This window comes from Nuphar pumila, chromosome 4 (genome assembly GCF_984573655.1).
Source record: "Nuphar pumila chromosome 4, dmNupPumi1.hap1.1, whole genome shotgun sequence".
Taxonomy (NCBI): Eukaryota; Viridiplantae; Streptophyta; class Magnoliopsida; order Nymphaeales; family Nymphaeaceae; genus Nuphar; species Nuphar pumila.
In genome coordinates this window covers 128,524,541-128,596,629 of record NC_143252.1, presented here as the reverse complement: position 1 = coordinate 128,596,629, position 72,089 = coordinate 128,524,541, and the positions used below count along the sequence as shown (strand labels likewise).

The 72,089-nt window shown below is 36.0% G+C and overlaps 2 protein-coding genes and 1 non-coding gene across 3 annotated transcripts; 1 reads left to right on the top strand and 2 right to left on the bottom strand.

Moving 5' to 3' along the window:
• Nucleotides 1-16,195: 16,195 nt before the first annotated feature.
• On the bottom strand, nucleotides 16,196-16,300 carry LOC149841011 (U6 spliceosomal RNA). Its single transcript, XR_016431781.1, has one exon. It is a non-coding gene; the product is annotated as a U6 spliceosomal RNA (small nuclear RNA).
• Nucleotides 16,301-19,074: 2,774 nt separating this feature from the next.
• Nucleotides 19,075-22,503, top strand: LOC149841010 (NAC domain-containing protein 2-like). The gene is made up of 3 exons (XM_090003536.1): nucleotides 19,075-19,313; nucleotides 19,418-19,698; nucleotides 22,016-22,503. Exons 1-3 carry the CDS (start codon nucleotides 19,142-19,144, stop codon nucleotides 22,385-22,387), a joined length of 825 nt encoding a protein of 274 aa, XP_089859662.1. The 5' UTR covers nucleotides 19,075-19,141; the 3' UTR covers nucleotides 22,388-22,503.
• An 8,833-nt stretch (nucleotides 22,504-31,336) lies between these two features.
• LOC149841009 (uncharacterized) lies at nucleotides 31,337-62,131 on the bottom strand. The gene is made up of 3 exons (XM_090003539.1): nucleotides 61,823-62,131; nucleotides 40,222-40,295; nucleotides 31,337-31,618 (listed from the first exon to the last, which is right to left on the bottom strand). Exons 1-3 carry the CDS (start codon nucleotides 62,066-62,068, stop codon nucleotides 31,540-31,542), a joined length of 399 nt encoding a protein of 132 aa, XP_089859665.1. The 5' UTR covers nucleotides 62,069-62,131; the 3' UTR covers nucleotides 31,337-31,539.
• Between the last annotated feature and the right edge of the window lie 9,958 nt (nucleotides 62,132-72,089).

Here is a 72,089-nt window from a genome sequence, read left to right as displayed (position 1 = left end):
GGTTCTCCATACAATCGGTGGTGCGGTGCAACATGGATCAAGGCCTCACTCTTCTTTTTGGCGTTCTGACTGCTTGTTTTGGGTTTTATACTTTTGCTCCCAGGGAAGGAAGACCACAAATCTTGTACAAGCTGAAATGTTTATCAGTAAAATATACCCTTTTTGTTCACTAACTGTTTTGCTACAAATAGTTTCACTGGGTTTTTGTGCTAACATGCTCAGAAGTATAAACTTGTTTCCTTTTTAAAGAAAATTTGCTATCGCTAAAAGTTTTTGCTTTACAAACTCTGAATTTTGAAAGGATTTCACTAAATATTTTCTTAATTACAAGTTGAACTTTTGGGGCGTTATAATAGAGATTCGTTATAGTAAGTGAAAAATCATGAAATACAGCTTTGAAACCCGAAATTTTTTGGAGCACAGCGTGTCCAAGAACCTCAATAGGCTATGGACTGTGAATTTTAATTCACAACTCAGGTGGATTTCGGATATGATCTCTGTGAAAAATTATTTCAGGCATATCCATCTATCTACAGTAATTTTTACAAAATTTTTACCCTTTTGTAAATGTATTGGTTGAGGCTTCTTTAGAAAGACTGAATATAACACCCCAAAATATTTGACTAAAAAATTTATGATATTTTATTTTATTTTATTTTAAAATCACAAAGGTATTGGTTACCAAAAATTTTGGTTAAATATATCAGCGAGTTATAGGCAATTAATAGAACTTGCAAACCATGAGACAAATTATTTAAAACATTATCTTGAATTTATTACATTGCCACGTAAAATCATGAATAATAAAAAAGACATGTTCTATCAGAGTTCCATAGGACAACCCTAGAATTATATGGTCTCATGGCGCCCCTTCGCAGCAATGCCCGCAATTGCTCTGTGATGTTTAATCACTACCTGAAAAATAATAATTTGAGAGGGTCACAGTGTGAGTAAGAAACATAATATCAATATGTGTATGCACAATTGCAATATCAAACAGGCATGTATCTCTAAAACATAAAAGGAAAAATTTAGGTTTCTCTTATTAACTTGCTATGTGGGTATGCACAGGTTTCAAGAGTGACTAGCCATACAAATACCTAAAGAGGATGGTCCATGACCGAGAGAGTACTTCCCAATGGTATAAACTAAAATAGGATGCATACATAGACTTCTGCAGAAGACATGGATCTACCACCTAGGACACATTGGTAGTCCTGACTCCCTAACTTCGAGGACCGGAAACCAGGTGAGACGCCTAGATCTCACAAAAATAAAAATGTCTCACGAAACTTGTACCATCTACCCTTTCCAAAGTAGACCATGGGTCCAGTAATATACATCATCTTTCAGATGTACCCAGAACCTAGTAAAAACTAGTAACATATATTGTCTTTTAGGTATACCTAAAATCCCATAACTTATGTTATGTGTGCATATATTAATTTGTTTTTTACTTGGTGTAAGTTACAACACTTCAAGGGATTATCGTAATCCTAAACTCGCACTCGAGTGATCTAAGTATTTGCATATCTGGCCTAGTGCACATATGGCACCATGACATTTTTTTACAGAATCATAGGCTTATGTTCGAGTGGAGTACCCTTGCGTTTAATATGAAATCTTTCTGTAAGTTCATATGTACGTATTAAAAATACAACCATGGCATAGAATTTCACAAGTGCTCATATGGCACCATAAAGGTTATTCAGAACCACATGTTAATTTCTAAGCTTTAACATGACCCTGAAATTTCCATCAGAGTGTAATTTATTTAAAATAAACATTTAGCAAAAATTATGGTCCATGTGTGAGACAGGGTTATTTCCTTTTTGTGCGAGACATACATCATTTACATGTGAACTAACAAGTACAATTATCATTTCATGTATTTCACATAATTTAGCAAAGATACTTTATTCATTTAGTGCACACACGATAAAGTATGCAACTTTTTGCAAAAATCTATCAGTGTACATTTATTCCCATGACATGATAGAAAACCAATGCAATTCTTGCATTTCACTGATTTATTGAATAAAATGAATCATTTCGGATAATTATATCATTGTATTGGTATTCTTTGATAACATCTTGGTTTATAGCTCGAGTTGGTGTAAACACCCCAAATTTTCCACATCCATTCTCAAACAACCCTCCTCGTGTAGTGCCAACCCTGTTAGGTCAGTGTAGGAGTCAAACCCCGAGTCAGTTTCAGAAAATCACCATTTTACCCATTTTTATTAGGAAAATTACCATTTTACCCCTAGGTCATCCCAGACCCCAGTCAGTCAGAGTCAACCAAGCTCATTGGTCAGTTCAAGATAGTTAGAATATCAGTCATCTCAAGCTCATCTGAGCTCATAATGAATAAACCATTTTCATTTCTGACCATTTCTGCCAAAATGGGATCATTTCTTCAAAAATGAGCTCATTTCTCACTCGAATCCAAGCCAATTGTCTCCAAGTCAGTCATTCCCAGTCAGTCATGTTCCCCAGAGTCTAACTTGAGCTCACCAGGAGTTCAAGTGCTCCAGTTTCAGTTCAAAACCATTTCCAAGTGTCTAGGAGCCCATTTTAGTCCATTTTAGCTCTTTCAGCTGAAATTGAGCTGAGTTCAGTCAATTGAGCTAGTGTTCAAGCTTTGATTTTAGTTCATATCAGTATTACTGACCTTTGTTCTAGCTCAAACCCAACTCAGGTTCGTAATTGACTTCGCTCTAGTGATCATTCCGTACCATTTCTCTAAAAATGGCAACTTTTCTTGAAAATTCAGTCGGAAAGGTCAGTTGAGTCAATATCATTGTCAGCTCATTGGAGTTCTGAAACTCTAAAACCCAGCTCAATCTAGCTCATCTCAGTTCAATCCAGCTTGAACCCCAATTTTCAGTGTCACTCTGACCCAGTAGAGTCCCGAAAACCATTTCTTGAGCTATTTTGCAAATTTTATCAATTTTAATGCTTTTTAAACTAGTAAAAGTGTCGATCGGGGTCTCACATCCAAAATTCTTTATTCAGGGTTAGCATTTCGCATAGCATTTCATATCATTTCTCAGCATTTCATAACATTTCATCACATTTCATTTCATTTTCGAAGTCCAGAACTCCAGTTTTATAAAATTCAATCCAGATTGAGTTTTAAAAGTTTTCAGAAATCAATTTCAAACCTCGGGTTTCCAAAATTGGCATTTTCACCCCGAGATTCTAAATTTGGAAATATTTTCTTGAGAAAAACAATCTGGATTTCTTCCAAAATCAAATTTTCAAATTCTATACTTGATTTGCTTCACAATGAGCTATTGAACTTCAAAATCTGAGCTCGTTTCAAAAACTGCCAAAAATAGCTCGTTTTGTTGGAAGCATTTTCTCGAGAAAAACAATCTGGATTTCTTTCAAAATTACATTTTCAAATTCTACATTGGATTTGCTTCGCAACGGGGTATTGAACTTCAAAATCTGAGCTCGTTAAAAAAAAACTGCCAAAAATAGCTCGTTTCGTCTGGAAACTTTTTGAAAAGACTATTTTACCCCTCTAATCGTCAAAATGAATTTCAAAACTGTAATTTGGACCCGCTCTGAGATGGCCAACTCATTTACATTTCTGTTTTATTAAAAAAAAAAATCTTTTATTCCTTTCAATTTCCTTTTTATTTGTTTATTTTTGTTTTTATTATTTATTTTGCATTTTAGAGAGGTGGGACCCACAAGGTGGTCACCCAAGCCTCCAGCCCCACTTTCCATTTTTTTCTCATTTTTTTCTTTCCCTTTTCCTTTTTCCCTCCTTTTTCTTTCTTTCCTTTCTTTTTCCTTTTCTTTCTTTTTCTTCCTTTTCTTCTTCCTTCTTTCTTTCCTTCTTCCCTTCCTTCCTTCCTTCTTTTTCTCCAGCCATAGCCATTCACGTATGGCTCTTTAGATAATAATAGAAACTTAGGTTTTTGATGAAAATCAAAACCTAAGTTCCATACAAAAAGGAAAAGAAAGAGCCATACGGCTAAGAGGAAAACCCCATCTCACGCCTTTTTTTTTTTTTGGCTCTCTCTCTCTCTCTCACCCCTTGGCTGCAGCTTCCAGCCATTGAAACAGCCCCACAGCAATTCTTTTTTTTTTTTTTTTTTTGGGTAGCAGCCATTGCTCCACCTTGAAGCACCAGTCGGCAGCCACTTCCTCAAGCCGTAGTTCCAGCCGGCGCACCACCATCCACTCCAGCCGGCACCTCCTGGCAGCACAGCAGCAGCCCTTTCTCACACAGCCACTCCATCGGTTCAGCAGCCTCCTCCACCTCCAGCTCTGTAGCATCCTTCTCCAGCAGCAACCTTTCCACTTCGTTTCAGCTGCTAACCCCAACCAACAAAACAAGTTGCTGCCACCTCTTCAACCTTCTTCTTCATTAGCGATCAACACCATCCAAGGTAAAATCCTTGTCTTCAACCTTAGTTTTGTTAAACATAAAAGATGATCATGATATAATAAGGTCTTTCGTATGGTGTTTTCACGAATATAATCTGAAAACATTTCAAAAATTGGATTTAGGTGATTAAAGATTTCATTTGTGAATCTATAAGGATGTAGGACATGGATTATTCATGTTCATGATATGTGAGTCAAGGGACCCATTCAATGAATGGATCGGGATCCCACTCACCAATATCTAAGATCAAAATTGATCATACCCCTGTCATTTATTATCTTATTTTTGTTATCATGTAGTTTTTATGTTGTATTTAAAAAAAAAAAAAATCAATTTCATAAGCATTTAGTGTAGTTTTATTGATATTTAATTTAGGTTTGATTTATGCATTTAGTCCAGTTATGATTTTATGTGAAGTTTCCTGTTAAAAAAATCCTAAAAATTTTATGATAGTCGTGATTATTTGTCTTTGATTTCTTCTAAAACTTTGATTTAATTTGGGTTTCGCAACCCCATTCAATAAATCAAATCCCAAACCGGGATTTTTCATTTCTGGAACTTCCAATTTCTGCTTTAGCAGACAAAAACCTTCGGATTCATCCTTTTGTGGGATCCGGATCATTCTTCAAAAATCACAGTAGATTCATGATTGAATCTACTAATGATCTGGAAATTTTGAGCTTTTTCCAATAAGTTTTGACCTCTGTCAAAAATCGGATTTCCCAGACCCCTGGGAAAATTTTGATTTTCCTGTGTCAGGGTACAGACATACCCTAATACATCGAGTCTGTTCAATCCGTAGCCTGTCTGCAAAAACTTTCAACATGAAAGTTATTCCTAACATAATTTCCTATCATTTCCCAAAATTTTGGAATTTTTGGATCTGTTTCATTATTTTTCCCGGATTTTCCCTTTCTGTCTAACAGATTACAATGTCCAGAAATCTCAGAGATTTAGGTGTCTGATAACGGTGTTCCCTGTTCCAAACCGTAACTCGAATCCCAATGGTGTCAAAATATCAAATTTTCCTATGTTTGTCAGGGACATTTTCCCATAATTTCAGCTATTTTCACATCTGTCTGCCATTTGTTCCACATTTTCTACCGAAACCTATCTGTTTCCTTCATTTACTAGAGTCGCCGGATTCCGATCCGACTTGCCGGAGTGGTACAGCTCCGACCATAGGTCAAAACCAGAAACTTTAAAAGGCAAAAATCCTTGCCTTACTGTCCTCTGTCACCCCATAAAATTTGGGAAATTTTTACGGAAATTTGATATCCTAAATCCCCTTTAGAATCAACATTTTAGGCAAAAATCATAAAATTTAGAGTTTTTATTTGAATTTTCATATTTAAAAGTACAAAAAAATTAGATTTTCAAGCTCCATTCTGTTTTTAGGGTTATTTTAGGTGTCCATGTCAAATTTGGTTTAATTCCAAGTTCATTTGCTCCATGTGTTAGTTTATCTTTAAATTCATAAGCGAAAATCAAGCGAAAATCAGGTTAAATTCGATATTTTATGATATTTTCGCCATTTTAGGGTTTTTATCATGTAAATAAGCATGTAGAATCATATTAGGGTTAATTTCAATGTCATTTGCATTTCATATTTTTCCATTTTGCAAAATTTATTTCAAAAAACCCTGGTTTCAAGGCCATAGTCTTGTTATCGGGGGTATTTTGGTCATTTTGACCTAAATTTCGAAATTTCAATTTCTAATTCTCCAAAATTTCATGCATATAATCATATTTCATCATATTATGTTTGATTTATTTCATTTGATTTTCAAATTTCCAAAATTTACAAAAATTCTTTCAGAAAACCCTGATTTCAAGGTCATCAGGGGTATTTTGGTCATTTTGACCCCAATTTCGAATTTTCAAGTTTATTTTCGAAATTTATTCATTATTCATCATGCTTATATCAAAGGGGGTATGATTTTGGGTTTCAATCTGAATAATATCTGATAATTTCCCATATTTTCGGATAAATTCAGAAAAAACCTACATTTTTGTGCTAACCTTGTTTTCTAGTTTTGCAGGAACATTCAAGAAGAAGACTTAGATTTTATTTTTCTTTTTATTTCAATTCAATGTAATCTCAAATGTAATAATTTGGAATAAGAGTTACATTTCTGCTTAGAATAGGACTGCATTGCATATAGTTTAATTTATGCAAATTTTAATATGTGATGTATGATTCATGCACATTATTTCAAATTCACTATGGTTTACACGAATGGAACGTGCACAAGCTTTTATGGAGTTTATAAACTCGGTGGGATTCGTATTTATGGCCATAGTCAGAATACGAAGAAAACCAAGATTTATGATCTTTATATCAGCCACATTCAGCCTACACTCTTAGGCTAACTTCAAAATGCACTGCATTTTCAAAACTTCAAAAGGATTCCTCAATTCCTCAATTGAAATTCCATTTTCAAATTCATTATTCATTCATTCATTCATATCATTCAAATTGTATTATTCTCAAATTCATTTTCCAATTTAAATTCCAGAAAAATCAATTTTCTCAAGGATTTACCAAGTCTTTCTCAGGATCTGATTTTCTCAAAATCCTAAGTTTTTCAAATGACATTTCAAAGCATTTCCCAATTTCAAATCAAGATTTTCCTATGTTTTCGAATTCTCAAATTTCAAAATCCCAAGTTTTTAGAAATCGATTTTCTCATATTTTCCAGTTTTCTTGAGAATTCATTTTCCATTTCAAAAGTCATTTTCCAATGAATTTCTTAGATTTTCTTAGAATTCTCAAATCCATTTTCTCAGAAAAGCAATTCCAAATTTCAAAATCGATTTTCCAAAGTTCAAGTTTTCCTGAGAAATCACTTTCCAATGCAAATTTTTGATTTCCAATGAAATTCAATGATTTTCCCAAAAACTCCAATTTCAAGCACTTTTCCAATCATTTTCCAAATGCATTTCAATTTTTCAAAGCAAACATCATAGTTTCTCAAACTTGCATTTTTTTAAAAATTTCATAGCACAAGCCTGATTCTTTGTGCATTCTAGGAAAATAGAGCATAATTTAGCTATTTGAGTCAAATTGAAGCACGTAATTGATCCTTGGTTCAATTACCCCTGGTAAAGGCGCCAGGAACGGTTGAACCTCGTACCGACAGGCGGATCCCATTCCACGGAATTTTCCCGCAAATTTTAAAAACGGAGGCGAGTAAATTTTCAAAACAATTTTCAAAACTTTGGTCGAGTTTGACTCGCAAATTCGTTTCTCTCTCGCAAGGGAGGGGAAAAATTTTGCGATGATAACAGTTGGGAGGATCGTCTCAAGCATGTGGAAAGTGTATTGAATGTGTTGAGAGAACATACTATCTTTGCCAAGCGAAACAAATGTAGCTTTGGACAAGAGAGTGTGTCATATTTTGGACACATAGTGAGCAAAGAAGGTGTAGGTGCCAACCCGGATAAGATCAAAGCCATGACTAGTTGGCCTACTCCGCGTACCATAAAAGCCTTGAGAGGTTTCTTGGGTCTTATGGGATACTATCGCCGGTTCATCCAACACTATGGCTTGATTGCACGACCTCTTATGGCATTATTGAAGAACTCTTTGGGGTGGAATAGTGAGGCCGAACAAGCCTTCCAAAAGCTTAAGAAAGCTATAGTAGAGGTGTCGGTTCTTACTTTGCCCGACTTTGACAAAGTCTTTGTCTTAGAGACTGATGCTTGTGACATCAAAATTGGGGTCGTCTTAATGCAAAGGAGACATCCATAGGCCTACTTAAGTAAAGCTCTTCTGGGTAAGAACAAAAGCCTTTCAACCTATGAGAAGGAACTTCTTGCCATTATGTTAGCTTTAAAAAAGTAGAGTTCTTACTTATTTGGGAGACACTTCTTAATCCAAACGGATCATCAAAGTCTCAAGTATATCTTGCAACAAAGAGTCTCAACACCTCTCAAACAAAAATGGTTGACTAAATTCATGGGGTATGATTTCGAAATTAAGTATAAGAAAAGGAGTTGAAAATGTAGTAGTTGATGCATTGTTAAGAAAGATGGAAAATGACTCTCTCTAAGTCATTTTCAAAGTCACTTGCAAGAATCCTGGATTTCTTCTTAGTGGACTAGGAAATTTTCAAGAGGGAAGGATTGATGCGAACCCAAGTGAAACTCAAGACTCTGAGGTTGGTGAGACTAGCCAAGCATGCACCACAAGGGGGGGCAGCCAAGTCGGGTAAGCGCAGAGGCCAGCAACAGCAATGTCAGTGACAATTGAGCAGGTAGTGGCAGGGTCAGTGGCAATGAGGAGGTAGTGGCATCAACAAGGCAAAGTGGTCTCGGTAGTAGGGATAGGCGCATCAGTAGCAGGTTTTGAATCATGGGCCACCCAAGGCACTTGGCGCCAAGTGTGGGTCAACCCTATAAATAGGGGAGGTTTTGTAATTTTGATGATATCTTGTAATATGAAATTTGTGGAATGAAATTGAATTTTCTTTTGGGCTCTGATTAAGGAGATCGGCCTCTTAATTGAGGATTGGGCTTCACAAGACATCTTTGGATGCTTGTGAGGATTCCATCTACATCTTCTATCTCTCCACTCTCTCCACACACAATCTTCATATATCAATGCTACGGAAGTCTAGATGTTATACAGTCGATCGCAAATCATTTGGCATCTGATGCATCCAAGAGCTCTTCCTAAGCTTTTGATCGTCGTAAGAGCAAGCACAGTGGAGTGCAATCCCTTTTGTCTATGCTTTGCTTAATTCTCCAATACTTCAGCATCTTGCATATGTATTTACAAGTTCTAAAGCTTAGATGGCACAGCCGAATTCTAAGGTCGACGATTGAGTACAAAGATCTTCTTAAAGTCTTGCGCAAGCTCATAGTGTTCTTAAGCATCCACTCGGTTCACTGATTTGTGGCCTTTAGCTAAGTGCATTAACTACTACGTTTCCTAAGCATCTCTAAGGAAGTAAATCATCTCGGCAATATTTGACATCATTGCAGGAAGTGCATTTCACGCAGCATCCTCAACGTGCACTACCACACCTCAAGGAGCAAGCTCAATGTGCACACGCAATCTCAGCATCCTACATTCGGCTATGAGCGCATTGAAGCTCATCGCGCATGAGTGAGCGTGATCTCTTGAATGTGTTTGTGTGTGCAATAAGTGTAGTAGCGCCTCTGTGTTCAAGTTTCGCTCTGTGCCTACATGCGCATCTGCGCCTCTGCTTTTGTGTGCGCTCTTGCGCCTACATGCGCCAAAAAACTTACCTAGCCGTGCACCTGTAAGTTTTAGTGCAACTACGCACTAAACCTTGTAAACTTCAGCGGTACAACCTCAGTGGTGAGATCTTTTAGGAACCAATGCACCATCTACGACCTTCACGAGCGCTTCACCCCCTTTCGGGTGGACAATCAACTCCAGCACGATGACCCTTACGAGTCTTGTTGTAGTATAGTGTTTCACATGGGCATGCATAGACAACTATCCCTTTAGATCGATTGCTCGGTGGATATAGCCGCAACGAGCACTGGCCTAGTCAAGGCGCAATGGCTACTTTGGCACATCGCCCCTAACGAGTATGGTGCCCTTAGAGGCGAAAGTGAAACAAGTCATCTAGGCAGGGTTCCGACAATGGGACAATCGTGCTATTTATACTAGCTCAAGCAAGTATTTTGCCAAAAAAATTGGCAACACTTCCTCTGTTTAATAGAGGAAGTGTGACGTTCCTTTTTTCTGTGGAATATGACTTATCAGAATTTTGGCAGCACCTCCTTTCTTTGACGGAGAAAGTGTTACGTTCTTTTATGCTCAATGAGCATCTTTTCAGAAAATTTGGCAGCACCTTCTCTCTTTGACGAAAAAAGTGCTACAGTCTTTTAAGCTCGATGAGCATTTTTTTAGAAAATTTGGCAGCACCTCTTATCTTTGATAGAGAAAGTGCTACACTTATTCGGAGATAGATGTGCATCATTGTGCATACTTTGCATCTACTATGGTTTATTAGAAACTTAGGTCTTAGTTAGGTCATACGCATGTGACTTACATGTTTATATAAAAGCAGTTTTACACAAATAACGAAACCTTTTCAATAGGGATTTTTTCACCAAACAACGTCTTGAACGAAAATGGGTATTTGGAATCACATTTGGTGATAAGGAGTAAATCTCTATTTGTACGCTTACTTATGTGCAACTATATATAGTAAAAGTAGGAGCATGTGCACAATACAACACGTTGGTAATGTAAAAGCATATGTAAAGCTCGGTGGGTGAAACCAGAATAAATAACTTATAGAAAGTAGGAGCCTTGGCACCGTTCGGGGTGACGACAATCTTAAATGAATAAGAATATATATATATATATATATATATATATATATATATATATATATATATATATATATTATGGAAAGCAGGAGCCTTGGCATCGTTCGGCATGACGACAAACTCAAATGCATAAGGAAATATGTATATATTGCAAAAAAAAGAAGCCTTGACACCATTCGACGCGACGACAATCTCAAATGCATAAGCAAATACATATATATTACGAAAAGCAGAAGTTTTGACATTGTTTAGTGCACAAACCTACTAAGACTAGGAGGTGGTGGCTCAAAGAGATGTTGAGACACTCCTAGGTCGTGGTTGGCATGTCCTTTATGTCCGGTATGGTCACAACCAAGAGTATCTCTTGCAGAACTCAATGGTACGGGGATACATTGATGTTTAGACCAAAACTGGATTTGACCTAGTTTAGGTGTAACTGTGTTTGAACCTACCTCAAGTGAGTTAGGCTAGGTCAAATGGGTTGGACCTAGTCAAGAAAATAGTAGAGAAGGTCAAGCAGTTAGGGTTAAAGGGTTTTATCTCAACTATGTTTGGTCTAGGTGATTAGGTGGGTCTAAGCTCGCCTCAAGTAAGTTGTGTCTATGTCAAATGGGCTTGACTTAGGCTAAGACCAAAATAAAGAAAGAGAAAAAAGCTAAGCTGGTAGGTCAAGTGGTTTGACCTAAGTGGGCTCGGTCTAGGCTAGGCAAACTCAAGCTCACCTCAAGTGGGCTTGGTCTAAGTCAACTAAACTTGACCTAGAATAGAACCAAGAGAGAGAAAATAGAAAGAGGAGAGAGAGAGAGGGATGAATTTTTTTCTAAGAGGGAGGTCTCCTCTTATTTATAGGCAAAAATATGGATCATGGATCCACATGAAGTTTGGATCTGATCCAGATGGCTCACCTCATCCAAGATCCAAACTTAGTGGCAAAGTAACTAAATGACATCTATGTCCTTGTGGGGTCCACTTGATAATTTCATAGGATATTTATGTGGGGCTTACTAGATATTTTTGTGAGATATTTATGTGGGGACTGCTAGATATTTTTGTAGGGCGTGCGTATTTTTGGGGTTTCACCGATATTTTTTATGCAAAAATGTGAGTACACCATTTTCTTTGTATCGATGAGATGAAGCAGATTGGCTAGTTGAAATCTCCTAATTTTGTCTAGAGAAAGAGTTATGGCTCCTTGACTGTTTGACCATATATCCCCGATGATATATATATCTTAAGTATAATTGGCTCATTGAAATTTTTTCATTTCACATCCTGAGTTAATATGATAGTTTTACATAAAATACCTCTTAGTTTTATTCAAAAATTTTATTAAAAAATTGTCGGTCTTACAACAAGATTCCCAATGCAGGGAATTAAGCATAAATCCTAATAACAGTCAAATAGGGGAGATCAACTAGGTAAGAATTGCTTAAAAAAAATAAAGAAGAAGGAGATTATGGAGGGCTGCTCACCTTAGGCGTCAATGGCGGTTGAAGGTGATGCAAATCCCCAAAAATTCAACATAAATCCCAAAAAAAGACAGTCGCTTAAGGTTTATGCAAAAATAAAAGAAAAGAGAGATTAACTCTCTAAAAAGCAAAGAAGAAGGAGATGATCACCAACGTAGGGGAAGAAGACATCGAACTCACCAAGATGGGGGTCATGGAGGCTGGAGATGTCGCTGCAACAATGGCACAAATCTTGAGGTTGGCACAGTTTCCAAGAAAATGAAAAAAAGGAGATAGAAGAAGAGATGGGATGACTTACGGTTTGGAGAGAAATGAAGCAAAGAGAGGGAGGTCTGCTGAGTAGAATAGAAAGGAAGAAGGAAGGAAGACCAAGGAAGGGTTGGGTGCCCTAGTGGCCCCACCCATCCACTCTTGTGTGCATACCCAAACCGAGTCCCAAATCGAATCTGGTTTGGTCCCAACTCATTTTGATTTAAAAAAATAACAATCTAAAACCAAAATAACTATAATAAATATATGTCTATTTATTTAATATAAATTAAATTTCTACTTAGCAATAAATATAGATTTTATTTATTTATTAGAAAACCTATAAAACCTAATTTGGGTCGATCCGTCTAGATCCGAACCCACTTATAATACAAGTTCCAACAAAAAAATTAATTTTGTTTTAAAGCTTCGAAATGTATTTAAGGCTTATAAAATCCTTCAAAGATATTTAATTTAACAATAATTTGTCAAGCATTTTACAACAAACAACAACAACAACAACTACGCCTTCATCCCAAAACAATTGGGGTCAGCGATATGAACCAAAAAAGAAATTCATTTTGGGTCTTCCACATGAATCCTTTTCCTCCAATCATTTCTATCCAATGCCATGTCCTCGGTGAGGTTCAAAGCATTCAAATCCTTTCCTATCATCTCCATCCAAGTCTTCCTAGGCCTACCCCGACCTCTTTTAACTAATATATTTTTCCATTTCTCCAACCTTCTAACTGGAGCATCATTAGGCCTTCGCCGAATATGTCCAAACCACCGTAAACGATTCTCTCGCATCTTATTTTCAATGGGTGCAACACCTACCTTCTTACGTATCTCCTCGTTCTGAATCTTATCTTTTATTGTATTTCCACACATCCATCTAAGCATCTGCATCTCAGCTACACTCATTTTTTGAATATGATGTCTCTTGGCAGCCCAACATTCCGTACCATATAGTAAAACGGGTCTAATAGTCGTCCTATAAAACTTTCCCTTCAACCGCAATGGCATTCTACGATCGCACAACACTCCAATTGCACTTTTCCATTTCATCCACCCAACCTTTATCCTATGATTTACATCTTCATCAATTTCTCCATACTTTTGAATGATGGATCCCAAATATTTGAAATAATCATTCACCGGTATTTCTTGCTCACCAAGCTTCACTACACTCCCATCACTACTTCGTTGCTTACTAAACCGACATTCCATATATTCAGTCTTACTCTTACTCAACTTAAAACCTCTAGCTTCCAATGTCTGTCTCCATAATTCTAACTTAGCATTAACCCCAGCTCTAGACTCATCAATCAAAACAATATCATCATCAAACAACATACACCACGGTACATTTTCTTGAATTGATCTCGTAAGCTCATCCATCACTATCGCAAATAGGAAAGGGCTTAAAGCAGATCCTTGATGTAACCCAACCGTTATCGGAAAATTGGTTGTCACCCCTCCACAAGTGCGGACATTGGTTACTACTCCTTCATACATATCTTTAATTATACTAATATACTTGAGAGAAACGCCTTTCTTCATCATTGTTTACCAGAAAACGTCCCTAGGTACTCTATCGTATGTCTTCTCTAAATCAATAAAAACCATATGCAAATCTTTGTTCCTCTCTCTATATCTTTCAATAAGTTGTCTAAGAAGATGTATAGCTTCCATAGTTGATCTTCCAGGCATAAAACCAAATTGATTCTCCGATATCATGACAACCTTCCTCAACCTAGACTCAATCACCCTCTCCCAAAGTTTCATAGTATGACTCATGAGTTTTATACCACGATAGTTTGTGCAATCTTGTATATCACCCTTATTCTTATATAAAGGCACCAAAGTACTCTTCCTCCACTCATTAGGCATCTTATTTATTCGCCAAATCAAGTTAAAAAGATTTGTCAACCATTCTAAACCTTTCTCTCCCAAGCATTTCCAAGCCTCGATAGGTATACCATCTGGGCCAACTGCCCTTCTTGATTTCATTTTCTTCAAAGCCTCTGCAATTTCTTTCTTTTGAATCTTGCGCATGAAGTCACGATTTATCTCATGAAAAGGAATGGAGAAGTCTCCAAGATCTTGAGCATGACTATCATTAAATAGCTTATCAAAATAATCTTTTCATCTCTCATTAATCTCCTTATCTTTGACTAAAACCCTTTGTGTTTCATCTTTGATACATCTAGCCATACCCAAATCCCTCGATTTCCTATCTCTCATCTTTACAAGCCTATAAATATCCTTCTCGCCTTCTTTGGTATCCAACTTGTCATAAACCTCCTTATATACCTTAGCCCTCGTGTTTCGAACTACTTTTTTAGCTTCCTTCTTTGCTATCATATACTTCTCCAAATTCTCATTATCACGACTCTTAGATTTTTATAACACTCTCTTTTAACCTTAATAGCTAATTTGACATCCTCGTTCCACCATGATGTATCTTTACCTAGTGGTGCACCGCCTTTAGACTCACCCAATACCTCCTTAGCCACTTTTCTCATGCCACCCGCTATCTTATTCCACATTGATTCTGAATCCTCCTCGAGACACCAATCAGCTTCCTTAACTACCTGCTCTACAAACATTCCTTGTTTAGCTCCTTTCAGTGCCCACCACTTAATTCTAGGATCTATCCTATGTCTATCCCTTTTGCGGCATTGTCTAATTCTAAGATCTAAAATTAAGACTCTATGTTGTGTAGCTACACTTTCTCCCGGTATAACCTTACAATCGATGCAACAACCCCCATCTCTCTTTCTAAGTAGGAAAAAATCTATCTGACTCGTATTAACCCCACTTTTAAATGTTACTAGGTGAGACTCCCTCTTCCTAAACCAAGTGTTTGCTAAGATCATATCATAGGACAAACAAAAATCTAAAATCCTTTCTCCACTTTCATTTCTTTCTCCTATACCATAGCCTCCATGGATACTCTCAAATCCATCCCTACTAATGCCTACATGTCCATTAAGGTCACCGCCGATGAAAAGCTTTTCTCCATAAGATATCCCTTGTACTACTCCATCTAAATCTTCTCAAAATTGACGCTTAATGGAATCGTCTAAACCTACTTGAGGTGCATAAACACTAATAATATTAATAATATCTGTACCTAATACTAATTTAATAAGTAAAATTCTATCACCCTTCGTACGGACCTCAACTACATTATCTATAAACTGACGACTCATAACAATCCCTACTCCATTCCTATTCCTATTTATTCCTGTATACCAAATCTTATATCCCCAAGGTTCTATCACTTTTGCTTTCTCACCTACCCATTTGGTCTCTTGTAGACATAAAATACCAATCTTTCTCCTACACATAACATCTACTAACTCTACTAACTTACCAGTTAAAGACCCTATGTTCCAAGTGGCTAACCTAATTTTATGGTCTTGGACTAACTTCTTTACCCCCACCCGTCCAACAAAGTGAGGGAACCCTTGCCTATTTGACATCACACTCGGGCGCCGGTGTGACGCGTCGCTTCTGGGCGACGACCTAGCAACCCTTGCCCATTTATCACTGCCTCCGTGCCTAGAGAGTACAGCGCGTCGCTCAGTAGGGAACGCCCCAACAAAATTCTCATATTGGTTCATTTTCATAGGGTATGACTAAGTTTTTATGCTAGCTGTCACAGGCCTACCGCAACCCTCCTCCTTTATCCGGGCTTGGGACCGGCAGTGTATAACTAAACAGTTATACACAGGCGGAGTTAATAAAAAATTTGGACCATTTCTCGATTTGTGCGTGTCATCCTTGCGCAGAGGCCATGCTAATCTTCTCTGTATCGTTCCAATTTGTCAAGCATTTTGATGAAATAAATATAGTTATTTGGGAAAAATAACCAAAATGCCCCTAGGTTAAAAATTAAGATTTTAACTGACTAGATTCGTCTAGTTACCTCAAAACACTTTGAAAAGCACCTCGATAAGTCATAACTCACTAAAATATGTAGTTTTAGCTATCCATTTAATATTTGAAATAGTTAATTATTTAAAATAATTTTAAAAATACCAATTATGTCTTTATTGGCCAGAAATGAGCAATTGAATATATAAAATACCAATATATGAAATTTAAATGCTAGAAACCCAATTCTAACTTGAGGATAAAGTTAATTTCTTTATTTATTTATTTATTTATTTATAATATCCAAAACTTATAGGTTTTACAGTTTTCATAAGAGCCAGAGAATAAAGGCAATGTTTTTTTCTGGAGGCAGGTTTCAAACAACTACTTCCTTGCGTGGTTGGTTTTGATGGGTGCAAGAGAATAAAGGCAATGTTCTTTTTTGAAAGAGCCTGGTTCCAAGCAGTTGTCACTTTCTTAAGCAGTTGCCGTCACTTTGAAATAAAAGAGCTAAGCAGTTGTTGTCTCCTCCAATAGAAGAAGCTACCACGTGTACCAGTGTCAAAATAACACCCACAAGCATTTTTTTTCTCAGCATCCACGTGGATACATACACACCACATACTCCAACACTATAATAAAGCTATTTGTCAAAAGATAATTATGACCCCCTCTGTAAAAATAAAAAAATAAGTATACCCTCGAACGCATGACAAAAAAAAAAAAAGGATGTCGCTAGATGCCAAAAAAGTTTCACTGAAGTATAAGAATTTAAAAAAAAAAGAAAAGAAATAATAGGTAACCTCCATGAACCCACAATTTGTAAGTGGCGCAACAAGAAGACCACATGTGACAATATAGCCCACAAAAGGGATACATGTCACAAGGCAATGAGCAAACATATCTTACAAACTTTAAAAAGCACAAATCTGCTAGAGAACAAATTGGGTCTCATTCAGCCTTAATTATGTTGTTAGATTTACCCAAGATTAGAGATGCACAATATGCCCAGCAAGCTTAGGTTTGTTTTGGGTTCGACCTGTTTAAGCTTGGCTCAAACTCGTTTGAAAAAAATAAATGAGTCTAGCTTGAACAAGGGTTCATGTTCGGTACACGTAAACAAGTCAAACTTGAACAGGCAGTCCAACTCAAATAAGTTTGTTAAGCTCGGCTCGCATAGTTATATAAAAAATTAAATTTTATATATGTATGTATATTTTTCGTAGAATGGTCACAAAGAGAAGTTTTACTTCAATGGATAAGTCATTGGTTGGAAGTAACGTGGGTTCAAATCGAAAGCAGATCAGGTCATGCTGAACACGAGCGTTTTTGCTCATGCCAACATCGTGGTCGTCTGTTTGCATTTTGGATGAATGCCACGTGGTTTTGTTGACTTTTGAGCTTTTTAAAATACAAATGGGATGGCCACGATGTCGGCATGAGCAAAAACGCTCATGTTCAGCATGACCTGGTCGGCTTCCGTTCAAATCTAGGGATGGCAGTGGGGCGGGGGACAAGGTCTCCACCCCTGCCCCGCCTCAAGATTAGAACCTCCATCCCCGGTGGGGATGGATTTTAACCTCCACCCCCGCCTTCATCCCCATTTCATGTCCTCCATCCCCGGTTCAAACGGGGATGAGGCGGAGCGGGGCGGGGAAAAGTGGCAGGGACGGGGCGGGGCGGGGACGGGGCTGGGCGGGTGAAAGGGTACGTCCATCCCCACCTCCATTCCCGAACGGGGATGGATTTAAACCTTCGTCCCCGCCTCCATCCCCGTTTCATACCCTTCATCCCCGGTCCAAACGGGGCGAGGCGGGGCCCCGCTTTCCCCCGGTCCACTGCCATCCCTATTCAAATCCCACCTTTCCCTCTTATTTAAAGAAAGATTTTTATACAAATTTTTAAAATTTCAAAAGGTTTTTTTAATTAAAGGTTCGGTTTTGGCTCCAGCTGTTTAAAAAAAAAAATTAATCTTAGGGGTTCAGCTTGAGCTGAGCTGTCCTTGACTAGGCTTGAGCTGATCCTGGGCAGCTTGAGTTTGAGCCAATTTTGAGATGCTAGAGCTCAAGCCAAACTTGAACAACCAGATTTTAATCTTGAGCCGAGCCAACCCAACCCAAGCTGACTTGAACTCAGCTCGTGTGCATCCCAAAATTTACATCAACCCTCAATTTTTTAGTAGGAGATTTTGTCTGTTTGAGCCGTCGAGGACGAAGAGGGGCGGTTTCTTCTACCGGTGATGGAAATAAAATATTGGTGGACACGTGGTCGAACGGGCGATCAAGGCAGAAAAATCCTGACTACCACGTGGAGATATAAGGAATCGAGGATGGGGGGTAAGATTGCTGCACCAATCAGCACCAGGGATGTGACATGGCAGGATAAGAACCATAGGATGGGGACATGAGATTGATTTTTCCACCCTTATCCGTCCTCACCAAGTCAGCTTGGACACGTGTGAGATTCTTAGAAAATGAATCACTGCCGTTCAAATAAAAGCGGTCGAATATGCAATCTGCTCTGTTCCCATTATCTGAATTTATACCTAATCTTTTCTTCCACACCAGGCAGACGCAACCCCCACCCCCACCCCCTAATGTGGACAAAAACGGAACAGCTATTAAAAGGGCTTTGCTCTGGTACTGCTAACATTTCAAAAACGCATACACGTCTCTCTCTCTCTCTCTCTCTCTCTCTCTCTCTCTCTCTCTCTTTCTATATATATTTATATATAGCTAGCAGCACAGGGCTACTAGCATTCTTATTATGTCACTTTTTCTTAATTAGCAGTTTTCCCAAGAAATATTGAGTGCCAATGATGAACCAAACTAGTTTAGAGTCTCATCTCCCTCCAGGTTTTAGATTCCATCCCACTGATGAAGAGTTGATCCTTCACTATCTTAGAAATCGTGCGGCATCAAAGCCTTATCCGGTTTCAATAATTTCTGCAGTTGATGTTTATAAGTTTGATCCATGGGATTTGCCTGGTTAGTCATGGCCACATTAATTTTCTCCAACTTTTTTTTTATATTTATAGACTTCTGTGTATGTATCCAATCACACTGATTATTAACATGGCTGTCAATCGCAGAGAAAGCAGAGTATGGGGAAAGGGAGTGGTACTTCTTCAGTCCTCGTGACAGAAAATACCCAAACGGTGAGAGGCCAAATCGGGCGGCAGCCTCGGGTTACTGGAAAGCCACTGGCACAGACAAGCCCATCTACAGCGGCTCTCACTTCATTGGGGTCAAGAAAGCACTGGTGTTTTACAAGGGCAGAGCACCAAGAGGTGAAAAAACTGATTGGATTATGCATGAGTACCGACTTGCTGATGCGAGGGCGAGGCCCAAGGGACTAAAGGCATCCATGAGGGTAAGAGAGTCCATCTCCTCTGCGTGGTTAATATTTAGTCACGTCTATTTTCTCAAAAAATAATTATATTTTAGTCACACCTCCATAGTAAAAACCATTTATTCTTTTGCATTTGTTTACAACGGTTACAGTAGAAATCATATGATTGTGCCTCAAAGGGGTTTGGCTTAGTGGGAGGGGGCCTATCCCCCTAGGCAGTTAGGGATGACAGTGGACCTGGGCGGGTCTCAAAATTATGCCCTTCATCCTTGCCTTCATTGTTCAAATCTTATGGGTCTTATCTCTTGCACAATTTGTCATAACAGTAATCATAAGTACGACAGACAGAGCTCACGTGGCTGGGCCTAGAGAGAGAGAGAATAATGGGTTAAGGATAAATGAGTTTTTTAGGTTTTTTTATTTTATTTTTAAATTTTGACCTTACACATGTGATCTATGTACTTGATTTTATGGGGATCAGCTCTTGGAGTGTTTGATTCTGATAAAGGGTTGGCTTTTATAACGTTCAAAAAATTAATGGTCCAAAATCTTTGTAGACTTTTGAGCCTTCAAATATCATTTTTTTTCATCGAAAACACATGATCCAGGTCTGTTTTTCTCGTAAATTGACCATGCCCAACACATTTATGAGGTTGAAACTGAAAAAGAAAACAACGGAAGAGCAAAATAACCCATTTAACACGTTTCATTTTTATCATACTTCATTTATCAGATACCCATCTCTCTCTCTCTCTCTCTCTCTCTCTCTCTCTCTCTATATATATATATATATATATATATATATATATATATATATATTAGTAATGATAGGGTGCTCCCAGAGTACCTACTCTCACCTAATAACAACTTTTGATTTTCAAATTTCATTAACTTTATTTGTTAATCAGAACCTATAGATATATATGATCTATAAACATTATTTAGTAGAAAATAAGTCTTATATCATGTAATTATAGTATACATGTAGGTTTTTTAAGACCTTTAAAAAATTAATAGCTCACAATATATCAAAATTTCATGACTTAAAAAATCCTATTTTTATGTCTAGAAACATGATCAAAAGGATAATTCTTATCAAATAAACTATGTTGAGTACATCCATAAGCTCCGATTGAGAAGCCCATTTAGGACTTGGCCCATCACATTTTAAGTGTGGCTTGGCCCGAAGATGCCCCGACCCATTTATTAATGAGTGGGGTTTTGGTCCAGTTTTTATTGGGCTTGGGTTTGAAGAGGAGCCCATGACCCGGCCCAATGGGCTAATGTTTAGTGGGTTGGTCTAGCCCGGCCCAAACCCATTTGTAGGTTATTTTTTAATGAAGTTCATAAATTAATTTCTCTAATACCAAAATCAATGAATTAAATAAAAGATTAATGTACTTATCTAATTATCTCTCTATTTCATATAATCAATGCAACTAATAGTGACCAAGTTACTATCCAACCAGCTACTTAATTTAATTAATTAGGTAGCTCAGACCCATCTGGTTGGCCCGATAGCCTGTGAACTGACCCATATATATAATGGGCCTGGTTTAGGCCCAGTAGCTAATGGGTCAGGGCCTAAACCCTTGACCCAACCTCGGCCCATGGTGGGACTGGTCGGCTTAGCCCACTAGGCCACCCGACACATTGCCCACCCCTACCTAAGATTAGTAGGTGCTCCGTGAGCACCTTTGCATTTCTCTTTTTCTTTCCCTCTCCATATATATATTTATATAGAGAGAGGGAGATGGGAGTAACAGTGGATGCCCAGGTCTGATGAGCATTCACCATTGTTCGCATGCACGATCAACGGTGCACATTTTTTTTCGCCCAAAGGTTGTTTAGCAGTGGAAAAAACCTTCAATAGAGTAACCTCGTCTGACGTTACGCCCATATATGTGTGTGCACGCACGCACTTGTGAAAACACAAAGATGCACAATAGCTCATTTTAGATTGCCTTGGGGCAAAAGTCTTAACTGGCATTAATATTTATTTGATATATGTAAACTGGAATAAAAGACATCCCAATATTTGTAAAATGAAAATTGGAAAGTAGAAGAAAATTCATCCATCAGTATCAAACAGAATCATCTTCGTGTTTGCCACCTTCCATCTTCCAGATGTATGGCAGTTAACACTTCTTTGTTTGCTATTGTTTATGCATGGAGATACATTAAAAATGATCGTTCATGCCATACTGCACACTACGGATTTTCACATCATTCTAAACAAGAAAACCAATCCAGTAACCACGATTTAATAAGAGTGGATTCTGGGCATCTGGGCTAAACTGACCCCTTTTATTTTTCCTTCTTTTGGATATCTTTTCAGCTGGATGATTGGGTGCTGTGCAGAATATACAAGAAGAAAAATTTTGATAGAGCAATTGACGAGAATATCAAACAAGACAATTCCGGTTTCGAGGAAGGATTCATCTCATCACAATCCATGGCTGGTGATGCAAATCAAGACGAATTATCCAAATTTCCACGACCACCTTCTTTTGTTAATTTATTGGATGCAGATTTCCTGGGGATGCCACCCCTTATGTCTGCAAATCCTTACAACTATTGCGATTTCTCATTTCCAGCCAACGACAGCAACGTTATAACCAGTTCCAATAAGCCAATAGGCTGTCATCAGCTGAGCACCAATCCTTACCAAATGTATCATGTGTTTAGCAAGACCCTCTCCAATCAATAGAGATTTTAATACGCCTTGATCGATCAGCTCAAAATTATATTTTAAGTGACATGAACATGGATGTTTTGTTTTGTACAGTGTGAATATAATTCTTACTGAACATGTTGAATGGGTAACCATATGATGGTGCAAATCTTGCTATAAATGCAACCTTGTCAAGGTCATTTTTAATTGCCCACAAAATCAATATGCATTCTGTGCACATGATCAGCAAACCGGTTGGAGTTGATAATGTGCGGCATCTGAACCAAAGGCAAGATGGGCCTTCGCAGTTACATTAATATTCAATATGATAAAAAGGACACATTGGCTTTTGCATATGTATAAAGAATATTGTTGCCGAAGTTACATGAGACGGTAACAGTATGTTCATGGATATTTTCTCAAGAAAAATTGCAAAAATGTTTTCATTTGTTAATGGTCTCAACTTCTCATGGATAATTGGAATAAAAACCGGAAGAGAAACAAAGCAACTACATGAACTAACTTGCTTTCAAATTAACAAATTTCACTACAAGAAAAATCCTTCTTCTTTTCATGTAAATTTTCCAAAACGTGAGAGAGGGAATGAAAGAAGATTTTCTTGCTTACCTTAAACATTGTTTTTATTTAAGTAGGTTTCTTACCTAGGTAAGTCAATAGCCCCTCTTTTTTTCTTTTTCCTTTTCTCATTGTGTTGATATTTTTATTTTTAGTCCAGCAACCCCCCTCTAACTTTTGATTTAACTTGTTTTTAAAGCTTGAGTTTAATTTTAATATTTTTAAAATTTAAGATGCAGTGCCACATAGGCCGGGATGACTCACCTATGGACTCCTAAAGTTTTTTAAATTTTAGTTTAATTATAATTTTCATTCCACTAAATAAACTCCTACTTAATTAATTTGAAATTGAAATTCAATTCTTTTAAAACTAAAATGCACAATTAAGCGAAATGACACTAAATGAAATTCAATTGGGTTCAAAGGTATATATATATATATATTAGTTATTATATATATTCTTTCTACTGATAATTCAAATTCTTCAAAAATAATTTCTGAAGAAAAGGAATTTAAACAGGGTTGATGAGATCCTTGGGCGTGTGGGTGTATTTCATACACTTTATTCTTTTTCTAAGGCTTACACAGTATATAGCATAGCACTTAATATATAATAGCATTATCAATTTATCTAAATTATTTAATATTTTTTCTAAAAATGCCATTTTCTCAAAAATGCATTTCAAAAACGATTTCTCCCAAAGTCGGCAGGACCCATTATCGTTTGAATATTTTATTTTATATTTTTTTTTAGCTTAGATTTCAAACTAAATTCAAATTTATTGAATTCACATTACATACATATCAAGTTATTCGTCTGAAATTCCATTCGACTTTATATCGATGAAATTTATCAGTTATATATTATATTTTATCTTTTTCAGAAATTCAATTTTGAATGCAAATTTCACTTAAATCAATTCAAATCAACTTTAATTTTTATATAAGATGTTTCTTATATTTTATTTTAGCATAATTTAAATTTTTACACTTCTTTCATATAAAATTCATTATTATTATTATTTTATTCATTAAAAATAGCCTAAAGAATTTGCAGGTAGTATTTCTAGATTCAATCGAAGGTTCCAAATTCAATTTCAACAAAATATATAAATTATTATATATTTCAAACTTGAATTAACATTTAATTAAGTCTTAAATTTAGATTTAAATTAAACTCAAATCTAATTATAATATTCAAACATATTTATTAAATCTGAATTCAAATTTAAACTATTAAAACTTTAAAAATTGAAAACAAAATTCCAGTTAAATTCATCTTAAACCCAGATTAAATCTGATTAAAATCAAAATCTTGATTCAGAATAAATTCTTTACTGAAAAATTATTCTGAATCCTTATAAATGTTTGAATTATAAATTAATTATCATCTTAACCTCAATTAATATTTTAGCACTAATTTAATGTTATTTCCCATAAAATATTGAAAATTTATGAGTTTTACATCCTTCCCTCCTTAAAAAAATTTCGTCCTTAAAATTTAACTAGGGTTATTCATCGACGAGATTCTGGATAATTTGTTTTTATCATTTATATGTTTAATAATGGAAAAAAAATATGATTATTACATTATTCTCCCCAAAAAAATTGCCCTCAGAATTCAATAACAAATCATCGAACTTAATAAATTTAAAATATAAATCAATTATATCTCATAATTCAAAACATGTGTTATTTCATAACATAAAAGCATCTAAACCTCAAGCATATGTTATTCAAGTTATACATACGTAATTCATATAGGTATATTTACTGATGTCCCTAATTAGCATCTAAATTCTAAATTTTCATAAATCATAAAATTCAAACAATTAAAAATTTTATTTTCATAGTAGCGCATCAATAAAATATTTATTCTGGTGACCCTATTTGGGCATCTATGTTATAATTTTACTCTAACACAAAAATTAAACCTTTTAGGACAATTTATTAGCAATACATAAAATAACAAGATAAATAAAAAGATAGGCATACTCATATCGATGTCAGTTAGTTGGATAGGATCTGAGTCACACTTTTTCTCTGGTATGATACCAAGTTGTAACACCCTCATTTTTAAAACTCAAAAAATAAAAATAAAAATTATTTTTATTTTTTAAAAATATTTAACAAATAGTAGCAGAAAATTTATCAGGCCTAAAAGTTGGCATGCTACTTCTCGTATTCATGCATAATCATACAGTTGGGGAAATAAATAAAATTACTCAAGCATTCATTAAGTAAAAATCAAGCATCCACAATTGTCCATAATTAATTAAAATTAAAGAAATTAATCAGAGTCCAATAAAAATCCTCAGAGATATAGGAATGGTAGGCTCTATCCCTGTCACAACCTCCTGCCTTCGCTTGTAAGCCTTACTCACTTTCTAAAAAATATTAAATCATATAAGGTCAGACATAAAATGTCTCAGTAGGGTAGATTATACTAAACTCGTAAAACAGAAATACGAAACAAAAATTGCATCTAACTTTTCATAATGCAATAAATTAAATCTAAAGAATTAATCATGCATCTCAATTAATCACGCAATCATATTAAATACCAAATTAAACAAATATGCATCATCAATTTTAATCAAAGCAGATAAAATGCATGAACAATTTAATTACATGAACTTACCAAATGCAGAAGTCATCCAATGCATGAACCAGTTCTTATCTTTGATTATATTTTCTTTCTTAAATGATGCATGCTATGCCTAACTAATGCACATAAAATTTTAGATTTCACTTCTTAGCCTCGTGAGTATAAACACGAGCATAAACCTGGATTAGGCAAGAATATTGTCATACAGAGCACCATTCACTAGTCTCAGGTGAGGAACGATAGTTCGAGAGACCCCCAACACCACTATCTCGATGCATCAAAATTTCACTCATGAGTATCTTTTTCCTACGTTGCAGTCTAATGTAGAGGGTTTTTCTTATCTTCGTGGGTGGAGAGGAGCAACCTTCTATGCTCAAAACATAACATATCCCACGAAGTTAGATATCTCTTGTCACTCTCCTAGCAAGCATCTTTTACTTATGATATTCATTGTTTCGCTTAATTAACTTAATGTCTTTCATGCAATCATCATAATTGAATTCATCAAAAGGATTCAACCCCTTTTAAGGCAATGGATGCACTTATAAAATATTGGCATTGATAAACATTCATTCATGCTTTACAAACATATGTGCATATACATAATCAATGTGAATTTTATTCACAACTTTGCATACATGTCATCAACATCATCATCACATAAATTTACATAATTTAACAACAGAGATAACATTAAACTTTCACAATCATATTGCGCAAGTCATACCTCTTGGTCTCTTACTTAACGTATAGCCCCCTTTTTGGCAAGCATGTCTTATTATTTAAGCATACATTCATGTATTAGCATAGGCATGTTATACCCTTTATAAAATCAGACTTATACATGTATACACATTCTGCATATAGAGTATAAAATTATGCAATTCATGAAACAAACTATGCAAGTATTGGGGTTCGATCTTTGGACCGGTTTGAATTTGCAAAATATTCAACTTTGTCCGACTGTTACAGAGTTTACAAAAAAAAAATCAATGGGTGAACATAACTGAATTTTTCACAGATTCAAGAAAATTTTGTCAGCTTTCCAGAGCCACAAACCGTTCATAAAAATTTATCCGTATAAATAAGTTACAAACATTTTACTACATACATATACTTTTTTGTTTCTACTGTCACAGAAACATGCTCAATCTATTAACAGAACTCAAAATTTCATAGGTTTGAAATTGTGTTAGCTTTTCAACACAGCAAACCGCTAGGTAAAACTCCTTCGAATGAGGGAGTTATGAGTATTTTACTGGTCAGATGTCTGACCGAAAATACGTAATATCAGATTTATGCATTCGGGTGGGGCCAAAATGAGTCACTCAAATCCGTATATCTAAATTTTTTTAACATAAATCAATTCAAAAAATCAAATAAAATCATACATCATAGACTAGCATAACCTATAATCGACAAATTTATTTTTCCTCAATCGTTTGGTCAAAAAAATAGTCACGTCTTATACTAGGCCTAATTTCTCAAAAATAAAATCTGTAAATAATATTATTTAAATACATAAAGCATGAAATTACTCTACGAATAAAAATTAAAAAAATATGAAATAAATACAGAATATTAGCATGCATATATTCTACCAACTACAAATAAAATTTGCAAGAGATAAATTAACTATTTCATTTTTTTCCTAAATTTACCAATTTTTTTTTTTTAAAAAAAGTGATATGACTAAAAACGCAATATCTAAGGATTTTGATCATGAAAATTCTTCAAATTTTTACAAAACATCTATCATAACATACACTACTGACCCAAATCAAGATTTGCAAAAAAATCATAGCCTAACCTACGTATTTTAAAAACCTACGATTTTATTTTCTAAGAAACTAATTTTTGGGAAAAACGTGTTTTCAAAAGAGGTTTTCTCTCAGAAACCCATTCTATTTTTATATTTTGATAGTACTAAGCCAAACCCACGTGTGTGAGGCTTGGTTTAGGATCTATACTTATGAAAAAATGATGAAATTCATGCCACATTTTATTTTGTAAGAAAAGTATAGATCCCCCTATACCTCCTAAAGCCAAAACCAATCTTTGAGTTATACGGGTATGCGATTCGCACGAGCTGCCTGAATCCTTCGGTTGGTCCTCCTCCTTTGCAGCTATACCTCCACTTTAATGGAGGTTACCACCCTTGAGAGAAGAGGGAGAATAAGAGAGAGGTCTAAACCAAATTTGGGAAAGAAAGGAAGAATAACGAAAAAAAATCTAAAGAGGAACTAGGTGGGGCGTGAGCTCCTCTTTTATAAGCTTATTAGGATTTTTTTTTTCAAAAACCCAATAGGCTCTATTTACTTGCCTTTTCTCTCACTTACTTTCAAACCACACTTTCTGATTTCCTATTCACAAAATTACTCACCTATTTAATATTTTATGAGTTTTATTGGTTTATCTTTCCCCTTTTTTCATTTAAAAATAGTTATTTATCCTTCACTATAGTCTTTACTGTGTATGCATGCACGCAAACACATGAGAAATTCATAGTACAATATAACAATCCCTTTGACAACTAACCGCAGTCCGCGAACTTCAGATGCCCACTTTCTTAAAAGAAAACGCAGTTCTTAGGTGCTTAATGTTGAAGTCGTTGATATGTAATGAGTCTTGCGGTTCAAATTTCATGGATGCCTTCTTTAAAAAAAACACCATCCTCATTCTTTCTAAAATCACCATGTTATTTAGACGAAAAAGATTAAAATTGTCAATTTAAAAGTTAAATAGAGTAAAGAAAATAGAAAGTAACTTTAGGTAGCTATTAGTGCAAATTTTCAAAAAGATACGTGTTTATCTTAAACAATTGAAACTTGTCTAGACATAAACTCGCCATATACTAATACGTAACTTAGCCATCTTTTAGTTTCTATCTTGCTCAAACTCAAGATTGTGATCAAGTGACTAAGGATATAGCTATTCGAACTGAATCAATATCGAGCTAAAACAGTAAACAATATATATAATATCTTAGTTTTCTGCTTTTCTTCCTAGTGTAATGGAATGCTTGGTAGATAAAACTTGACCCGTCCACCATCCATCCAATAAAGGATAGCCAAGTCAAGATAAGCTTGAGTTTACCCATACCAAGGTGAACATAGACACAGCCACGCTATCATGGAGCCTGAGCAGCCCAACAAATAGTTCAGTTGAAGTATAGAACAAACACCAATTAATCTTCAATAATTGACACCATTATGCTTGATTAGGTAAAATCCTTCTTTTCATGTAAATTCTCCAACACGTGAGAGAGGGAATGAAAGAAGATTTTCTTACTTAAACATTGCTTTTATTTTAGGTTTCTTACCTACATAAGTCAATAGTCAATTTTTTTCTTTTTTCTTTCTTTCCTTTTCCCATTGCAATGCTATTTTTGTTTTTAGTCCAGCCATCTCCTTCTAATTTGAAATGGACACCCCCCCCCGCTTTGGGAGGCCTTTCTCCAATTTGGTAACTTTTGACTTTTAAGACTCTAAGTTTGATTTTTTGGTAAGTTTTGATTTAACTTGTTTTTAAAGATTGCGTTTTATTTTAACATTTTTAAAGTTTAAGATGGAGTGCCACATAGGATAGGACGGCCCACCTATGGACTCCTATAGTTTTCTAAATTTTAGTTTAATTATAATTTTAATTCCACTAAATAAACTCCTGCTTAATTAATTTGAAATTAAAATTTAACTCTTTTAAAAGTAAAATGCACAATTAAGTGAAATGACACTAAATAAAATTCAATTGGGTTCAAAGGTAAGTGCATGTCCTCAGGATTTTCAAATATATATATATATATATATATATATATATATATATATATATATATATATATATATATATATATATATATATATATATATATATATATATATATATATATGTGTGTGTGTGTGTGTGTGTGTATTTTAATTAGTTATTATATATATTCTTTCTACTAATGATTCAAATTCTTCAGAAATAATTTTTGAAAAAAAGAAATTCAATAAGGTCGATGAGACCCTTGGACGTGTGGGTGTATTTCATACACTTCATTTTTTTTCTAAGGCTTAAGCAGTATACAGTATAGTACTTAATATATATTAGCATTATCAATTTATCTAAATTATTTAATTTATTTTCTAAAACTATTGTTTTCTTAAAAATGCATTTCGAAAATGATTTCTCCCATAATCGACAAGACTTATTGTCGTTTGAATGTTTTATTTTATAAATTTTTTTAGCTCAGATTTCAAACTAAATTCAAAGTTATTGAATTCACATTATATACATATAAAGTTATTTGTCTGACATCACATAAAACTTTATGTCAATAAAATTTATCAACTATTTATTATATTTTATCTTTTTCAAAAATTTAATTTTGAATAAAAATTTCACTTAAATCAACTCGAATCAGCTTTAATTTTTATATAGGATGTTTTTTATATTTTATTTTAAAATAATTTACATTTTTGCACTTCTTTCTCATAAAATTCATCATTATTATTATTTTATTCATTAAAAATAACCTAAAGAATTTGCAGGTATTATTTTTAGATTTAATAAAAGGTTTCAAATTCAATTTCAACAAAATATACAAATTATTGTATATTTCAAACTTGAATTAACATTCAATTAAATCTTAAATTTAGATTTGAATCAAACTCAAATCTAATTATAATATTCAAACATATTTATTAAATCCGAGTTCAAATCCAAATTGATAAAAGTTCAGACATTGAAATCAAAATTTCAGTTAACTTCAGTTTAAACAGTAAATTTTTTGAGAGAATAATGTAATAACCATAAATTTTCTCTCATTATTAAACATATAAATGATAAAAACAAATCATCCAGAATCTCATCAATAAATAACCCTAGTTAAAATTTAGGGTTAAACCGTAAATTTGTAAACAGGCACCTAAACTGACTCAATCTTTATACAGGACATGAATATTCAAATTTATTGAAAACTAGGACATGACAACACTGACTTTTTTTTAATCGATAAAAAAATATTTTTTAATATATAAAAATATATTTATTATTAAAATATTATAAAAAATATTAAGTAATATTTAAATAATGCACGATGTATCATGACATGTCACACAACATGCTCACGTGCGTGTCACCCAGACATTGGGGCCTACATAACGTGTCGTGATGGGTTGCATTATGCTTGACAAACACAATGTAAATTAATGATGAGATAATTCCTTCTGGGTTGAAGTGTAGAACAATGCTTGACCAAGTTCTACGATCCAGATTCAAAAGTACCGGTATCAAAACCTCATTGCTGCCTTCAAATAAATATTTCAATCATTACCACCGAGGTGGTATCCCGTGTGGTAAGCGGGGTCCTGTGTCAAGCTGAAGGTCCAAGATAGAATCCTTCTGCCACATGGGATGGCTGTTGTTCTGGTAGGGGTCCGCCTAACCCCAGCTTGCCTTTCAAATATATATATATATATATATATATATATATATATATATATATATATATATATATATATATATATATATATATATATATATATATATTTCAATCATTATTTTCCAATGGATCAATACAAGCATCACTCATGATGAACACAACTTTGTCCACTTTGCCAAAAAACTGCCAGACCTAAGCCAAATGAGAAACTGTCCCCAGTGACACCTCTCTGCCTGTATGGGACATCCAAAGACTCCGAACCATAACAGTGGTTTCTCCAAAATACGTAAAACAAGAAAAACACACTCACAGTTCCCTCTAAGAAATCTTGAACAATGCAAACCTAAACCTTCAGAAAAAATTAAAAAAGAAATAATAGATCAAAAAGTGAAACTTATGATCTAATTAAACGCAAACATCATGAAGTAAAGCAGAATGACAAAAAAAGTACTAGCCCAGTTCATAAGACATGCAAAAAAATATTTGCTTTTGAACACTAAATAGTTTTTCTTCAGATTTATAGATAAAAAATGCTACTCAACCAACTGAAGGTTCTAATTAGGCAGTAGCTTCTGCTTATCTTCAAGAGTCAGTCCTTTCACCATTTCCTCTATCCCCAATGCAGCAGAAGAAATGTGGCAGTTTAACTCGTCCACAACTTCTGCAGAAGATCATGATGTAGTTAAGTGCAAGAAATGCTATTGGCAAATATTTGGTTGTTGAGAAGCAAAATAAGCTTTATTTTCTTCTTTTTGTTTGCAATATTCTCACAAAGAACAGCCAAGTGAATGCAGTATGGAAGTATATCACCTAATGAAAGGACAAAAGGAAACACATACATGTTCAGATGTGACAAATGCTTATCAAATTCACTCATTTAAGCTATGTGCTATATAATAGTGGAGTATGTTAGCTTTTTGATGTTAAGATATAGAATTTAGGTCCTTTTGTAACTTTGAAATTTTTGTTTTCTTCTTTTATTCTTATTTATTTTCCCTTAACAGGGTATTTTTGTAACTTGACTAGCTTAGGCTAGCCATTGAGATTGACCAACTGTCAGGCATCTCTAACGGCTATCTAATGCTTAACGGCATGTGAGATATATAGGGAATTAAGTGATTAACCCCTCTTGTTATGCACGCATGCTCTTTATTTGTATGTGCTTTATGTGAGTTCTTGTGAGCTGTAAGATTCCCTTTGGCAAGTTTGTATATTTGCTATTGACTATTGTGAACATATTATGATTCTCTTGTGATTACATGTGATTGCCCACCTCTCCATTACACAGTATCAAAGCAATATTCTTGTATCATTGGGATCTTGTTTGCATTCAAGTGCCCGTGTGTGTTCATGACTTGGTGATTCTACCCTCTTTTCAAGACCTCTTGGAATTATCTTCTCTTGGATTCTTCTCTCATTCACATTATGGACAAAGAGGTGGCAATTGTTCTTCCCATATGAAAGGGATACAGGAAGCAATGGGTGAAGTGGAAGCAGGGAAGCGAGCAGTTTAAAAATGTTTAAAGCGTTAAGTGTGAAACTTTTAGGAGGTGTCAAACATTTAAGAAGCAAGAATAAAAACAAATGTGAAGCAAAGTGAAAGTAGAAGCAAAATTAAAGTGAATAAATCTATAAAAAAATTTAAAAAAAAAAACTTTTTACTAAAAATTATCATAATATAAATACAATTAAATTTTTTAAATACAAAAGTAAAATTTAAATTGTGTGAAATAGTTGCAACCATGATTTAATTAGATGACGTCAAAGTAAAGGAAAATGCTAACAGAGTATCATTTAAACAATTGAATTTTCAAAATCTTTCAAGTTTTTACATTTTCAACACTTAATTTGTAAAGTATTGCAATGAAAATTAAGTTTCAAGATCTAGAACTTAATAGGAAGGTGTATAAACTAAAAAAGATGTTTGGCATGCACAAGTAAATGTTGGTTATATCTTTGATACTTTATTAAAATTGCTACAGTTTTCAAAATTAGCAAAGTTACAAGAAAAATTAACAAGGTGAGAGAGAGAGAGAGTCAAATCAAAGCATGCCTACTTTTGCTCTCTTGGGAAGCTCCCCCAACTCTTTATCATCAAAGGGTCATGTTGATCCCTTTGAAAAACCCACGAGCCAAAAGCCATCGTGCTTTGATAAACATGTCGCACGCACCTTCTGCCCAAACCCTTATTCTATCTCTATCGTTATTGGTTAGGACCAATGTTGTGAAAAGCGTTGAGGCGTAGCGAGGCGCTCCACCAAAAACTGTGGCGAGGCTATAGGAAAATACTAAAGGAAATTAAACCCTTAACAGTAAAGTTTCAACAACAACAACTATGCCTTCATCCCAAAACAATTGGGGTCGGCGATATGAACCAAAAAAGAAAATCATTCTGGGTCTTCACAAGAATCCTTCTCCTCCAATCATTTCTATCCAATGCCATGTCCTTAACAGTAAAGTTTATTTTACAATATTTTGTAATTAAACATCACTATGACTATGCTATGTTCTTCAACTACGAAAAGGAAAATACTAAAGGAAAAAGGAAAATAATGAGAAAAATATGAAATATTGTGGGTGTCTTGCTTGTAAAAGCTGACCCTGAAAGATGAGGAAAGGCTTGATAAGGGTCGACATCAGGCAATAGCTAATGTCATATAGGTACAAGCACCAAGTGTACAACTCAGGGATCTTTAAAAATGTAGGGTATGGAAGATACAGCTATACAAGCATACATACATACAGGGCCACTAGAATATGAGAACTGGAAATACAAGATTTCATTTTTTCCCTTAGTATATGGATGCAACCGATATGCTTGGTTTTAAAGAGACTAACTCTTGAATCATTCGATTGCAATGCATAAGCATGATTTTTTAAGGCTTGAAAATCGACGGCTCAGAATTTTTATAAATATTCAAGAATCCAAAAATCATGTTTTTTTTTTCGAAAAAACATTATCCAACAATCGATTCCTAGAAAATGGACAATGCTGAATGCATATGAAGGGTCGGATTTGCAAAAAAAAGATCAGAAATGCCTAGTTTACATTCTAGGCCCCATATATATATATATATATATATATATATATATATATATATATATATATATATATATATATATATATATATATATATATTGGTAGCTGCTCAATCCATAGGTACTCAACCCGAGCTCAAGCACATTGACCATCCATTGGGCATGTGATGGACAGTCAGCATGCAAAAAGCACAAAAAACACACAAAAATGTGAAGAAAAAAAAATCGACATTTAGCGGTGCTCAAAAGCGCGGCTAAAAATAAATAAAAAATGTTTGGTGTGTCTGTTAAAATACATGTAATCAATATATTTATATATATATATATAAGTATATATATATATAAATATTCATCCACATACCCAATAAGGGGTATTTCTGTAAATCAGCCCAATAGGGGCATTGTAGTCTTTTTTACTTTTTTTTCTTTTTCTTTTCTTTTTCCTTTTTTTCTTATTTCTTTTTTCTTTGTGCATTAAATGCACACTCATTGGGGGTCCCAACAAAGAGTCATTGGGCCCCCAACAGTCACAATTGTGACCGTTGGGAGCCCAACGACACCTTGTTGGGACTCCCAATGGTGCCTCTCTCTCTCCCTTCTCTAACTCTCTCTCACTCATCTCTTGCCTATAAATAAGTGGGGTCTCCCCCCTTTGTATGTGTGGCTTCTTCAAGCCTTCTTGTGCCTTTATAAGATTTTATGCTTTCAAGCCATTGTTGGATTTTGTGTATGTCCTCTTTTGGACTTGTTCTTTGGTTTCTATGTGTGAATGTCCATTGTAGGACATATATTTCTTTTCCGCATATTTCCTTACATGGTATCAGAGCCTTGGTTATGCTCTTGATTCTTATAGCTAGTTGACTAGTTATACCTTGTTTTTCTCTCTTTTTTGGTTTGTCCTCCATTCTTGAGTCTATGATGGAAGGAGAACAAAAGATTGATCTCTCCTTCAAGCTTAATGGTACCAACTACATGATGCGGGCCGCCGCCATGGAGAACAACTTCAAGGGTAAAATGCTTTGGGGATATGTTATGGGCACCATTAGGGAACCTCAACTTCAACTTACAAAGATGGATGGTGATAAAAAAAAAGCTCTAGAAGGAAATGCTCGCATGAAGGCTATTGAAGATCACCAATCTAAGGTCGAAGATTGAGAAAGTAAGCATGCAAAAATTCTTGCATGGTTCATGAACAACGTGGAGCTCAAAATTTGCGCCAACATTGCTAAATTCCGCCTAACAAATGAAGCATGCTTCTTTATGAAAGGTATGTATACTCAAAAGGACCTTGCTCGTCAATTCTTTCTCCAAGAAAAAATTCATACCATTAAGCAAGGTGAAATGAGTGTAAGAGATTACTATAGCACTCTTAGACCTTTATGGGATGAGCTATCCCTACTAGAACCAAAATGGGTGTCTAGTGAAGATGTGGAAATGAGAAGAGAACAAATGAAAAAAGAACACTTTTTCCAATTTTTACATGGGCTTAGGCCCGAATATGAACAAGTTAGATCCTCCCTTCTTCATAGATCTAAACCTATTCCATTGGAAGATGCCATAGCCGAAATATGCCAAGAAGAAACACGTCTTGGCATAATTAAAGGAGGAGATGAAGTTCTAGCCGTGTCTAAACCCGGCAATCATATGAAAGCTTATAAGCCTCCACACTTTGGGAGACAAAATAACTATAATGGCAATTATAGAAAAGCCATTTGCCATCATTGCCAAGAACCGGGTCATATATGACCTAATTGTCCTAAGATAAATGAACCTCCAAAAGGTAAGGTTGCAATTATTGAAGAAACCACACAAAAGAAGGAGGAGCCAATGAAAGGGAAGGAGTCATTTTCCCTTGCTCAACTATCCGAAGCACTTCAAATTCTACTCAAATTGCCATCAACTTCGGGAGTCGCCATTGCCTCTTCTTCTCCTCGAGGTATGTCTTCTTGTATTCTTGATTCTGGAGCATCCTTTCATATGACCCCTATTGAAAATGGACTATCCAATTTATGTAACTCTAAAAATTCTTTTGTTTCCACTGTCGATGGTACATCTTTACAAGTTAAAAGTTTTGGAACCTTAGACTTTTCAAAAGATTTCTTTGTGCCAAACGTAAGGGTAGTACCTCAACTTAATTTAAACCTCTTGTTTGTCTCTCAAATATGTGATCATGGATGTGAAATCCCCTTCTCAACCAAGGATTGCTCTATACAGGATCTCCAGTCCGGAAAGCGGATTGGGCAAGGCCATAGGAGGGGAGATCTCTACTACATGAACAACTTGAAACTTCCCACTAACTCATTTTGTAATCATGTCCAAGATAAAAATATTGAAACTTGGCATCAAAGACTTGGACATCCAAGTTTCTCAAAAATGTACTCCTTTCCCTTTGAAAAGAAATTTTGTAATGAGAAACATTTTTTTTGCAAAAATTGTATTTTTGGAAAAATGAAATCCACTCATTTTCCAAATAGAACATTTGTGTCCAAAAGACCTTTTGAATTAGTCTATTCGGATGTTTGGGGTCCTTCTCCGGTCATATCAAAAGGAGGATACTCCTATTATGTTACCTTCATTGATGACTACACTCGATATGTATGGATCTATTTTCTCAATCTAAAATTCGAAGTCTTTAATTTCTTCAAAAAATTTCATATAATTGTCAAAAATCAATTTTCAAGTAATATTTTCACTCTTCGATCCGATTCCGGTGGAGAATATCTATCAAATGAATTTCAAGAATACTTGGAAACAAATGGCATTTGTCATCAAAGGTCATGTCCTAAGACTCCTCAACAAAACGGTCTAGCGGAAAGAAAGCATAGACACATTTTGGAAACCACTAAGACTCTTCTTATTTCCAAAGAAATTCTAAAGTGTTATTGGGCCGAAGCCGCCTTAACTTCCACCTATTTGATAAATAGAATGATATCCTCATCCCTACAAAATATATCGCCATATGAAAAACTATTTGAAAGAACACCCGATTTTAATAGATTAAGAATTTTTTGGTGTAAATGTGTTGTCCTTACACATAAAAGAGATAAGTTATCTCCTAAAGCTATTGAATGTGTGTTCTTAGGATACGGAGAAAATCAAAAAGGTTTTAGATGCTTCGACCTAAAAAGCAACAAACTATATGTATCCAAAGACGTTACTTTTTTAGAAAATGAAAACGGCTTTGAGAAAAATAAAGATATTGATGAAAGCGAATATGCTTTCTTATTTGATCTTCTCTCTCAAGAAGATGTGACTCCTCACGAAGAGGAAGTTCCTAATGATTTAGAGGATATTCCTCTTAATAATATTGAAAATGAAAGTAATGATTTTGAAAATAGGTCAATTCAAACCTATGTTAGGCATGGTCAACAAGTTCTCATAAGTGCTCTAGAAAAATATTCTCAAGATTCCAACATAGAAGAAACTTCTTTAAGGAGATCCAACCGAATCTCCAATCCTCCTAATAGGTTTGTTTCCTATGAGTCCCTAACACCTAAGTATAGGGCATGTCTAATTGCATTACACTCTTATCATGAACCGTCACACTATAATGAAACCAAAAACATTCCTCAATGGGTTGAAGCCATGAAACTAGAACTTAGTGCCCTTAAAAAGGCTAAAACTTGGGAAATAACCTCATTACCGACTGGAAAGAAATCTATTGGATGTAGATGGGTCTTCAAAATTAAAACTAAAAGTGATGGGTCATTAGAACGTTATAAAACTAGGTTGGTAGCCAAAGGATATGCTCAAGAATACGGTATAGACTATGAAGAAATCTTCGCTCCCGTAGCTAGAATGACTAGTGTTAGGACTCTTATTGTGGTTGCATCTGTTAAAAATTGGTCTATCTATCAATTAAATGTTAAGAACGCATTTCTTAATGGTGAGTTAAGCGAAGAGGTTTATATGGATCCTCCACCAGGAGTATCTATTGGTGAAAATAAAATTCTCAAACTTAAAAAGGCATTGTATGGTTTAAAGCAAGCTCCAAAGGCTAGGCATGACAGATTTAGCAATGTAATGACTAGCTTAAATTTTCGTTCATGTTATACTGACACTGCGTTGTTTGTAAAAAGTGCAGGGACTTCAGTAGTTATTTTACTACCGTATGTTGATGATATGATCATCACTGGAAGTGATGAGAGAGGAATCCATGATATTAAGAAAGTTTTAAAAGAAAATTTTGACATGTCTGACCTTGGTTTCTTAAGATATTTTTTAGGTATTGAAGTAGCATACTCTCCCCGAGGGTATATTCGCTCTCAGATGAAACTTATTGTTGACATTTGTTGCAAGTCTGGAATTTCGGATGATAAGAAGACAGAAACCCTTAAGGTTATCAATGCAAAGTTAAGGTTGGAAGATGGAACACTTCTCCAGAATCCTACTCCCTACCGTCAACTTGTTGGGTCTCTGACATACTTATCCATCACTCGGCCAGACATAGCTCATGCAGTTCACTCCGTCAGTCAGTTTCAACATGCACCTACAACTGTGCACATGAGTGCAGTCTTAAGAATAGTCAGATACATTAAAGACACCATAACTAAGAGAGTTTTTCTTTCTTCTTCATCATCTCTTGATTTAATTGCTTATACTGATGTTGATTGGGGAGGAAATCCCAATGATGGAGTCTCAACTACTGGTTTTTGTGTTTTCTTAGGTGACTCTATGATTTCTTAGAGATGCAAGAAGCAGCACAAAGTGTCATTGTCCTCAACAGAAGCGGAGTATCGTGCAATGGCCACCACAACCATGGAGCTTGTGTGGCTTAGAAGTCTCCTCAGTGATATGGGCATAATCATCTCTACTCCTTCGAAGATGTGTTGTGATAACAAGAGCGTCATTTATATTGTAAGCAATCATACCTTTCATGAGCGTACTAAACACATAGAGATGGACTGCCACTATGTTCGAGATGAATACCTAAAAGAAACCATAGCACTGCCCTATGTCACATCCGAGTACTGGTTGGCGGACTTCTTCACTAAAGCCCTTGTTGCTCCTCGTTTCATGTTTCTTCTCAACAAGCTTTCGGTTGTATCCCCGTAAAGCTTGAGGGAGGGTGTTAAAATACATGTAATCAATATATTTATATATATATAAGTATATATATAAATATAAATATTCATCCACATACCCGATAAGGGATATTTCTGTAAATCAGCCCAATAGGGGCATTGTAGTCTTTTTTACTTTTTTTCCTTTTTTTCTTTTTTCTTTATTGTTTTTTTGTGCATTAAATGTATACTCATTGGGGGTCCCAACAAAGAGTCGTTGACGACACCTTGTTGGGACTCCCAATGGTGCCTCTCTCTCTCCCTTCTCTAACTCTCTCTCACTCCTCTCTTGTCTATAAATAAGTGGGGTCTCCCCCCTTTGTATGTGTGGCTTCTTCAAACCTTCTTGTGCCTTTATAAGATTTTATGCTTTCAAGCCATTGTTGGCTTTTGTATATGTCCTCTTTTGGACTTGTTCTTTGGTTTCTATGTGTGAATGTCCATTGTAGGACATATATTTCTTTTCCGCATATTTCCTTACAGTGTCCCCCTGAGGCCTTTAGCAGTGTTTTGAAGCGCCGCACATGCGATGGACGGTTAGCGTGATTGAGTGCGGGTTGAGCACCTATTGATTGAGAAGCTACCAATATATATATATATATATATATATATATATTATGATCAGTTTGTTGGTTTGAATCATGTCTGGATCCATATTTATGAACATATTTTGAGTAAAAATGTAAGGTAGGAGGCTGAAACTCTCTCTCTCTCTCTCAGAAAGGGAGAAGAGGGAGTTGGCTGTTCAGATGATTCAGGTGCCGAGTCAGGTCCAATGACACACGTACTTGGGGCCCAGCCACGTACAATGTTACACAGGGCAAGAGTAGTCAGGCACATTAGAGGCCAATAGGACCGCTGGAAGGCCTGATCCACCAGAAGACACATCTCCATCCTACTTATTCATAATGCATGACTCAGATTCTTGGACTTATATTGTTTAGTCTTAAGTTTAATATACAACATAATAGTACCATTTTTGCAACTCAACAGTCATTTTAAAACATGCTTAACACACGATATCAAGAAGCAAATATCAAACTAAAGTTCATTAACAGATCTGTTTCTTTCTTTCTTGCATTATTTTTTAATTTCAAGACAATCAAAATAATCTGCAAGCTACACAAAAGGTAGAAGATAAAAAGCTACATCCAATACTTACTTGCATCTGATAATTACAGGGACAGGCTTCAAAGCCTTTGGACCATTTCTTAGCCCTTTCTTATAAGGTGATACCTACAAATTCAAAGAAAGAATATTATCAACCATAGACTAATCACCCACTTGCTCTTAAAGCATAGCAGCAAAGGACCATAGAACAAAAATCACAAAAAACTCTGAAATAATAAAGACTTTTTTTTTCTTTGTTCATAAGCTACTTTTTATATCCTGTTACTTATTCCCTTCCGCACTAAAAATCTACAGTGTTGGAATACATGGATCATGGGTTGAAGTTGGTTATATATGTCTGTGTTAGTAAAAATTATGGCAACATGTGCTGGAAGTGCTGCTGCTTACTCCTAAAACTTTGTTCTCTCTTTCTAAATACTATGTCCTTCATTCAAGAGTATAGTAGATATACTTGCATTTATTTCTTAAAAACAAAATTTGAGGTATTTACTAATTTTCATAAATTCAATGTCTGTTGAAAAACATTTCCCCAAAAAGATCATGAATCACTGAACTGATGAAGATGATGATACAATTACACTACTTTCTCCAAGTACCTGCTCGAAAATGGAATTAGTCATCACATGTCTTGTCCCTATACACTGGCACACAGTAGGATTGCTGAAAAACATCAACACAGTCGATATTGCTCTGTCCATGATCCATACATCAAGGTTAAGAGTAGACATGTAAACTAAGGCTTTTCATACCTCAGTATTTTTTATCAATAGGCTTCCATCTAAAGTGTTCAACGGTGATATTCCAAGACGGCAAACGCGATTAACTTCACTTGCGAAAAACAAGGCGCCAATATGAAGAGATGGTGTAGCAACAGTTGGATGCAACAATGAGGATTTACTGTCCTAATTTCTTGGGATTGACGGGCTACCACAGTCGATTCATTCAGGACTTCTTGTGTATAGTTGCTCCTATGACTCGGCTTCTACACAAAGGGAGTGAAGTTCGTTTGGTCACCTCGATGCGAGGAGAGCTTTCAGAAGCTGAAGAAGAGGTTGACCTCAGCCCCAGTGTTGTCTTTGCCTTTTGGGACGGACGGATTCGTAGTGTACAACGATGCTTCGAGAACCGAACTGGGCTATGTGTTGATGCAGCACGTGAAGGTCATCGCGTACGCTTCTTAGTGTTAAAATGTAAACAACACATATATAATAATATTATTATTATAATATTATTATTATTATATTATTATTATATGTTTTTGTATTTATACTTTTTAATTTTTTTGTAATTTTTCTTTTTGTTTTTGGTATCTAGTTCTATTAGAACTAGATACATCCAGGGTTTTAAAACTCGCCGAGTCAACTCGATGACTAGGCTCGGCTCGGCCCTCCAACGAGTCAACCCGGCAAGGTAAACTCGTTTTGCGAAAACTAGGCCTTGACTCGGGCGAGTTTTGGGCACTTTTTTTTATTTTTCAAAGGCTATGGGCAATTTTTTCATAAGTGTTCATTTTTCAAAGAACAAATAGCATAATAACAATAGGCTTACCAACTTAATATAAAATCACAAAATTAGTAAAAGTCTATCAAATTTCACATGTCCATCATTCATTCCTTTTGGTAGCTCCAGGTAAGGAATCAAACCCAGTACCCCTCAATGAACATAGAATGAATCCACTAATCCAGCTAACATAATTGATCTCTCATGCAACCATCTCTGCAACACTAACTTTGTTTGCATATTGATACTGCATACCAGGTGGTTGAAACTTGAAACACAAGATGAAAGTCATTGTTATTCTTCTATATCCTCCATCAGATCCCACTTGAAGTGGCTCCTGTCAAAACTCCAAATCCTCCACCTAAAGGGTTTGAGTTTATTTTTTTCATTAAAAGTTCACCACGCCACTACTTACAAAGAATTATATACGTACATAGGTACATAGAGCAAATGTCCATAAGGAAACTTTGTTGCTGTGAGACCTACACAATAGTTGGCAGCCTGGCAGCCTGTTCAAAACCAACAGAATAAAATGCCCACATTTTATCATTATAATATATATACATCACAGCATTCTCATTATCCAAAGCTTATATGCATTTATGTGCAGATATATAAGGCATGGTCCAATCAACTCTACATCAGACAGACACTTACAAATATCAAGATAAAGTTCAATGTTCCCAAAATTTTGCAAGGATTTTCTGAGGCTCTGCAACACAACAACTATGTCCATATATTCAAGATGTAAACCATGATCGACCATGGCTATTAAAGTTCTTGAAGCTAGTAATTAAGTCATTTTTTATATATTGTCTTGAAAGACTTGTTCATGCTTGTATAGTTTCTTTAGTAAATGTGAGATTTGAATTAAGAGCAGTTTTACTTGATGTTATTTTACTTATTAATCAATTAAACTAGTAATTAAGTCATTCTACAAACCTTTATATGTTTAAATGACAATTTATATATTGTCTTTCTTTTAAAATCAAAAGTTAACAAAACCCAGTCCGAGTCACCGAGTTGACCCATCGAGTCACAAGTCAATAAAGAACGAGTCGAGTCCCAAGTCACTGGTTTTAAAACCTTGGATACATCTAGTTTGGTCAAGTTCCAGTTGGAACTTGACCAACTTTCTAGGTGTTGGAACTAGTCCAACGGCTAGAATTCTAGCTGTTGGAAGTTCCAACGGCTAGAAAGGGAGAGCTCCTTATGAGCTCTCCTTAATACTCTTGTATAAATAGGGGTGCATCCCCTTGTGTAAATCATTTCTCTAAATGCTTTTTAAGCATTTTGCACTCATAAATAAAGTGTTATTTATTTTTATACTTTTTCATTTATACCCTTTTATGGGTCTTGTCTAAAGTATCTTTTAGATACTTCCTTTTGAGTAGATTCAAGTGCATTCATGGAGCCTACCATTTCATTACATGGTATCAGAGCTACGAAACTCTTAGATCTTGAAAAACTTTCGCCTCGATTTCCGTGCATCTTGTGTAAAGTTGTGTTATTACCTTGTTCTTACAAAAAGTGTTTCGTCACTTGCAAAGGAGTGTTTCATCACTTGCCAAAAGAGTGTTTCATCACTTGCCAAAAGAGTGTGTTATCACTCTTCTATCGACTACAAGAGGATCCATTTGGAGAAAAGGACTTGAGCAACAACATTGTATTGTATCCCTTTCTCCCTTTTTCTATATTTTTCTTTTTTTTTCTCCTTACTATCTTCTTCAAACCCTTATAAATGATGGATGACCATGATAAGGTCACCATCATACCCATAAAGTTGAATGATACTAATTATGTGATGTGGGCTTCAATTATGAAGCACCACATTTGGGGAAAAGGCTTATGGGGAATAGTAGATGGTTATGATTCAGAACCTAAACTATCTCTTACCAAAAAAGAGGGTGATAAAGAAGTCCCTCTAACGGAAGAGGAGAAGACTAAGGCTCTAGCCTCTTGTGAAAAGAAATGGAAAGAGTGGAGGATGGGGCATGCAAAGATAATGTCTTGGTTTATTAATAGCATAGACATTAAAAAATGTTCTAGCCTCGCTAAATTTGAATATGCCGATAAGGCATGGGAATACCTCAAAAATATGTATTCCTTAAAGATATTGCCCATGTGTGCAATCTTCAAGAAAAAGTTCAGACATTAACTCAAAATGACAAAACTATTCGTGAATATTATAATGAGTTGTTCGAACTTTGGGAAGAGTTGGCTATTTTAGAGCCAAAATGGTATTGCGCCAAAGATATCGAGCTTCGTCAAAAACAACTCGATATGAAACACTTTTACCAATTTGTGAATGGATTAAGGCCAGAATTTGAATCCACCAAATCGGCTCTACTTCATCATGGTAAAATCTCTACTATTGTGTATACTATTGAAGAACTAACTATGGAGGGAAATCGTCTTAGAAAGAGTACTCCAAAAGTTGATGATTCAGTTATAGTTGTGTCTAGATGAGGGAATCATACTCGCACTTATAGACTGCCTCATTTTGGGAGACAGAGTGGTGAGTTTGACAAAAGAAAAGTTATTTGTCACCACTATCACGAACCAGAGCACTATATGCCTCAATGTCCGAAGCTAAAAAAGAGAGACGAAAAGAGGGTTGCATCTGTTGAAACCGAGCCAAAAGATCAAGATGCACCTGTTTCCATGGTTCAACTGATGGAGATTCTTCAACCTCTTCTCAAAAGGGTATTCTTTTCGACTGAAGCCTCAACTAGAGCGGCAGTTGCATATCCGGTCCAGGTAAGTTCCCTTGGATCTTAGATTTTGGTGCTTCATTTTATATGACCCCAAATGCTAAATGTTTATCCGAATGTCTTAAAAATAACTCAAGTATATCAAAAGTCTTTACAGCAGATGGAACATCTCTTGAAATAAAAGGAATAGGATGTTTTGAAAGTTTTCAAAAATCCAAAACTTTTTGTATTCCAAAAGTTAGATATATCCCAAAATTAAATTTGAACATTTTATCTATTTTACAAATTTCTGATTATGGATGTAATATATCCTTCTCTTTTGATGGTTGCTAGATACAGGATCGCCAGTCAGGGAAGCTGATTGGGAAAGGTCATAGAGAAGGAGGACTATATTACATGGACCTTTTGGAACTACCAAAGAATGTATTTTGTTTAAATGTTCAGAAATTAAAAACAGAATTATGGCACAAAAGACTTGGCCATCCTCGTATGTCAAAAATCCAATACTTCCCAAGTTTGAGAAAATTTTATAAATCTGAAAATTTTGCTTGTAAAGATTGCATTCTTGGTAAAATGAAAAGATTATGTTTTTCTAGTAGAACCTTTGTCTCTACAAAACCTCTTGAGTTAATACATTCATTCAGATGTTTAGGGACCCGCACCAGTTATCTCTAAAGGTGGTTATGCGTATTATGTCATCTTTGTTGATGACTTTTCTAGAAACACTTAGATTTATTTTCTTAAACATAAATCCGAAGTTTTTGCTCACTTTCAAATATTTCATAAAATTGTCACAAACAAATTTCAAAGTAATATTTTCATTTTTCGCATCGATTCAGGGGGAGAATTTAAAAACTATCTTAATCTATATGGCATTACTCATCAACGATCATTCTCACACACCCCTCAACAAAATGGTCTTGCAGAACGCAAGCATAGCCACATTATGGAAATCACTCGGACTGCAAGTCAAGTTTCAAAAGGTTTTGGGGCTGAAGTCGCTCTAATTGCCACCTATCTCATCAATAGAATGTCATCTTCTTCATTAAAAAATATATCTCTAATTGAAAAACTTTATGATTTAGCTTCAGACTACTCTAGATTAATAGTTTTTTGTTGCAAATGTTTTGTATTTACAAACAAAAATGATAAATTCTCTCCTCGTGCAATCTCATGTGCCTTTTTAGGATATGCTGAAAATCAAAAAGGCTACAGGTGTTATGATCTTCAAAATAACAAATTATATGTATCAAGAAATGTGTCTTTTCTAGAAAAAGAAAGTTCTTTTGAAAGTGAAAAATCTAAAGATATTACTGAATATTCCTTTTTAATTGATTTAACTTCAAAATTCAATGAAGAGAATTTTGAATATAACTTTGACAATGATCAAAGTCTTATTCTTTTTTAAAATGATAGCAAAGACCAAACGAGTAGGGATGTTGGTATGCAATATTCAAGACGAAGAGTTGGAGAGCAGCACCCACCATGTGCATTAGAAAGGTTTTATGAAGTTCTCCCTCGTAGGACTTCTAGAATTTCTCGACCTCCCAAAAAATTTGTCTCTTACGAATCTTTTTCACCCTCTTATAGGGCAGCCCTTGCATTAATCCAATCCTATGTTGAACCTTCCTCCTATTCTTAAGCCAAAAACCATGAAGAATGGGTTGAAGCTATGAAAACAAAATTGGATGCATTAGAGAAGGCCAAGACTTGGTCCATTCAAGACCTTCCTCTCGGAAAGAAACCTATAGGCTGTAGATGGGTCTATAAAGTCAAAACCAAAAGTGATGGGACCCTAGAAAGATATAAGGCACGACTCGTAGCTAAAGGTTATGCTCAAGAGTATGGCATTGACTACGAAGAAACCTTTGCCCTTGTGGCCCGTATGACCACTGTTAGAACTTTAATTGCTTTAGCTTCTATCAAAAAATGACCTATATTTCAAATGGATGTCAAAAATGCTTTCTTAAATAGGAGTCTGGTTGAAAAAGTCTACATAAAAGTTTTGCCTGGTATTAGTATTCCTAAGGGTAAAACACTTCGTCTTGAGAAGGCCCTTTATGGCCTCAAACATGCACCAAAAGCCTGATATGACAGATTTAGTCATGTTCTGACTGATATTGGATTTCATTCTTATTTGACTGACATTGCCATTGGATAGAAATAAATGGAGGAGAAGGATTCATGTGGAAGACCCATAATGATTTTCTTTGTTGGTTCATATCGCCGACCCCAATTGTTTTAGGATGAAGGCGTAGTTGTTGTTTTGTTGTTGACTGACATTGCCTTGTTTATTAAGCAATCTGATGCAGGTATCATTATCCTTCTTCTTTATATGGATGATATGATCATCACTGAAGACGACAAACAGGGAGTTACCAATATCAAAACTCTTCTTAAAACTCATTTTGAAATGTCTGATTTAAGATTATTGAGATACTTTTTAAGAATAGAAGTTGCTTATTCTCCTCGTGGGTATTTGATATCTCAATCTAAATTTGCTTTTGATATTGTTTTCAGGTCTGGCATTACAGATGATATGAAGGTGGACACTCCAGAAGTGGTCAATGTTAAAATGAAAATTGATGATGGGGAGTGTCTTGATGATCTCACTCCGTTCAGAAAACTTGTTGGAGCATTTTTCTATCTCTCCATCACTCGGCCAAACATAGCACATGTACACACAGCTAGCCAGTTTCAACATGCTCCCACTTTTGTTCACATGAGAGCGGTTTTACGTATTATTAGATATTTAAAGAGTTCTCTCTTACGAGGACTCTTCTTGTCTGCATCGTCATCATTAGATTTAATTGCTTATACTGATGCTGACTGGGGAGGTGATTCTAATAATAGGCACTCAATCACTGGTTTCTGTGTATTTTTAGGTGATTCTCTAATATCATGAAAGTGCAAGAAGCAGCAGAAGGTTTCTCTTTCCTCCACAGAAGCTGAATATAGAGCCATGGCAACCACTACAATGAAAGTTGTTTGGCTCAGGCTACTGCTCGTTGATATGAGAGCTGAAGCAATACAGGCCTCACGAATGTGTTGTGACAACAAGAGTGCAATCTACATCGCAAGCAACCGGACTTTCCATGAGCGCACCAAACACATTGAGAAGGATTGTCACTATGTCAGAGAGGAGCACTTGCATGGAACCATTGATCTGCCATATGTGACGTCAGAATACCAATTAGCAGACTTCTTCACCAAGCCTCTCGCGGCTCCCAGATTTCACTTCCTCTTAGACAAACTTTCACTCATTGTACCGTAAGTTTGAGGGAGAGTGTTAAAATGTAAACAGCACATATATAATAATAATAATAATATTATGGTAAGTTGGTAGAGTTAGTAGATGTTATGTGTAGGAGAAAGATTGATATTTTATGTCTTCAAGAGACCAAATGGGTAGGTGAGAAAGCTAAAGTGATAGAACCTTGGGGATATAAGATTTGGTATACAGGAATAAATAGGAATAGGAATGGAGTAGGGATTGTTATGAGTCGTCAGTTTATAGATAATGTAGTTGAGGTCCGTAGGAAGGGTGATAGAATTTTACTTATTAAATTAGTATTAGGTACGGATATTATTAATATTATTAGTGTTTATGCACCTCAAGTAGGTTTAGATGATTCCATTAAGCATCAATTTTGGGAAGATTTAGATGGAGTAGTACAAGAGACATCTTATGGAGAAAAGCTTTTCATCGGCGGTGACCTTAATGGACATGTAGGCATTAGTAGGGATGGATTTGAGAATATCCATGGAGGCTATGGTATAGGAGAAAGAAATGAAAGTGGAGAAAGGATTTTAGATTTTTGTTTGTCCTATGATATGATCTTAGCAAACACTTGGTTTAGGAAGAGGGAGTCTCACTTAGTAACATTTAAAAGTGGGGTTAATACGAGTCAGATAGATTTTTTCCTACTTAGAAAGAGAGATAGGGGTTGTTGCATCGATTGTAAGGTTATACCAGGAGAAAGTGTAGCTACACAACATAGAGTCTTAATTTTAGATCTTAGAATTAGACAATGCCGCAAAAGGGATAGACATAGGATAGATCCTAGAATTAAGTGGTGGGCACTGAAAGGAGCTAAACAAGGAATGTTTGTAGAGCAGGTAGTTAAGGAAGTTGATTGGTGTCTCGAGGAGGATTCAGAATCAATGTGGAATAAGATAGCGGGTGGTATGAGAAAAGTAGCTAAGGAGGTATTGGGTGAGTCTAAAGGCGGTGCACCACTAGGTAAGGATACATCATGGTGGAACGAGGATGTCAAATTAGCTATTAAGGTTAAAAGAGAGTGTTATAGAAATCTAAGCAAGAGTCGTGATAATGAGAATTTGGAGAAGTATATGATAGCAAAGAAGGAAGCTAAAAAAGTTGTTCGAAACGCGAGGGCTAAGGTATATAAGGAGGTTTATGACAAGTTGGATACCAAAGAAGGCGAGAAGGATATTTATAGGCTTGCAAAGATGAGAGATAGGAAATCGAAGGATTTGGGTATGGTTAGATGTATCAAAGATGAAACGCAAAGGGTTTTAGTCAAAGATGAGGAGATTAAGGAGAGATGGAAAGATTATTTTGATAAGCTATTTAATGATAGTCATGCTCAAGATCTTGGAGACTTCTCCATTCCTTTTCATGAGATAAATCGTGACTTCATGCGCAAGATTCAAAAGAAAGAAATTGCAGAGGCTTTGAAGAAAATGTAATCAAGAAGGGCAGTTGGCCCAGATGGTATACCTATCGAGGCTTGGAAATGCTTGGGAGAGAAAGGTTTAGAATGGTTGACAAATCTTTTTAACTTGATTTGGCGAACAAATAAGATGCCTAATGAGTGGAGGAAGAGTACTTTGGTGCCTTTATATAAGAATAAGGGTGATATACAAGATTGCACAAACTATCGTGGTATAAAACTCATGAGTCATACTATGAAACTTTGGGAGAGGGTGATTGAGTCTAGGTTGAGGAAGGTTGTCATGATATCGGAGAATCAATTTGGTTTTATGCCTGGAAGATCAACTATGGAAGCTATACATCTTCTTAGACAACTTATTGAAAGATATAGAGAGAGGAACAAAGATTTGCATATGGTTTTTATTGATTTAGAGAAGGCATACGATAGAGTACCTAGGGACGTTCTCTGGTGGACAATGATGAAGAAAGGTGTTTCTCTCAAGTACATTAGTATAATTAAAGATATGTATGAAGGAGTAGTAACCAATGTCCGCACTTGTGGAGGGGTGACAACCAATTTCCCGATAACGGTTGGGTTACATCAAGGATCTGCTTTAAGCCCTTTCCTATTTGCGATAGTGATGGATGAGCTTACGAGATCAATTCAAGAAAATGTACCGTGGTGTATGTTGTTTGCTGATGATATTGTTTTGATTGATGAGTCTAGAGCTGGGGTTAATGCTAAGTTAGAATTATGGAGACAGACATTGGAAGCTAGAGGTTTTAAGTTGAGTACGAGTAAGACTGAATATATGGAATGTCGGTTTAGTAAGCAACGAAGTAGTGATGGGAGTGTAGTGAAGCTTGGTGAGCAAGATATACCGGTGAATGATTATTTCAAATATTTGGGATCCATCATTCAAAAGTATGGAGAAATTGATGGAGATGTAAATCATAGGATAAAGGTTGGGTGGATGAAATGGAAAAGTGCTACTGGAGTGCTGTGCGATCGTAGAATGCCATTGCGGTTGAAGGGAAAGTTTTATAGAACGACTATTAGACCCGCTTTACTATATGGTACGGAATGTTGGGCTGCCAAGAGACATCATATTCAAAAAATGAGTGTAGCTGAGATGCGGATGCTTAGATGGATGTGTGGAAATACAATAAAAGATAAGATTCGGAACGAAGAGATACGTAAGAAGGTAGGTGTTGCACCCATTGAAAATAAGATGCGAGAGAATCGTTTACGGTGGTTTGGACATATTCGGCGAAGGCCTAATGATGCTCCAGTTAAAAGGTTGGAGAAATGGGAAAATATATTAGTTAAAAGAGGTCGGGGTAGGCCTAGGAAGACTTGGATGGAGATGATAGGAAAGGATATGAATGCTTTGAACCTCACCGAGGACATGGCGTTGGATAGAAATGATTGGAGGAAAAGGATTCATGTGGAAGACCCAAAATGAATTTCTTTTTTGGTTCATATCGCTGACCCCAATTGTTTTGGGATGAAGGCGTAGTTGTTGTTGTTGTTGTTGTTGTTGTATTATATATTTTATATTTATACTTTTTAATTTTTTTGTAATTTTTCTTTTTGTTTTTGGTATCCAGTTCTATTAGAACTAGATATATCTAGTTTGGTCAAGTTTCAGTTGAAACTTGACCAACTTTCTAGTTGTTGGAACTAGTCCAACGGCTAAAATTCTAGCTGTTGGAACTTGGAAGTTCTAACAACTAGAAAGGAAGAGCTCCTTATGAGCTCTCCTTAATACTCTTGTATAAATAGGGGTTCATCCCCTGCTGTAAATCATTCCTCTAAATGCTTTTTAAGCATTTTGCGCTCATAAATAGTGTTATTTATTTTTATGTTTTTTCATTTTTACCCTTTTATGGGTCTTGTCTAAAGTATCTTTTAGATACTTCCTTTTGAGTAGATTCAAGTGCATTTGTGGAGCCTACCATTTCATTACACTCAACAGCTGAAGGTGCACGAAAAGAACTACCCCACACATGACTTGGAGTTAGCGACAGTTGTTTTCGCACTGAAGATCTGGCATCACTATGTATATAAGAAACAGTTCGAGGTCTTTTCTGATTACAAGAGCCTCAAGTAAATATTCACGTTGTGTTACCTGAATTTAAGGCAGCGCAGGTAGGGGTGGCAAAATCTGACACGACCCGCCAACCCGCTTCTTAAGCGGGTTCGGGTTTGGCTTAAACGGGTCCGTGTTGTAAACGGGTCGACCCGCCTAACCCGTTTATTAAACGGGTCGGGTTCGTGTTAGGGGTATGCCAATCCGCCAACCCGGCTAACCCGTTTAATAAACGGGTTAGGCAGGCGGGTCAACCAGTTTACCCGAACCCGACCTGCCAACCCGCCCACCAACCCGTTTACTCGAACCCGACCCCCCAACCCGTTTACCCGAACCCGACCCGCCAACCCGCCCGCTAACCCACCAAACCGTTTACCCGACCCGACCAGTTTATTAAACGGGTTAACCGTGTTGTGTCGGGTTACCCGTTTAATAAATGGGTCGGGTTCGTGTTTGCCACAGCCAACCTGTTTAATAATCGGGTCGGGTTCGTGTTGAGGTATGCTGACCCGCCGACCCGACACGCCAACCCACCAACCTGACCCGATTGCCACCCCTAAGCGCAAATGGTTGGAGTTCCTGAAGGATTATGGGTTCTCAATTGCCTACCACCCTAGTAAGGCAAATATAGTGGCAGATGCGCTCGTCAGGAAGACTTCAATCACGGCAATAGGTTTGATCGAGCGTAATTGGGATTTGATCAAGGAGTTTGCCCAATGACAACCATTTGTAGATGATTCTGGAAGCATCGTTTGTGTTGGGATGCAGGCACGGCCTGAGATCATAGACCGTATCGAGGAGCTTCAATCAATCGATCCAAACTTTGAGGGGTTGTGCATGAGTGTCGAGAAGCCTGATGTGCAGTTTTGCCGTGAGGAGGACGGGACCATCATTTTCAAAGACAAATGATGGGTTCTGAAAGCACTGCGAGAGGAGATGATGAGTAAGGCCCAGAGGTCAAGGTATTTTGTTCACCCTTGTTCTACCAAGATGTTAAAGGATCTCCAGCGGGCTTGTTGGTGGAATGGGATAAAGCGGGATATTCCAGAATTTGTGTCTTGGTACCTCACTTGCCAGCAGATGAAGATCGAGCATCAGAGGCCTGGTGGACTTCTTCAACCACTAGACATTTCAGAGTGAAAGTGGGACGACATCTCGATGAACTTCATCGCGGGGTTGTCGAGGACCTGTCGTCAGCATGATGCCATATGGGTGATAGTGGACAGGTTGACGAAGAGTGCCCATTTTCTGTCGATCAGGATCAGTCAGAGCTTAGAGAGTCTAGCAGATCTTTATATGGATGAGATTGTTTGATTTCACGGGGTGCCACGTTCGCTCGTGTCAGACCGAGACTATCGCTTCATGTTTCGATTCTGACACCAACTGCAGAAGGCTCTTGGTACCACGTTGAAGTTCAGCATGGCTTTTCACTCACAGACTGACGAGCAGACAGAATGCACGATACAAACGCTCTAAGATATGCTTAAATCGTGCACGTTGGATTGGGTAGGGGAGTGGGATAGGCATGTGAAGCTTGCAGAGTTCTCGTACAACAACAGTTATCATGCCAGTATTGATATGGCCCCGTACGAAGCTCTATATGGCAGACCATGCAGATCTCTAGTGTGCTAAGATGAGGTTGGAGTGAGAGCAGTAGAGTCTCCAGAGACCATCCAGCATTACTTGAACCAAGTGTGGTTGATCTGATAGAGGTTGGTCGCAGCGCAGGCAGAAGTGCTATGTCGATCAGCGGCATAGGGAACTCATTTTTGTCGTAAGCGATCACGTGTTTGTTCGAATCTCGCCTATGAAAAGTGTGTTTCGGTTCAGGAATAAGAAAAAGTTGAGTCCTTGGTATGTTGGACCTTTTGAGATCCTCGAGGGCGTTGGCGAGTCAACGTACCGTGTAGTGCTTCCTCAGTTTTTCCATATTCACGCCTTCCACGTCTCGATGTTGAGAAAGTATTTGGCTGACCCCTCACATGTGATCCACTACGAGAGAGTCAAGGTACAGCCTGACTTGATGACAGAGAAGAGGCCAGTGGAGATTGTGGATTGCCAGGAGAGGACACTACGTAGTAGGACGATCTCGTTCGTAAAGGTGCGTTGGCAGTATCACAGACTGGACCAGTGCACCTGGGAGCCCGAGGTCGATATGTGTGACCACTACCAACATCTATTCGATGCGTTCTAATTTTATGGAAGAAATTCTTTTAAGGGGGTAAGGATGTAATATTGTGTGTTTTCCTTGTTAAATTCTGATATTTCTAAAAATTTGGCTAGGTGTTTTGGTAAAGTTGATAAAATCCTCGATTTTAGGTAGTGTCAGCTGAGTCTGTGCATGTCCCAGGACCCATTGACAAGACCTAAACAAGCCAATTAAGATTTAGTAAAACTTTTAATTCTTGTCCTTTAAAATCGAGCAAAATTTGGGTTAAATTCAAGCAAAATTCGAGTTAAATCCAGGCAAAATTCAGGTAATATATCAATAGATAAGTCTCAAATTTTTTAAAATATTGATATTTTGTTTTTCTGAATTTGGGCTACGGTTGGCCCAAAAATTGCATTTTTCAAGAATGACCTACCTCGATGTGACCAATTCTGGGTTGGATCGGATTTGATCTGTATGATCCAAATTGATATGGATTTGGACTCAGTCCAAGACCAATATTAATTAGGATCTAGTCAAGGTTGATATCCATATGGATTTGGATCTTGGATCCGAACCCAGATCCAAGTCCAACTAATTTAAAATTTTAAATTCAATATAAAGGTTAAATTGAGTTAAAATCTATGTTAAGAAGACTCCCATAGGGGTGAGATACCCTTTGGAACTTTCTAGAAATTTATTATTTAATAAATAATTATTAAAAATTAATTATTTTTGAAAATTTATGCTTGATATGGTAAAGTTCTACATTTGTGGAACTCTACCTAAAATATAGGAATTCTAGAGAAGGTTGTCACCTTCTAGAAGAGCCTAAATGGGGTTAAAGTAAAAAGGTAAAAATAATAAAATAGTTAAAAAAAATGAAAGAGGAGGTTAGAAATAAAGTTCTACATTAGTAGAACTCTATCTCCAAGCCTAATGGGAAACCCTAGAGGGGCGTCACCCTCTAGAGGAGCCCATTCACTATTTAAGACTCAAAAAAAAATAAGGAAAGAAAAAGAGAGAGGGACGAAGAGAGAGGAAAAAACGTGAGAGAGGAGAGAGAAAGGAAAAAGGGAAAGGAAAGAAGAAGAAGAAGGATCTCATGCCGTTCTGGGCATCCGACGATTTTTTCTACTTTTTCCATCTCCGATCAAAGGTACGATGGGTTCCTCTTTTGATTCGAATGGGGAAAAACGGTCAAAATCCAGTTTATGTGAGATTTTAATGGAAAAAAGGGAAAATCTGAATTAGAATACAATATATATATAGATACATAACGTTGATTATATATATACATATACATGGATCGATTTCCCTTTCTTTTTTAGCCGATATATCTAATGTTTTTACTACAGTTGACTCTTCTCTTGAAATACAAGGGGTTGAAAAATTTAAAAACTCTTCAAAATTTTCTATTCCAAAAATTAGATTTGTTCCAAAAGTCAATTTAAATATTTTTTCTGTTTTTCAAATTGCCAATCATGGTTATAGAATCTCGTTTTCATTGAACCAATACTTGGTGCAGGAATCTCGGATGCAGATTGAGGAAGGTCATAGAGAAGGAGATATCTACTACATGGATCGATAGATTCTTCCAAAAACTATTTTTTGTTACAATATACAAGATTTGGATATTGTTTTGTGGCATGAAAGGCTAAGTCATTCTAGCATATCTAAATTACCCAATGTACACTCATTGCATTCTTAGAAAAATAAAGGTCATTCCCTTTCAAGAAAGAACGTTTTTCTCTTTTAAAGCACTTGAATTGATACATTCTGATGCATGGGGTTCGGCACCTGCTATCTCTAAAGGTGGCTTTGCTTATTATGTGATCTTTGTTGATGACTATTCTCGGTATACATGGATTTATTTTCTTAGGCACAAAAATGAAGTATTTGAGATCTTCAAATCTTTTCATAACTTAGTCAAAAATTTATTTCAATCTAATATAGCTATCTTTCTCTCCAATTCAGAGGGAGAGTTTATGTCAAATGATTATAAAAAGTATTTGAAACTAAATGGTATTGTTCACCAAAGATCGTATGCTTATAATCCTCAACAAAATGATTTGGTTGAGAGAAAACATAGGCATATTGTAGAAACTACCAGAACCTTGCTCATTTCAAAAGGTCCATAACAACGTTGGCGGATCTTATAGAGGCTTTATATTTCCCCTACTATGTAGCTCATAGAGAGCATTCGATCAACGAAGGTCGAGTGGGGGGTTCAACTCCCTCAATTCTTGGCAATCTCTCGCAAATTGGTGTTCATGAGGGGCATGAGTAATAAACTATGAATCGCAGCTCCATATCACATTCAAAGGAAAAAGAAATGATAACACTCAATAAAAATAGATGAGATACCATTTATCATGTATCAAAGAATTCCTCATTGTAAACAAAGGAAACATGATATGCACAAGAAAATATTTGATCTGATGTATCACACAAATACCACCAATAAAAAAGATTACCACCAACAAAAGGGGGGAAAATACAAAGAAAGAAACTAAGAAAACTGAAAAGGGGTCGTATTAGAAAAAACACTCACAATAAAAAAAAGATGCAAAAAAATCGAACAAGAGGAGAGACCGCGCTGAAAAGCACAAGGCAATGTGTAGCCTAGTGGGAAGAAGGCAAACACAGACAGGAAGAGAACAAGAATGCAACCAAAGATGATGCCTCTGTTTGAGTTGTTCCCCATAACTAATATAGCTCTGTTTCAAGCTTGCTAATGGGAGGAAGGGGTAGAAAAAAGGGGAAAAGAAAAGAAAAAAGAAGACGCTAGGGTTTTCTAGAAAAACGAAGGCAGCCAGTTGAGGTGGTAAGTGATTAATAAAGCAGCTGGAGGGGCCATCAGAGACCACCGAAGTACCATAAGAGGTGGGCATTGGGATAGAAATTGGAAAATTGCCACCTCCCTATGGTGGTAGTCGGATTGTGCAAATGACATCTGTAAATGCACTCTGGATTCCCTCAAATATTAGTTTTCCATGCTCCCAAAAGCATGGTGGCTGCTGGGGATTTCACACTTCCTCTCTGGCGTCCTCCGACAGTCAGCTCACAAAAAGAGCCTTATGTCAGATCTAATGTGATATGATTCAGACCTGAAACTTAGATGTGATGCAATGGAAATTAAAGCAAGAAAAGGAGATTCAGGTCAGATCTGGGTTTTAGATCTGACTTCATATGAACTAGATCTGAAACTCAAATCTGATGCAATGCAAATGAAAAGAAAAGAAGGGAAAAAGAGAGAAGAAGAGAAGAAAGAAAGGTAAAGAAAGGTGTTTAAGAGAAAACCTAATATTTGATGCCATGTTAAGATGGTTTTGCAACAGCACTTCAATGATAAGAAGAGTTAGAAAAGTAGGAGAGAAGTGTTAAGGACTGGACATGGATCCTGGATCCCAGATATGCTCCTATTGTTGTCTATTATATATTGTAACCTGTCAAGGGAATTCTTGTAATTTGTCTCATGTAAAGTAATACACATATTAGATGTCCCAGCCCTAAACAGATTGCTGGACGTCTCTTTGCCTCTAAACTTCTTCTCCTCTCCTTTCTTCTTGTCTGGTACAACAGGGCACAGATTCTGAGGCACGACTTAACATGGTATCAGACTGGACCATAAGGTAAGCTTCCTGAAATCATAACTGCTAATCTCTCTCTACCCCATTTCAGTCTTCCTAATCTTCCTTTCTCCTCTTTAATCCCTTTTTCTCCTAAATCTTCCCAAACTTCTTTCTTTCTTTCAAAATCTTTATCTATCATTCCTATTCTTTAAATTTTCTTTATATTATTCCTAATTTCTTCTTTATTTGTCATCAAATCTAATTTCATATTTGTGGATATTTTGAATCAGCCCTAATTTTTTTCCTTCTTAAATCATGTTTTACTTTTCTTTGAATATTGTGCTTGTTTTCCCCTTAGTAATCAGATCCGATTGCCAATCTGATCAGATCAAGATCTGACATCATTTGGGTTTGATGTCTGAAAATCTGATTATATATTGATGTCGCTCACAAAAAAAGGAATATAAAAAAGGGGCTATTACCTTTAGTGTGACTGATTCTTGATCAGATCACATTGGACCTGGTCTGAATCCGTTTACATCTGAATCCGACAGCCAAAAAAATTTGTGACTGATGTCGACCCTTAGTTTGATCAGATTTGTCTTGCTTTCCTTCTTGGGTCAGATTCTACCTAGTCCAGTCTGTCATTCTTGTTTTCCATTTCATTTCTTATTTATGATGGCATCCAGTTCTCCAATTTCTTTGTCCTTCTTGAGCCAGCTTGTTACCGAAAAGCTTGATTCTTCCAATTTCATGACATGGAAAAAGCAAATCATTCCTTTTATTAGCCCCTATGATCTCATGGGGCATCTTGATGGATCGATCCACGTGCCCCAGGAGTTTGTCTCAGAGTTACTAGAAGCTTCTTAGATAGGTGAGAAGCCCGCTTCCCGGAAACCCGTTTCGAAAGTATGATACAGCTCGCTTCCAAAGCTTGATAAGAATCTCGATTCTCCCACGCTTCTCTTATGCTTTTTACATGCTTCATCTATTCTTATTATATGTTTTCTCACTCTACTTTTCATATTTTTTATTTGTTTCCTCTCACACTTCACACTCATTTTTTTAATGGGGGGGGGGGGGGGGGGCTCAAGGTACCCCTACCCATTCTCGAGCCCCGTCCATATTTTTAATAGACCAAAATGGACTCGGTCAAAGTTGAACGAGTCCATTTTGGATAAAGATAACCCTGGGTGCGGGTTGACCGCACCTAGGGTCACATTAATTGCACCGGGTGCAACATCCGCACCCGTGTCGCGTCGACGCGGGTGCGGTAGCCTGCTTGGTGAGTCCATGTGACATAGGGTTACATTTATGTCCATTGGGAGCTCCCAACGACTCTATGGTCTTTTGACCATAGAGCCCATGCTATTTACACAAAAGGACTTAAACAAAAAATATATAATAAAATAAATGAAAAACTGTTCCTAGTGAATAGTACTATTAGATGAGGGTAAATGACCAAAATCCCCTTGAAGGGCAATACAAATTACAAGTGTATATATAATCTATGTTAACACAAACCACAATTCTCAAGTAGAAAAAGGCAATTTATGGTCTTAAGCAAGTATCTCAAGCATGGTTTGAGACATTTAGTATTGTTGTCAGGAGTTTGGGATTTCTTAAGAACCAGGGTGATTATTCCTTATTCATTCATCATGACAGGTACAATATTAGTGTTGTTCTTGTTCATGTAGATGACATCTTCATCATTGGGAGCAGTTTATCCAAAATTAATGAGCTGGAAGAAATTCTTCATAAAAGGTTCCATACAAAGGATTTGGTTCTTCTTAAATTTTTCCCAGGACTGCAAGTTGACCAGCAGTGAGATTCACTTGTTCATACGCAACAGAAATATGCTTTGGACCTTTAAAAATGCAGCGGAATGTTACATTATAAACCTATGTGTACACCGATTGCTTTGAATACTAGGCTTAGACAGTCAGAAGAAGATGATGCTCCATTAGAAGAGCGCAAAAAGTTTAGGAGCTTAGTGGGTGCACTCTAGTACCTCAGTTTTACTCGACCAGACTTGGCTTATGATGTGAATCAAGTCTCACAGTTCATGCATGATCGTCAAGTGAGCCACATGGAAGCAGTTAAAAGAATATTAAGATACATTAAAGGTACTATTTCAGATGGTCTTGTTTATAAAAAACCCATGCATGACAGTGTACCTACAACTATCGTGGCTTATTCAGATGTTGATTGAGGGGGTGATCATACAACTCGGAGGTTAGCCACTGGATATGTTGTATATTTGGGGCCACATTTGATTTCTTAGACCAGCAGAAGGAATCGTGGCAAGATCCAGCACTGAGATGGAATACCAGGATATGGCAGCAGTTACAGCTGAGCTTTCATAGATACGACATTTGTTGGTGAATTTTCATAGAAGAGACACATGTTCCCTGGTTTATTGTGATAATAACAGTGTTATAGCAATATCCACGAATCTCATTTTGCATGGTAAGATTAAACATGTGGAACTAGATCAGCATTTTGTGAGAGAAAAGGTTAAGACCAAGAAAATTCAACATGTATTCACACGTGGAGAAGATTAGATAGTGGATTTGTTTATGAAGCCTTTCACTATTAGTCGACATTGGATCTTAAAGAACAAATCATGGTTTTAACCCATGCACAGTTTGAGGGGGCGTGTTAAGGACTGGATATGGATCATGGATCATGGATATGGATCATGGATCATGGATCATGGATATGGATATGGATCCTGGATCCTGGATATGTTCCTATTAATGTCTATTATATATTGAAACATGTCAAGGGCATTCTTGTAATTTGTCTCATGTAAAGTAATAACAGATTTTTGGATGTCGCTTTGCCTCCAAACTTCTTCTCTTCTTCTTCTTGTCTGGTACAATAGGGCACAGATTCCGAGGCACCTTGCAAAAAGGCAGGGAAGAAGAGGAGAGGAGAAGAGAAGAGATGCAGCCTGTGATTTGTTGAATGCCTCTCTCTCTCAAAATGGGATGCGCTCTCAAATGATATTTAAGTGTAACCCTTATAAGTATTAGATTTGCCATTGGGCACCACAATAATGGTACATAATTAATCATCTTACGAATCTGTCCTAGGAAGCATTAAAGCACTGAAATACTGTTGGACTGACGTGCCTTGCTTGCTTCATGAAATTCCAACAGATTATGAGGCACTATATAGCATATGCTATATGTTTCTTAAATTTATTACATTCTACATGTTTTCTTGATATTTCAATGGATATCTCTGTTTGCATTAGATGGTTAACTATATTGTTGTGTGTGTGTGTGTGTGAAACATACACAACCAAGCCCCATCACAACATTCTTATTTCACAAAACAACCCATGTGGCACATGCGAGCACCCATACTTGGGTGACATAGTTTATCACATATGAAATGAATAGCTCATCTTTTTCATTTTTTTTATTCATAAATCTTAGTAAGAAAATATACAGTTTAAGATGTATTAATATAATCAACAAAACTCAGCAAGTGCCTTGCCAACAATGTATAGAGTTCAATTTTAGTGTGTGTGGTGGTGGTGGTGGTGGGGGGGGGGGGGGGGGGGGGGGAGAAAGGAGAAAAACTTGAATTCTAGACCCCCTTTGAAGCTCTCCTTTTATCATCACTAACTTTAAATAAAAAAAAAAGATCAATTGGCACCTATAGTTATAGCTAATTAAACTCAATTTTCAATTCATATCTGCACATTTATGATTTTTGGACAACAATTTAAGGATCTGAATGACCTAATACATAAGCATATATAAATTGGTAGTCATATCTGTTAAATTTATTTTAAAAACTGCTCCCAAAAATTGTTAAAAGAAAAACTTCAATTCATTAAAAGTAGGTTTCCAAAATTCAATATGATGATGTAGCAGCTTTGGTTAACCCAGGAAAAAAAAAAGCTTCCACTCATGTTAGAGCTTCTGAAAGTAATGTAGCGTGATCAGCTTGAACCAATGAGGCGAACATACCATCAGATAGAATACGTGGGTAAATTATGACAACATTTGCATATATTTTTTGATAGGCAGTCAATCGACCACAGTAAGTTCAGGTCATTGCTTTTTCCAGCTTCCACTTACTCTGACCTATGCACCCCTTCATTTCCTGACTTGCTCTCCACTCTCCAGCCAACAGACAGCCTTCCATGTCTGAAATTGGCTGATCTTCCTTCAAAATCTCTCCAGTTTTATCGTTTTTGTTTCTTTGTCTCAATATTTGTGTAAGTAGAAAAAGTGATTGTGCAGAAACACTCAATCAAGATTTAACCAATCCATAAACACTATAAAATCATCATCTAAGCCATTTCCACAAAATAAAAGAGATCAGCACCATTTAAATTATTTCCATGAAGAAAATGATATGCCGCTGCACCAAGAACATGAGAACGCTCATTAATTTTATGGATGAGAAACACACACACACAGCACGAAAAAACGGCAAAAACAACGACTCTTTCTCCCCATGATGATTGCTAATGTTATCATGAAAACGCCAACTTTTAAAAGCATAAGCCTTTTAAGAAACAATAATGTTGACATTTTCCAAACTTGAAGATGATAAATGTTGCGAAGCGTACAAAGTAAAGGAAAAAAACGAATAAGATGGAAAGAATTTATTCCATGGCCAACCCGGCCAATCCGATTACCAGAATTATCAAGTGAGCAGCAGCGCTAGTTCGGACATTCCTATTGGAAAGCAAATAGGAGGGGTCATCATAAAGATTTAAGAAACGCTAAACCCTTTTCTTCATTTCACTAAAACATCACATTCTACCAATGCCTAAAAAATAGAAATGTTTAAACGACCCACAAATCGAAGCCGAAGGAGAAGAAAGAAGTTGTGAAAACTCAAAATCACAAAGAGAGAGAGAGAGCAAACGCAAAAGGATGATGCGAGGCGGGTTACCTTCTTCTTGGGGACGGCCATCAGCTGAATGGACCAAGTTGATGAGAAGTGGGGGATCGCAACTTTGGTTTCTGATTCTGTTTCAACGCCAAATTCTGGGAAACCCATGGAAGGACCACGGTGGCCATCAACAAAGAGCAGGCCCCCTACGGCGCTGGCCAAGGGCGCCGAGAAGGCGACAATGGGCCTACCCCCCAGCTTGGCCTCCAACCCTCCCATCGCTCTTCTAATCGCAGACATAGCCATTCTCCGATCGCTGCTCCGGCCTGCACTTCCCTCTCCTCCCCTCCCGCGCGTCGTTACTTGTATGTCCTGAGAAAAATACCCGGACTGTACTCACTAGGGTGTCTCTCAAGTTTGGAGCTCGCTCCGGTTGGTTCGATGCCTCGATGCGTCCGACCTTGGTTTGATACCCGGTTCAAATCCAATATACCTTTTTTTTTATCACACTGATACATGTGCACTTGCGATGCACGGGCGTGCGCAAGTTCATAGCAAAGAAAACCAATATTTGAGACCCAAGGGGTCAGGTGCAATATGATTGCACAAACATTTGTGCATTAAGCACCTCCGTCTTAGACAGGGCCTGTGCAATCATATTGCACCCGAGTGATGGAGGGTGGGATTCAAGACCTGATGATGGGGGGTATTGGGTTGCTTAATGCACAATTTTTTGTGCAATCATATTGCACCTGTAGTGGGATGGGGCTGGTCCGTTTGACAGGCAGCCTATATTCAAATCCCATGGGTGTCACTTTCCCTCCGAGTAGCAATTCTTTGGGGTTGAAGAGTAAGTCCTTAGAGTTTAGGACAGCGACACTAAGTACAGCAGGATGAGCCAGTGCATGGGCAGTTTCTTCGATTAAAAAAAACAATATTTGTCCACTCAAAATTTTGCTATCAATTGCCGGCTTATTTGGTGATTATTAAACTTAATTTAGTGGACAGAAGCAGGTTATATGTTCCCCTCAAAACAAGCGGGTGCATGTTCTCAGGTTTGAATGAGTGCCACGTATATAAGCACATGAGGCTCGTTTCCCTGTGTGTATCGGCATCACTTAGCATCGGAGTTCGGTTTGTTTGTAAAGACTTAAGTACCAATTCCCACCATTGCGTCATGAAATGACGTTTCGAATAAAGGACAAAAATATTCTCTCACAAAAAAGGGTTAAAATCATCATCGTTTTCGTCCTAAGGAGTAAACTCATCTGCTTTAACAGGAGCTCCTCGTAATATATCGCTCTAAACGTTCTGGATCACCCTTTGACGATGCACCATCTGTTGTAACAGGAGCTCCCTTTGACGACGCAGCCTTTGACATCGTCTGCTGCTGCGGGATCACCCTTTGTCGTCATCTGTTGTCGTCGGAGCACCCCTTTGGCGTCGCCTGTTGTCGTCGGAGCACCCCTTTTCATCGTCTACTGCCGTCAGAACATAGTCGGAGTACCGTTGTCACCATCGACTGCATCTACCTTCTAGGTGTTTCTCCTCCACTGTCGGATTAGCAAAACTCGTGGTGTTTTGGTGAGTTTTGTTTAAGGTTTCGTTATGTAAACAAATCGATTTGTAAATCTGAATGTTAAATCTTACAACTAGTTATACTATTCATGGTAAATAACACCTATTTTCATGTTGAAATAAACATATTTGTACCTATCCACCTTCTGGGCATTGAAAAACAGTTAGCACGATTTGTTCTTATGAAGGCCAAACATTACTAAATCGATTTGTACTTAATTTTGCTATTCATAGCGATGTGTAATTATGAAGTTACCTCGATTTGTACTTAATTTTGCTAAATCGTACTACGATGTTTACTTATGAAGCCAAATATTGTAATGACTTGTAATGTTGGTTATTGTTTAACTAATGTGATTATTTGTAATAATATATACTTGGGGAGGCGGTTGTAACATATAATGATGTGCTTAAATTTATGTGTTGTACAGGTTAGCAATGACTAAAGTTCGTAAGACAATAAAGCCTTCGCCGTTGGAGGGGATGACTCTTGGAGAAATCATTCGTCAATCCAATATATATGAGGGTTATGTAAAGTACCAAAATATAATGAACATTGAGAATAAAAAGGACAGAAACAAATTGTTGGATATTTATTATGCAGAGCCTGGTCCATCAAATATTGAAGATAAAAAGCAAACAAAGAAAGATGAGGAAGAACTAAAGATGAAGAGGAAGAAGAATAAGGATGACGAAGAGAAGGAAAAGCAAAGAAAGAAGGTGGAGAATGAAAATTACGCACACTTATGAGGCAAAAGGATTTCTTCCTGCTGACTATGCAAATCAATTTAAGATATTATTTTGATTCTAAATATCGATTTATAAGATATCAATATGAATTTTCATATCGATTTAATATGTTATTTTGATTCTTAATATTGATTTCTATGTTGATTCTTGATATCGATTTAAGATATTGTTTTGATTATTAATAACGATTTAAGATATTATTTTGATTATTAATATTGATTTAGGATTACATTTTGATTCTAAATGTCGATTTTTAAGATATCAATACAAATTTTCAAATCGATTTAAGATATTATTCTGAATTTTAATATCGGTTTCTATGTTGATTCTTAATATCGATTTAAGATATTGTTTTGATTCTTAATATCGATTTAAGATACTGTTTTGATTCTAAATATCGATTTTTAAGATATCAATAGGAATTTCCATATCGATTTAAGATGTTTTGATTCTTAATATCGATTTAAGATATTGTTTTGATTCTAAATATCGATTTTTAAGATATCAATACGAATTTCCAAGTCGATTTAAGATATTATTCTGAATCTAAATATCGATATCTATGTTGATTCTTGATATCAATTTAAGATATTGTTTTGATTATTAATATCGATTTCTATGCTAATTTTTAATATCTCTTTTTAATCTATCAATAAAAATTTTCATATCGATTTAAGATATTGTTCTGATTCTTAATATCAACTTAAGATATTGTTTTGATTCTAAATATCGATTTTTAAGATATCAATTAGAATTTCAATATTGATTTAAGATGTCGTTTTGATTCTTAATATCGATTTAAGATATTGTTTTGATTCTAAATATTGAATTTAAAGATATCAATACGAATTTCCAAATCGATTTAAGATATTATTCAGAATCTTAATTTTGATTTCTATGTTGATTCTTAATATCGATTTAAGATATTGTTTTGATTTTTAATATTGATTTTAGATATTATTTTGATTTTAAATATCGATTTTTAAGATATCAATAGGAATTTTCATATCGATTTAAGATATTGTTTTGATTCTTAATATTGACTTAAGATATTGTTTTGATTCTAAATATCGATTTTGTAAGATATCAATACGAATTTTCAAATCGATTTAAGATATTGTTCTGAATCTTAATATTAATTTCTATGTTGATTCTGGTTATTGATTTAAGATATTGTTTTGATTCTTAATATTGATTTCTATCTTGATTCTGGATAGCGATTTATAAGGTATCAACAGGAATTTTCATATTGATTTGTGGCCGACAAAGACGTCATTGCGTAAACCGCTTAAAGGTATATGTTATTTTATTCTAAAATCTTTGGCAGGTCCCATAAGCATTAAACTCCTCTGCTATAAAAGGAGATCTTGACACTATTTCTCCATAAACGTTCCACAAAAAATCTAACGCTTCATCTTCTTTCATCGGAGCACCCTTTGCCATCTCGGTGAGTTTTTATGTTGTGTAGGTTGTCAGTGGCTTACATTCGTAAGAGAAGAAACACTTCATCGTTAGAGGAGAAATCTCTTGACGAAATCATCGAACAATATGCTTTGTATGAGCAATTAGAAGCGTACTACAAAATAATGACGATTGAGAATGATAAAGAAAGTGAGCAATTGTTGGTAAAATATAGAGTGGAGCATAATTCATCATATATTAAAGATGATAATCCAACGAAGAATGATGATGAAGAAATACAGATAAAAAAGAAGAAGAATGATGACAAAGAGAAGCAAAAGGAAAGGAAGGAGGAGGATAATGAAAAAAAGCAAAGAAAATCAACGCAAAAGAATGAGGAGGTGGACGATAGAGAAAAGCAAATGAAGAATAACGATAAGGAGGAAGAGAAGCAAAGGCAGAAGGAGGATGAGGAGAGGAAAAAGCAAAGGAAGGCAAAAGAATGAGGAGGAGGAGGAGGAGGAGGAGAAGGAAAAGCAAATGAAGAATAAGGAGGAGGAGGAAGAGAAGCAAAGACAATTGAAGAAGAAGAAGGAGAAGGAAGAGAAGCAAAGACAATTGAAGAAGAAGGAAGAGAAAAGGCAAAAGGAAGCAGATTCAGGATAAGAAAGAGAAGGAAAGGCAAATGAAGGAGAAGAAGGACGAGAAAGAGAAGGAAAGACAAAGGAAGACAAAGGAGGATGCGAAAGAGAAGGAAAGGCAAATGAAGAAGAAGGATGAAGAGAAAGAGAAGGAAAGGCAAAGAAAGAAGAAAAAAGACAAGGAAGAAAAGGAAAGATAAAGGAAGGAGAAGAAGGATGAGGAAGAGAAGGAAAGGGAAATGAACAAGCAGGAGGAGGAAGAGAATGAAGGAAAAAGGAAAAAGTAAAGGATGGATGCGAAAGAGTAAATGAATGAAGAAGTACAAAAGCAGAGTAAGGGAGGGGATGAAAAGGAGAAAAGTGTGACTAAGGTACGTTAATCGCTACTGGATGTCGCGATGTACTGTGGTTGGTATTATTATGTACAGCGATTATGAGGAGCGGAGATTACTCTGTATAGTTATTACTGTGATAGTGATTACTATGTATAGCGATTACTTTATATACTGATTACTCTATATAGTGATTATTGTGATAGTGATTACCATGTATAAGGATTACTCTGTATAGTGATTACTGTAATAGCGATTACTGTGATAGCGATTAATTATGATTTGATATTTTGTGTTACAGGCAGGTCAGAAGAGAAGCAGAGCAGTAGGTGAAAAGCTGAAAGGGCGGTGTCAGTGACATGTAGTTCTGGCGTGGTGCAAAAAGCTGAGTGAATATCAAAAGAACCGATTATGAAATATGCACTTTCGCGGCCTTCTGGACCAACATTATTTTGAAAATTGCTGGAACATCATGACCCACCTCGTCAATAAGTGGAACCGTAAGACGAACACGTTCCAGTTTGGGGGTTTTGAGATCACCATGACCCTAGAAGATGTGGCACGAATTACGACTCTTAAGTGTCATGGAAGTACTGTCCTAACATGGGATTCAAACTATAACCCAAGGGACAATTGCACGACCCTTCTAGAAATGTTGATGGAGGAATAACGTGAGTGTATTTCTGGTGAAAATAATTCATCATCGATGAAAGCTCATTTTTTTCATAATAAATGGGAAGGCCGGTTCGCTGCATGTGCATCTGAAGCAGCTGACCAGGAGTTGCGTGGCTTCCTTCTTTATTTTTTTGGACTTACTTTATTTTCTGATTGTTCTGGTTCGAGAATAAGTTACTTGTGACTGCAGTTCTTGAAAAACTTAGATGAAGTCAACAACTGGGCATAGGGTGCTGCTATGCTCGCACACTAGTACAATTAACTTTACCGTGCAAGTAAGAGTACAAAAACCGTCGGGGGTTTTGGCCATTTGTTCAGGTATTTGTTTATTACATATTTAGTACTTGTACCCTAAGCTCGTTGAAGGTTGTAGTCTTACTAATATATTATTTTTGTAGGCCTGAGCGTGGGAGCATATTGTCACCTTGCGTTCTCAGTGTGGCCCTGCAGTTTGTGGCTTTCCCAAGATCGACCAGTGGACTTCAATAAATGCCAAGGAGGAAAATGCTCAGTTCATTTTAGATGGACTACAATTAAATGAGGTAAATGGTTTAAAATCGTTGTAATATTTAGCATTCTTAAGTAATCATCTCTTTAGGATTTTGTCTTCCTTAGTACAAATCGTTATCTCATTAGCGTAAATCATTGTAATATTTAGCATTATTAAGTAATCATCACTTTAGGATTTTTTCTTCATTAGTATAAATTGTTATCTCCTTAGCATCTAACTTTTATTAGGGTAAAACGTTATAATGTTTAGCATTCTTAAGTAATCATCGCTTTAAGATTTTGTCTTCCTTGGTACAAATCATTATCGTATTCAGCATTTTACATTTATAATTATGTCTATATCTAAACCACAATCTCAATTTTACAGGTTGTGTGGAGACCGTATGGAGATTGGGAGGACGAGGATGAAGAGGTTGTTGTTGTGGCTACGAGACTGTCTATCTGCGATATTTGGCTCTTTAGCAAATGTGAAGTCGAGTTGCAGCATGGTAGTCAAGTACTCCTACAAGCTGGCTTGGGACAGTCGGTACCAAAAGTGCTTGTGCTATTGAGAAGGAAGATGAATAGTGGTGGGGTCATGAATGTGAATTGGCACAAACGCTTCAAGAAACAATTGGATAGCTGGAACAAAGGAGGTGTTCGTGTCATACCACGTGATTATAAAGAATGACAATATGACCCCAACTATTTCAAACAATATTGGCAACCCATGTGTCGAAATCGACAGATTGAGGAGAAGCAACCTGAAAGTAAGGACACTCTTGTCCCCAAGCATGTCGTCTTTCAGCATAGACGTAACGTCCATCGTGTCCCTTTGGCACTTCCTGAGATTCCCTCTGTTGCAGTACACGATAAGGAGCAAATACAACTCATAAAGAAGAATGTATTGTCCAACAAAAGGTTAGCAATGCTAGAGAGGGAAAATAAGGAGTTACGGAAGGACGTGCAGAATTTAGAGAGACAAATTGGGTCACTGGTTGAGATGATTACCAGTGAATTTAATAAGATCAAGGGAACAAAGAGGCCACTGAATAAAGAGACTCCACCAAGGCAAAGAAAGATGTGATTTGTATGTCCATCTGAGTCATCAAGTGCTAGTGAATAAACATATGTGATCTATGTATACCAATAATTCTATGTTGTAATTCTATCATTCTTTGTTGTAATTATATAATTCTTTCCTTAATAAGTGCAACACAGAAGTGCCACTGAAAAATCGACAAGACTATATTAACTTAGGTTTGTAATTATATAATTCTTTCATGATTTGTACTTACGTTTGCTAAATCGTATAGCAATCACTGGCTTAGGGTTTATTGTGTATCATGATTTATGAGATAGTGATTACTATGTATAGTGATTATGAAGTTACCATGCTTTATACTTACGTTTGCTAAATCGTATAGCGATTACTAGTTTTAAGTTTATTATGTATAGTGATTCCTGTAATAACGCTTACTCAGTATAAAGATTATGAAGTTACCATGAATTGTACTCACGTTTGCTAAATCGTATAGCGATTACTGGTTTAGGGTTTATTATTTATAGTGTTTCCTTTAAGTGCAAGGAACATCGCATAACATTAGTTTAGGGTTTAGGGAAACGTCATCTGACACACTACTGATGTTATGTGACGTGTCATTCATTTACACGTACTAACGTCGTTTCGATGATACTAGCAAATGAAATGATGTCTTTTAATTAATGCGAGATGTAATTTATTTATTTATTATATTCTTTGGGCATGATTTTTAAAAACAAGCATGACGTGAAACGACGTGAAATGAAACATTGCTTAACTTCAATAGTGTGTTTCACAAAAATACAAGACATTTTCTTTAAGGGCAACAGGCGACATTTCATTTACCTGCTTCATGAGTAACGAACAAAAAAATCGACGTTTCAGTTAACCACCATCGTCGCAAAAACTGTATCGATATTAAAGAAGGATGTTGTGATTCAGTCGAACGTCCACAACAAAGGGTACCTTCGATTCTTTTAACTTGCTTCATATTTTTTATGTCGTTTACAGTTCGTTTACTGAATATAATGCTACAGTTCCTTTACTGAATATTCAGCTAATTTCAGTGCAACATCTACAAAACAAGGTGCCATGGTCAGTAATTTTGCAGGACACACTATCAATAATTTTGTACATATGAAACCACTATCAGTTATATATTTACATATGCCATGGTCATGTATATTAACAAGTGCATATTTATTGTAAACAGACTATACACGATTTCGTCATGTATATTCAAAGCAAGGAAATAACCATGCCGGGCCACGTCGTCACCCCTTATTTTATGGTATACCGGTTATCTTATATGTTTATTTTCTTTTTTGATTTACTAATGTATCTTCATGTTTTAAACTTACTATTATTACTGTTTCGCTCAACATAGTATCGTCCGTCGAATGCCATACGCGACTGGATTTCTAAATGGCCTACAATACTGGGTGACGATAACCAAATGACAAATTTTTCGTCAAGTAAAAAGGTTTGTGACCATATCGATTTGTACGATGTTAGATCTATTTAAGATCTTGTTTTGATTCTTAATATCGGTTTTTAAGCTATCAATAAGAATTTGCATATGGATTTAATATATTGTTTTGATTCTTAATATCGATTTCTATGCTGATTCTAAATATCAATTTTTAAGATATCAATAGAAATTTTTAAATCGATTTAAGATATTGTTTTGATTCTTAATATTGATTTTTATGCTGATTCTTAAAATCGATTTAAGATATTGTTTTGATTCTTAATATCGATCTAAGATATTGTTTTGATTCTAAATATCGATTTGTAAGATATCAATAGAAATTTCCATATCGATTTAAGATATTGTTTTGATTCTAAATATTGATTTTTAAGATATCAATAAGAATTTTCATATCGATTTAAGATATTGTTTTGATTCTAAATATTGATTTTTAAGATAGCAATAGGAATTTTCAAAATGATTTAAGATATTGTTTTGATTCTAAATATCGATTTGTAAGATATCAATAAAAATTTTTATATTGATTTAAGATGTTGTTTTGATTCTTAATATCGATTTAAGATATTGTTTTGATTCTAAATATTAATTTTTAAGATATCAATACAAATTTCTAAATCGATTTGAGATATTGTTCTGAATCTTAATATTGATTTCTATGTTGATTCTTGATATCAATTTAAGATATTGTTTTGATTCTTAATATCGATTTCTATGCTGATTCTTAATATCTATTTTAAGCTATCAATAGGAATTTTCATATCAATTTAAGATATTGTTCTGATTCTTAATATCGATTTTTATGTTGATTCCTAATATCGATTTAAGATATTGTTTTGATTCTTAATATTGATTTATATGTTGATTCTTAACATCAATTTTTAGATATTGATTCCTACATTGTGACAATTGAAAAAGCATTGGGTATTATACGTTGGATGTACGAAAGCAAAAAACATGGTTATACAACTCCTTAGACTATAACATTGGTGTAGACCGTGACATTATGCATTTGATAATTTTCTATCTATAAGATTATCGTATCTTGTATCGGGGCCCAAAATTTACTTGCTTTTGTATAAACTAATGGTTGGATTTTTATAAGACATGTTGGGTGTCGACATTGGCCAGTGGAGGCTTCATGTCACAGAGGATGCTCATTTATAAAATAATGACGTCGATTGTAGCATCTTTGTAACAAAGTATATTGAAGCAATGTACTATGGATGAGCACCAAAATTCACCGCTATATGTTATACACTTAAACATGTTTTATTATCCTATATTATTGCTGACTAGATTTTTATGTTGGTCTGACTTGCGGGTTTTTTTCCAGTATGGTATATCTGGATTCTGCAAAGAACTATGCAAAAAATTGATGAATTTTCTAATTACGAAAGATATAAAACCCCAGACTGCAAGATTACCTAGAAAGTAATAAAGGATGTGAAGTCCTCAAGAGTAAGAGGAAGTCATTTTAAACGTCCACCTGTTCTCAAGGATAACATGAAGAGGGTTACGTTTTACTACTGAGAGAGAGATAGCAATTTTTGGTTCAACATTCAATTTTTCGAACATGACAATTTTTTTGTGTACAGACATTTATAACAGATTTTGTAGACTGTGTATACATATTTTGTAAGTATGTGTATAAAATTTAAATTGATCCATAAACCAAAATTACGCACCTAGCACACGTGTGTTGAATATGCAAATCGCCACCTCAAGCGCGCAAATCACAATAATGTCAATTCTGCAATCACAAATTTCAAAATCATAATACAACAGTGGTTGTTGGGGTTGGCCCCACTTCAGGCAATCTTAGAGGAGAAGACTGAAGTGGGGAAGATGGAGGCTCCTTCAATTTCAACTGCAACCGCCTTCTTGGTAGGGTTGGCTCCTCCAACATCGGTTTCTTCGATGATGTTGG

What these genes read in the sequence shown, in the direction of transcription:
- LOC149841010 (XM_090003536.1), top strand. Translation starts at nt 19,142, where the DNA reads ATGATGAACCAAACTAGTTTAGAGTCTCATCTCCCTCCAGGTTTTAGA. An exon ending in TGATCCATGGGATTTGCCTG is followed by an intron (nt 19,314 to 19,417) that starts GTTAGTCATGGC and finishes TGTCAATCGCAG; the next exon opens with AGAAAGCAGAGTATGGGGAA. An exon ending in GACTAAAGGCATCCATGAGG is followed by an intron (nt 19,699 to 22,015) that starts GTAAGAGAGTCC and finishes ATATCTTTTCAG; the next exon opens with CTGGATGATTGGGTGCTGTG.
- LOC149841009 (XM_090003539.1), bottom strand. Translation starts at nt 62,068, where the DNA reads ATGGCTATGTCTGCGATTAGAAGAGCGATGGGAGGGTTGGAGGCCAAG. An exon ending in TGGCCGTCCCCAAGAAGAAG is followed by an intron (nt 40,296 to 61,822) that starts GTAACCCGCCTC and finishes TTGAATTTGTAG; the next exon opens with GTATCACCTTATAAGAAAGG. An exon ending in CCTGTAATTATCAGATGCAA is followed by an intron (nt 31,619 to 40,221) that starts GTAAGTATTGGA and finishes GATCTTCTGCAG; the next exon opens with AAGTTGTGGACGAGTTAAAC.